Source organism: Megalobrama amblycephala, linkage group LG14, assembly GCF_018812025.1.
Source record: "Megalobrama amblycephala isolate DHTTF-2021 linkage group LG14, ASM1881202v1, whole genome shotgun sequence".
Taxonomy (NCBI): Eukaryota; Metazoa; Chordata; class Actinopteri; order Cypriniformes; family Xenocyprididae; genus Megalobrama; species Megalobrama amblycephala.
This window is the reverse complement of record NC_063057.1, coordinates 27,735,106-27,800,763: the sequence shown is the minus strand read 5'-3', so window position 1 is coordinate 27,800,763 and position 65,658 is coordinate 27,735,106. Positions and strand designations below refer to the sequence as shown.

General features: G+C 38.4%; 3 protein-coding genes across 14 annotated transcripts; 2 read left to right on the top strand and 1 right to left on the bottom strand.

The window, feature by feature from the left end:
* Positions 1 to 15,606: 15,606 nt before the first annotated feature.
* On the bottom strand, positions 15,607 to 18,494 carry LOC125245211 (protein NLRC3-like). The gene is made up of 2 exons (XM_048155735.1): positions 17,923 to 18,494; positions 15,607 to 17,423 (listed from the first exon to the last, which is right to left on the bottom strand). The coding sequence occupies exons 1-2, from the start codon at positions 18,179 to 18,181 to the stop codon at positions 15,607 to 15,609; spliced, it is 2,076 nt and encodes a 691-aa protein (XP_048011692.1). The 5' UTR covers positions 18,182 to 18,494.
* Positions 18,495 to 32,713: 14,219 nt separating this feature from the next.
* On the top strand, positions 32,714 to 46,148 carry LOC125245205 (gastrula zinc finger protein XlCGF9.1-like). Of its 3 annotated transcripts, none has more exons than XM_048155728.1 (3): positions 32,714 to 32,772; positions 44,367 to 44,580; positions 45,421 to 46,148. In XM_048155728.1, the coding sequence occupies exons 2-3, from the start codon at positions 44,397 to 44,399 to the stop codon at positions 45,954 to 45,956; spliced, it is 720 nt and encodes a 239-aa protein (XP_048011685.1). In that variant the 5' UTR covers positions 32,714 to 32,772; positions 44,367 to 44,396; the 3' UTR covers positions 45,957 to 46,148. The 3 variants fall into 3 exon arrangements, with proteins under 3 accessions (XP_048011685.1, XP_048011684.1, XP_048011686.1); XM_048155727.1 differs by lacking the exon at positions 32,714 to 32,772 and adding an exon at positions 43,620 to 43,756; XM_048155729.1 differs by lacking the exon at positions 32,714 to 32,772 and adding an exon at positions 43,621 to 43,756 and having other exon boundaries at positions 44,367 to 44,491; positions 45,419 to 46,148.
* Positions 46,149 to 55,296: 9,148 nt separating this feature from the next.
* On the top strand, positions 55,297 to 62,392 carry LOC125245197 (tripartite motif-containing protein 16-like). Of its 10 annotated transcripts, none has more exons than XM_048155706.1 (6): positions 55,298 to 55,464; positions 58,856 to 58,971; positions 60,597 to 60,872; positions 60,976 to 61,038; positions 61,352 to 61,399; positions 61,623 to 62,392. In XM_048155706.1, the coding sequence occupies exons 3-6, from the start codon at positions 60,614 to 60,616 to the stop codon at positions 62,138 to 62,140; spliced, it is 888 nt and encodes a 295-aa protein (XP_048011663.1). In that variant the 5' UTR covers positions 55,298 to 55,464; positions 58,856 to 58,971; positions 60,597 to 60,613; the 3' UTR covers positions 62,141 to 62,392. The 10 variants fall into 10 exon arrangements, with proteins under 10 accessions (XP_048011667.1, XP_048011666.1, XP_048011663.1 ...); XM_048155705.1 differs by having other exon boundaries at positions 60,579 to 60,872; XM_048155704.1 differs by adding an exon at positions 55,635 to 56,136 and having other exon boundaries at positions 58,856 to 60,872.
* Positions 62,393 to 65,658: the final 3,266 nt, after the last annotated feature.

Sequence of the window (65,658 nt, the reverse complement as noted above, 5' to 3'; positions counted from 1 at the left end):
GACGTATGCAAGACATTTACATTTACATTTATTCATTTGGCAGACGCTTTTATCCAAAGCGACTTACAAGTGAGGAATACAACAAGCGAGTCGTCATGACGAGGCAAATAGACAAGAAGTGCTCATAATACAAGTTATAGGCAGTGCTCAGATTATCCTAAGCTACAATAGAGAGGAAGTGAAAGGATAGGTATAAGAATTTTTTTTTTTTTTTTAAGATGAGGTTAAGTGCTCACGAAAGAGATGGGTTTTCAGCTGTCTTTTGAATATTGCCAGGGATTCCGCATTCCGAATGAAGGCAGGAAGATCATTCCACCAGCAAGGGACAGTGAATGAGAATGTTCTGGAAAGTGATTTCGTGCCTCTCTGTGATGGTACCACAAGCCTTCGCTCCTTTAATGAGCGCAGGTTTCTGGTAGGAGTGTAGACTCGTAAGAGTGAGTGGAAGTAGGAGGGTACTGAGCCTGTGGTGGATCTGTAAGCAAGCGTCAACGCCTTGAATTTGATGCCAGCAGCAAGTGGTAGCCAGTGAAGAGAGATGAAGAGAGGCGTGACGTGGGCTCTTTTGGGCTCGTTGAAGACGAGACGTGCTGCTTTGCGTTCTGAATCATTTGTAGAGGCTTGATTGTGCATGATGGCAGTCCAGCCAGAAGTGCATTGCAGTAATCAAGCCTAGAAATGACCAGAGCCTGGACCAGAAGTTGTGTTGCATGTTCTGTTAGAAAGTGCCTGATTTTCCTGATGTTGTAAAGTGCAAATCTGCATGACCGAGCTGTCTTTGCAATGTGGTCTTTGAAGGTCAGTTGGTCATCAAGGATTACTCCAAGATTTCTGGCCGAATTTGATGGGGTAATCGAGGATGTGCCTAGCTGGATGCTGAAATCGTGATTTAGAGTCGGATTGGCAGGGAAGACGAGAAGCTCAGTCTTAGCCAGGTTGAGCTGTAGATGATGTTCTTTCATCCATGCCGAGATGTCCGCCAGACAGCTTGAGATTTGTGCAGCTACTGTGGGATCATCTGGTTGGAATGAAAGGAAGAGTTGTGTGTCATCAGCATAGCAATGGTAGGAGAAACCATGTGCCTGAATGATGGGACCAAGTGATGTAGTGTAAATGGAGAAGAGGAGGGGTCCAAGAACTGAACCCTGAGGAACACCCGTGGTCAGTTGATGAGCTTTGGATACCTCCCCTCTCCAGGCAACCCTGAAAGACCTTCCTGTGAGATAGGATTCAAACCAGAGAAGTGGAGTACCTGTGATGCCCAGTGACGAGAGGGTGGACAGGAGGATCTGATGATTCACCGTGTCAAAGGCAGCAGATAGATCGAGCAGAATGAGAACTGATGATTTGGAATTAGCTTTTGCAATCCGCAGGGATTCAGTGACCGACAGCAGTGCAGTCTCAGTCGAGTGACCACTCTTGAAACCAGATTGATTGACATCCAATTGGTTGCTCTGTGAGAGGAAAGATGACACCTGGTTGAAAACAACTCGTTCAAGTGTTTTTCCTATGAATGGTAGGAGAGAAACAGGTCTGTAGCTGTCTACAATAGACGTGTTTAATGTGGGTTTCTTAAGCAGTGGGGTTACCCGAGCCTGCTTGAATGTGTTAGGGAAAGTGCCAGTGTGGAGAGATGTGTTGATAATGTGTGTAAGTGCTGATAAAAGTGTGGGAGCAATGGCTTGTAGAAGGTGTGAAGGGATGGGATCTAGAGGGCAGGTGGTGGGATGATTGGAGAGGAGAAGTTTGGATACTTCTGTCTCAGTGAGGGGGGAGAATGAAGAGAGGAGGTGTGTGGCTGTGTTTGTGGTTGGTCTGTGTTCCTGTGTGTGTGGAGCGGAGAACTGACTGCTGATGGTAGATGTTTTGTCAGTGAAAAATGTAGCAAAATTATCAGCAGTAAGGGATGAGGTGGGTGGTGGTGGTGGTGGAGGGGGACAGAGGAGAGAGTTGAATGTTTTGAAAAGTGTACGTGTGTTTGAAGCGCTGTTGATTTTGTTGTGGAAATAGGAGGATTTAGCAGCATGAATTTCAGCAGAAAAGGATGAGAGCAGAGACTGATAGCTACATAGGTCAAATTGGTCTTTTGATTTGTGCCACTTCCTCTCTGCAGCCCTGAGTTTGGTCCGATGTTCACGAAGAACATCAGATAACCAGGGATTAGAGGGAGTGGCACGTGCAGGCCTGGATGACAGATACTATCTAGAGAAGAAGTTAATGTGGAACATAAAGTGTCTGTTGCTGTATTCACATCCAGAGATGAGAATTGTGAGGGTGAGGGAAGGGAGGATGACACGACAGAGGAAAGATGAGAAGAAGAAAGAGAGCGCAGGTTTCGTCTGAAGGTAACTGGTAACTGGGTTGGTGGTGAACAAATGGGGAGTTGAAGATTAAAAGTAATGAAAAAATGATCAGAAAAGTGCAGAGGTTTTACCAGAATGTTGTCGGTGATGCAGTTGCGTGTGTAAATGAGATCAAGCTGGTTGCCAGATTTGTGTGTACTTGTGGTGATGAGCCGATTAAGATCGAATGAGGCTAGAAGAGAGTGGAAGTCTGAAGCATAAGGCTTCTCTAGATGAATGTTGAAATCGCCAAAAACTACAAGTGGGCTACCATCCTCTGGGAATGAGGACAGCAGCATGTCCAGTTCCTCTACAAACCCGTGAATGGCTGAAAACCGAAACTAACTAAAGCTTAAGTGCGGGCAATAACACCAATAAAGTCTGCAAACGCGGCGGCTGTTATTCTAAACAAGTACAATTAAAATACAATTATAGTCGAGGTAGGAAATAGGACAAACACAGATATGAATTAAATCCTTCCTAGCAGCAAATAATAAACGAAGCAACTGACCCAGAACAGATATTAAGCAAAACACTTAAGCGCTCTTGCGTCCGTCACCACTGCCAGCTCGCTAGTGACATGGGTTTCAGCTGTCGCATTCCTTGTGTCAAGCCACTCTTGAAAAACAGACGACGTCAGAAGCATCTCGCCTGGGCTAAAGACAAAAAGGACTGGACTGCTGCTGAGTGGTCCAAAGTTATGTTCTCTGATGAAAGTAAATTTTGCATTTCCTTTGGAAATCAGGGTCCCAGAGTCTGGAGGAAGAGAGGAGAGGCACACAATCCACGTTGCTTGAGGTCCAGTGTAAAGTTTCCACAGTCAGTGAAGGTTTGGGGTGCCGTGCCATGTCATCTGCTGGTGTTGGTCCACTGTGTTTTCTGAGGTCCAAGGTCAACGCAGCCGTATACCAGGAAGTTTTAGAGCACTTCATGCTTCCTGCTGCTGACCAACTTTATGGAGATGCAGATTTCATTTTCCAACAGGACTTGGCACCTGCACAAAGTGCCAAAGCTACCAGTACCTGGTTTAAGGACCATGGTATCCTTGTTCTTAATTGGCCAGCAAACTCGCCTGACCTTAACGCCATGGAAAATCTATGGGGTATTGTGAAGAAGAAGATGCGATATGCCAGACCCAACAATGCAGAAGAGCTGAAGGCCACTATCAGAGCAACCTGGGCTCTCATAACACCTGAGCAGTGCCACAGATTGATCGACTCCATGCCACGCCGCATTGCTGCAGTGATTCAGGCAAAAGGAGCCCCAACTGAGTATTGAGTGCTGTACATGTTCATACTTTTCAGTTGGCCAAGATTTCTAAAAATCCTTTCTTTTTATTGGTCTTAAGTATAATTCTAATTTTCTGAGATACTGAATTTGGGATTTTCCTTAGTTGTCACTTATAATCATCAAAATTAAAAGAAATAAACATTTGAAATATATGAGCTAAATAAAAATTATATATAGCTCCACTGTGGTTAACACATTTTCAAAAAAAAAAAAAAAAAAAAAAAAAAACTTTTCAAAACATCCCCCCCTCTGGTTTTTTCACAAATCGCACCCTGCTTTCATGCATCCTCTGTTCTTGCATTCTTGAGTATTGGAACTGAACTTCGATGGCTGATGATGACATAGAGCAAGAACACAAGGAGGCAAGATTGCTTAAGAACGCATATTGAGAAACAGCCTATAAACAGCCTACAAATGTATGGTCGATACATACATTTGTACTGCTTGTGGTTTTTGTTGTAAAGCTTTTCAGTTTATTTTCTTTGCTTTATTTTTGAATTGGGAATAGGTTGCAACATTGCAACACATTGCAACACGTAGACCTAAACTAATCCTGAAGACCTTGATTAGCTGGTTCAGGTGTGTTTAATTAGCATTAGAGCAAAACTGCTGGACAGTGGCCCTCCAGGAACTGAGTTTGACACCCCTGTTCTAATTTGTTCTGTTCTGGTTTATGTTGACGCTCCTGCAATATCCCTAAACTAATAGGGACATAACACTCTGACCTTCAAGTAAAAAACAATGGCACCATATGTTTCAATATTGGAAAAAAAATAAAACTGATCAATTGAAACAATTTGATTTTCATTTATAATTTGCCAACCCTGATTCAATGATACCAGTCCATAGCCCTTTTTCTTCACCAGAGGAAATCCCAAATCACAATAAAAACCTCCCTGGCTGCAGACATTGGTTTCAAGAATCTTAAAACCATCCTCAACAGATCCGGCATCCCAACTAAACATTTCTCTTCCCATCCTTCTGCATAGGTGCAGCCATTACAGCAGCCCAGAGGGGCCTATACGAACACCAAATTAAAATTATAGGTCAATGGTTGTCCCATGCCTTCAAAACAACATATGTTTGATCAGATCTAGACTACCAATCAAAAGTTTGCAAATGGTAAGATTTATGTTTTTAAAAGAAGTTTCTTCTGCTCATCAAGGCTGGTTCTATTTGAAAATATTTTAAAATGTAATTTATTCTTGTGTTGGCAAAGCTAAATTTTCAGCATTATTACTCAAGTCTTCAGTGTCACATGATCCTTCAAAAATCATTCTAATATGCTGATTTGCTGCTCAAGAAACATTTAATGTCAAACAATCGTGTGCTTTTTTTCATCTGAAATACAAAGCTTTTGTAACATTATACACTACCATTTAAAAGTTTGGGGTCAGTAAGAATTTTTTTTTTAATTTTTTTTTTTAAATAAATTAAAGAAATTAATACTTTTATTCAGGAAGGTTGCATTAAATCGATTAAAAGTGACAGTAAAGACATTTATAATGTTACAAAATATTATATTTCAAATAAATGCATTTCTATTCATCAAAGAATCCTAAAAAAAAATATTGTACACAAATATTTTGTACAATTGTACAGCAAATCTTGAGCAGCAAATCAGCATATTAGAATGATTTCTGCAGGATCATATGACACTGAAGACTGGAGTAATTATGCTGAAAATTCAGCTTTGCCAATACAAGAATAAATTACATTTTAAAATATTTTAAAATTGTAATAAAATTTCACAGTATCACTGTTTTTACTATATTTTTAATTAAATAAATGCAGCCTTGGTGAGCAGACGAAATCTTACTGTTTCCAAACTTTTGACTGGTAGTGTACATCAAACTAGTCAAACACTAGCATCTTTCTGTATAAAAATAAGTGTAACTGGTTTGTAATAAGTGAAGACTGTAATGCTGTTTTTGGAGTTGTTTGATCAAAACTCTTTCTGCTTTACATACTTGAGTTGAAGCAGTCTGTAGTTTAGATTGTTGAGTTTATCAGTGAGCAGCTTGACTCCTGAATCTCCTGGGTGATTGTAGCTCAGATCCAGCTCTTTCAGGTGTGAAGGGTTTGAACTCAGAGCTGAAGACACATAACCACAGCCAACCTTTGTCACCATACAGCCAGACAATCTACAAAGACAGAGCAACATTCCAAATTATATTGGTTTGGCAATCAGACATGACAAATCACATTGATATGTCGAGGTTGTATTTGTGAATGTAAAATTATAATAAAAATTCTATTTTTGATAACGCAAAAGTCTTGTGAACAACTATTCAGTTTGTGTATTATGACCTTATTGCAAGAACAATTTTTTTCCACAAAACATCACATAATCTTAAAAATGCAAACATGTCAGGGCATGTTCATCATCTAACTGCATGAACCTAACATATGAATGGCAAATGGCAAAAGTGTCATTACACTGTATTAAACATGAACTAGGCTACCATAATATGTGAGCAACATGTATGTACATTAGGGGTGTAACGGTACATGTAATAGTCCCGAACCGACATGGTACAGACGTCACAGTTAGGTTCATGCAGTTAGATGACGAATACAGTCAGTCACAGGCAGTCCACACTCCAATCCAGAAGGGGGCGTGCGCAATAATGCTTTTTAGCCTAACCACTTTTTACCAGCATTAACCACCAATAATCGCAATAAGTTCTGTGTTTTGTTACTTTCAAATTATGTCTATTTTATTATGAAATTCAAACAATAAATGACGTTTTGACACTTTTTGATGTGGCGTGACAGATTACTGTACAGGTGCCTCAGTTCAAATGGCAGTGCAGAGCGCGAGTGAAAGTGATCATCCCTTCCTCTTCACTACTACAGAATGAACATGAATGAACATGAAGGTATGTTGAAAGATACAGCAGAACTTACTAAAAAATATAATATCACGTGTAATCGCTCAGTGTTTCAACCGTGGAAAGATGTCAGTAAAACAGTTTGTAAACAATATGTCACGTAATATTACATTAACCTCAGTAAAGCAATTCAGTGTCAACAGTTTGTTAGTTCACTAGAGAAATGAACTGTTTCACTAAATATATGCCGTATATTAGCCAATGTGTTAATAATATTTTACTTAACTTGTTAATGTAAGGACTAAATAAATTCATCATGAAAACAAGTTATGACTTGCTGGGCAGCAATAACCAGATAGACTCCAGACTTAGAATATGCTTTATTCACGGCCGGAGGACTTCGTATCAATCAAAGAGAATCCCACCAGCAAGAAGAATACAACAGTTTATATAGGATAGGGGCATGGTAAAGCATTCTACAATATGATTGGTTCTTCATATGTCAAACCCTTATGTTACTAGGTAAAGCAAGATCTGCCCATTATTAGTTTGTTGGTTACTCAATATCATGGTGCTATTATATTTAGATAGTTGTCTAGCTGTCCCTACGTGTCATTTCCCCTTTTCTTATATTTGTACATGATTCAGACACGCACTGATTTAGGCCCATGCAAGGTTTGAGGACATTAAGGTTTTAAAAGCATATAAATGTTATTCCTGCAAGGAGAAACAAATGGTAGTTATGATTAATCCAAAAATTCCATCACACACCGAACTTTAATGCATTTAAAACAGTTCATGTGAGTACAGGGGTTCTACCTTAATATTATTTTTTTTGAAAATGAAGTTTTCTTATTGGTTTTCTTTATACATAGCAAAACAAACCAGTACAAAATTAAATAAGTAAATACACTGTATACAAAATACAAAATCTAACAAACAAAAATAATTCTAATAAATAATAATAATAATAATTATAGAAATGACATTTAAATGCACAACAGGATAAGCAAATCATGACTGATACTGGATCCAAGCTTGAATTGACATTCCATTCATTTTAGCTAATATGTTTTCATATGATACATTCTCTATCATAGATTCAATCTACCTTAATATTATAATGTGACGAGAATACTTTTTGTGCGCCAAAAAAAAAAAAATAATAAAAAAAAATAATGACTTTTCAACAATATTTAGTGATGGAAAATTTCAAAACACTGCTTCGAAGCTTTTGTTTCGAAATCAGTTGTTCGGAGTGCCAAAGTCGCAAGTTCAGCAGTTTGATACACGATCCGAATCACTGATTCAAAACAAAAGATTCGTAAAGCATATTGAACCAGTGTTTTGAAATCGGCCATCAACAAATATTGTTGAAAACTCATTATTTTGTGTTTTTGGTGCACAAAAAGTTTTCTTGTCGCTTTATAATATTAAGGTAGAACCACTGTACACACATTAACTGTTTTAACCCTCAGGGGTCTGAGGATTTTTGGGGCCCTGGAGAAGTTTTGACATGCCCTGATATTTGTGCTTTTTTCAGTTGTTCATTAACATATGAATGGCAAAAGTGTCATTACACTGTATTAAACACGATAAACATGAATTAGGCTACCATAATGTGTGAGCAACATGTATGTACATTAAGGGTGTAACGGTACATGTAATTGTCCTGAACCGGCATGGTACAGACGTCAATACGTTGACCGAAATATTATTGAGTGTCAATTAGGAGACACTCGGAAAGATATTATTGAGTGTCAATTAGGAGATGCTCCGAAAGATCAGGTATACTATTGAGTGTCGATTAGGAGACGCTCCGAAAGATCAGGTATATTGTTGAGTGTCAATTAGGAGACACCCCAGGTAAACAGGTAAACTTAAGTCAGGTGCGTAGGGGAAAATCTACCACAGGTGACATTGCTGGCAATAGAGGCCTCACTGAGCCATCAGATTTCATCAAAAATATCTTAATTTTTATTCCAAAGATGAACAAAGATCTTACGGGTGTAGAACAACATAAGGATGAGTAATAAATTACATAATTTTCATTTTTGGATGAACTAACCCTTAACGTGCTGTCTGGTGGGAGGGCTCTGAACTAGGGATGGGCGATACCACATTTTTTTCATGCGATACGATACCGATACTTTTTGTTACAATTTTAACGATACCGATACCGATACCGATACTGCTTATAATTTTAATTGTGTATGTGTTTTTTCAAAATAATGTTAATTTTAAGGCATTTTTTTCAATTTTAATTTAAAGGCTAATTTAAAGGCAAATTACATACACATTCTGGCCATTAATAACTCATTTATTAGAAAAGCAAATTTAACAACAAATAAATAAAAATGTTTAAACAGCCTTCTTATAAAAATAATGATTAAATAACATAAATCTTAATAAAACAAAAATACCAACAACATAAATTGCATATTTTTACTTATTTCTTATTTTTAAACTGGCAGTTTTTTTTTTCTTATTCTTCAAAATTCTATTGTACTATCTCCATATTTTACAAAAAATACTGATTAAATAACAACAAATCATAATAAACTAAAATACCTTTTAGTTTATTAATACTTTTACTTCTTTCTTAATTTTAAACAGACCTTCATCTTTCTTTCTTCATCTTTAACTTTCTACATTTTTGTAGCATGTAGCAACTTTCTAAATTTTGTAGCTGATGTATATATATTTGCATGGTTTTTGTTTTTCATTCAACTGCTAGCAGTTTAATTTTTTTAATATATATAAAATTTAATATATATAAAATACACACACACAGTATACATATAAACACATACTGGTATTCCTACAATTAAGGGGACATTCCATACTGATTTTTATACTGTACAAACATATTCCTCTAAATCTACGTCACTGAAAACACTGTAACATTTTCAAAAAACATATTATTGATTATGATCGTGGTAACGTTTTGTCCCCCATAACGTAAGGAATACCAGCACACCCCACACAAATAGCCTACGCACTTTATATTTGTTCTTCTTATTCGTCTAATGGTTACGACAGAGACAGTGAGTTATAATAAGTTAACTAATGACTGTGCTCTTTGTACCTGGATAGGGTTTGCCTCCCTGAAAACTCTCCTGTAACGTCTTTTGTCGGACAGAGGAAGACTGGGCAGCTGAAAACTGGGCAACTTGTTTTTGTTAAGCCTCTTTATACGTTTCAGGATGTGTTGTTTGCAAATGTTTAAAAAGGTTGCTTGTATTGTTGCAGTGTGTGACTCTCTTATCACAAATATTGCATCGGGCAATACTTTTTTCGGCTGTTGAGAAGTAGCACCACACCACGCTACGCTACGTTTTCTGCTCTGCCATCATGCCATTTTTCGTGAGACTGTGCGTGCCGTGTTGTGACTGTGGCACACTGCACTGTGCGCAGCCGCAGACCGATCAGTGTGTAACGTCATACCACCGCGTCCGCGAGAGCTTTTCCTTTTTATATATACATACATACACATAGGCGCTGATCCCGTGTGTGCTCGGGGGCTGGAGCACCCACGGAAATGGTCGAGCACCCACGGAAAAATACGAGATATTCTCCACCGGTTAAAAACCGCAGTAAAGATAGTTTGTGGTTTGATATTCAGATTTCTTTTGGCTATAAATACGCAGTGCGCTGTCATAGACATGCAAATAATACCGAATATCGTTCTCCATGATTTGTGAATTGGTTTAGCTCCCCAGTACCTAAGTGAGCTCTTAATGCATTATAGTCCTTCACGTTTATTGCGATCTCAGAATTCAGGCCAGTTGATAATACCCAGAATATCAAAATCAACTGAAGGCGGCAGATCCTTTTCCTATTTAGCACCTAAACTCTGGAACAATCTTCCTAGCATTGTTCGGGAAGCAGACACACTCTGTCAGTTTAAATCTAGACTAAAAACACATCTCTTTGCTCTTGCATACACATAACACATTATCAATACATTAACATTTTTCAAATCCGTTAAAGGATTGTTACGCTGCAATAATTAGGTCGGCCGGAACCGAGAACATTACCTATAACACTAGATATACCTGTACATCAGAATAAGAATGGCATCTACGCTAATATCTGTCTCTCTGCTTATCCTGAGGTTTTCCGGGTGCTGGATCCAGGCCGTATCCAGATCAGATGGAGAACCTGTGTCTGGACCTGACTACAACGTAGCCCAGGAGACAATGGGCCTACAGATCCAGTTCTGGCTGCATCTATAATTCAGATTTTTAATCCCCGTATCCGCTTACATATATTTATATATAATCTATTTTTAATCTCTATAATAAAAATGTATAATTCAGATTTTGATCTCCATATCCATTTACATATATTATATATATCTTCCAAGGGGTTTTTTCCCTCCTAGGACTTTTTTCCCAGTGTTAACACGCTGGGTTTTTCTCCTAGGGGGTTTTTTCCACCCCTGGGAGTCAGCCGACATTGGCTTAATGTAGCACCATCTTGTATATGTTACATATTACCACGCTTGTTTGTACAGCTTATTTTTAACAACTTCCCTTTTTTTCTGTGCTTTTAATATGTAAAGCTGCTTTGAAACAATTACCAATTGTAAAAGCGCTATATAAATAAATTTGACTTGACTTGACTTGAATTAAGGTGACGCTGTCCTTTGGGCCGAAATCAGGTTTTTTTTTTCGTAGCGACTCTTCATTTTATAATGGCTATAGCTCCAAATGTTGGACACTTAGAGGAATGAAACTGGTGTCATCTTCACCAGCTTGATCTGTGAATTTTTTCACAGCAAAGCTCTTGTCCGTAAATCCCTTGGTAAGTCCGCCAGTAAGGAATGTAAAAGAAAGGCGTTCTTCATGTTTAACGTCTATTACCAATGAACACGCAGACTGCTGGAATAAAATAACATTGTTTTAGGTAGAGCTCGATTTGTGAAAACTTTCACAATAGCATTTTATCTCGTGGCCGTGTTTCTCTTTGCTCTGCCCCCGTTTTTTGTATAATATGATATATATAGTATATATATATATATATAAATGACCTTGTACAGATAATGTACATCACTTTTCTGATCTGTGAAAACTTTCACAGTTCAGTACGGGTCAGCTGACCCTTCCCTGGGTCACTAACATCACTATTCTGATCTGTGAAAACTTTCACAGTTGAGTTTTGGTCAGCTGACCCTTTCCTGGGTCACTAACATCACTTTTCTGATCTGTGAAAACTTTCACAGTTGAGTTTTGGTCAGCTGACCCTTCCCTGGGTCACTAACATCGCTATTCTGATCTGTGAAAACTTTCACAGTTCAGTACGGGTCAGCGGGTCAGATCAGAAAAGTGATGTTAGTGACCCAGGGAAGGGTCAGCTGACCAAAACTCAACTGTGAAAGTTTTCACAGATCAGAAAAGTGATGTTAGTGACCCAGGGAAGGGTCAGCTGACCAAAACTGAACTGTGAAAATTTTCACAGATCAGAAAAGTGATGTTAGTGACCCAGGGAAGGGTCAGCTGACCAAAACTCAACTGTGAAAGTTTTCACAGATCAGAAAAGCGATGTTAGTGACCCAGGGATGGGTCAGCTGACCCGTACTGAACTGTGAAAGTTTTCACAGATCAGAAAAGTGATGTTAGTGACCCAGGGAATGGTCAGCTGACACGTACTGAACTGTGAAAGTTTTCACAGATCAGAATAGTGATGCTAGTGACCCAGGGAAGGGTCAGCTGACCCTTACTGAACTGTTAAAGTTTTCACAGATCAGAAAAGCGATGTTAGTGACCCAGGGAAGGGTCAGCTGACCCTTACTGAACTGTTAAAGTTTTCACAGATCAGAATAGTGATGCTAGTGACCCAGGGAAGGGTCAGCTGACCCTTACTGAACTGTTAAAGTTTTCACAGATCAGAAAAGTGATGTTAGTGACCCAGGGAAGGGTCAGCTGACCCGTACTGAACTGTGAAAGTTTTCACAGATCAGAAAAGTGATGTACATTATCTGTACAAGGTCATTATATATATATATATATATATATATATATATATATATATATATATATATATACACATATATATATCATATTATACAAAGAACGGGGGTTAGAGCAAAGAGAAACACGGCCACGAGATAAAATGCTATTGTGAAAGTTTTCACAAATCGAGCTCTACCTAAAACAATGTTATTTTATTCCAGCAGTCTGCGTGTTCATTGGTAATAGACGTTAAACATGAAGAACGCCTTTCTTTTACATTCCTTACTGGCGGACTTACCAAGGGATTTACGGACAAGAGCTTTGCTGTGAAAAAATTCACAGATCAAGCTGGTGAAGATGACACCAGTTTCATTCCTCTAAGTGTCCAACATTTGGAGCTATAGCCATTATAAAATTAAGAGTCGCTACGAAAAAAAAACCTGATATCAGCCCAAAGGACAGCGTCACCTTAATTCACAAATCATGGAGAACGATATTCGGTATTATTTGCATGTCTATGACAGCGCACTGCGTATTTATAGCCAAAAAAAATCTGAATATCAAACCGCAAACTATCTTTACTGCGGTCTGATACCGCCCAATATAAAAAAATCGATTGGATCTTTTAGACACGATCCCTGTTTTATAGTTTATTTAAGGCCGTTTCTACGCCGATATTTAATGGCAAACGTCGAGAGAGCATCCAAGTGATGCGCGAGCACAAATGGTCTAGATCAGATACATGCGCGTGCTCAAACTCAAACTCTTCTTGCATCAGAAATCAGCGAGCGCATGACTCGCGACAACACTCGTGAAAAGAATGTGCTTTTGGGTCGAAATTGTCATCTTGCTGCTCGGATATAATGCAAATAAAACATCCAGTTTATGTTGATTTGAGTTAAATAAGAAGCGAACTGGCGCTGAAACAAGTTGTTTTTGAAATCATGCCGAGGAATGTTATGGCTCGTGTAAGTTAGTCTTCAGACATCGCTTGACTCTTCTTTCTAGGCATCACTAGCAAAATGCACACAAACATTTTGGTATACAAACATTAATGAACTTATTTTAACTTAAAGAGGAAAAAAAACGAAATGAGGGCAGATTTGAACCACTGATTATTCGAGCACGGCTGGACCTCTTACTCTAATGACAAATATTCTACCACGAGACCATTAGGAAATACGAAAATTGATATATCGATACTGCAGCATCGATGTGCACATCCCTACTCTGAACTTAGAATTTGGCCCGAACCCAGAGTACTTCCACCGTCTATCCCAGGCTGGGATAGGGATAGTTAGGATGGTGGAGGGATGCTGTAAAACTGTCTTGGTACAGAGGTAAGCACTGAATAAAAACTCAGGCATTTTGAGCTGTGAGTGGATTCTGACTGCATTGCTTAATGCTGCAAAAGCATGCTGGAAATAAAAAACCTTTGACAGTTTTCAAAAAGAGTGCAAACACAAATCCGCCCTGGAGTGTTTGCTAAATATGTTTTGCCAAATCAGATGGGGTCCCCTGCTTCCCTAAGCTGCCACTTCACTTATTGGCTAGGTCCATCTCTTATTATAGCATAATTAATTATTTTAAAACCATTCACCTCAGTATCTCCAGTGGACAGTTTGGACTCTTCAGTCCATCAGAAAGAAGCTTCACTCCAGAATCCTGCAGGTCATTGTTACTCAGGTCCAGCTCTCTCAAAACAGAGTTTGAGGATTGTAAAACTAAAGACAAACTTTCACAGGACTGAGCAGTGAGATTACAGCATTGTAGCCTGTAAAGAACAAAACAAACAGCAACAGTAATGCTTTATTTGGTAGCATTTATAATCTATAGCTTGAAAAAAACTGAAACAAAACTTTGACTGTAGTGATGTAAGCAAAGCTAAAACAATTTTCTCTTTATAAAACATCAAACTAGTATTTAGATTTGCAAGAAAAAGTATGTGAACCACATGCAGAAATTGAGATCATACAAAATGCATGTTATTTATTTAGTGCTGTCCTGAGTAAGATATTTTACATAAAATATGTTTACATGTAGTCCACAAGTCCAAAGAATAGCTGAATTTATTAAAAGACCCCATTCAAAAGTTTGCAAACCATTTATTCTCAATAATGTGTGTGGTTACCTGCAAGATCTACAACAGTTTTTTTGTAAAGTTTTTTTTTTTTTTTTTTTGAAAACTTTTGAACAGGAAGAAAATGTTTTTCATTTTCAGAAAGACATTTTTTCTTATTTAGTTTAAATATATATTTTTTTCATTTAATACTGCCCTTCAGAAGCAACAGAAGATGATTGCATGTTTCCCAGAAGACAAATAAGTACAATTTACATTGATTTTCAAATTCAAAAGTTTTCACCTCCCGACTCTTAATGCATCGTGTATCCTTCTGGAGCATCAATGAAGGTTTGAACCTTTTTTAATAGTTGTGTTTGAGTCCCTCGATTGTACTCAGTGTGAAAAGACGGATCTCAAAATCATTCAGTCACTGCTGGAAAGGGTTCAAATATGCAAAAAATGCTGGAAAACTGAAGAATCTGCAGGACCTGGAGGATTTTTCTGAAGAACAGAGCTCAACAAGGGACTGATGAACATCCATCACAAAAAAAAAAGGAAAAAAAGTTGTAGATCATTCAGGTAACCACACACATTATTAAGAATCAATGGTTCACATATTTCCGAACTGGGCTCTTTTAATAAATTCTGCTATTTTTTTGTCTTGTGAATTATATGTAAAAATATTTTATGTAAAATATCTTACTCAGGACAGTACTAAATAAAAAAATAACATGCATTTTGTATGATTTCTCTTATTTTGTTAAGATTATTCACATTTTCACAGATTCTGCAAGTGGTTCACATACTTTTTCTGGCAACTGTATATCATCACACACATTACATTTATTATTTTTTCTGAACAGTCTAGTCCAGGGGTATCAAATTCAGTTACTGGTGGGCCCTGCTCCAACAAACAAACCTGTAGCTTTCAAATAAGCCTGAAGGACTTGATTAGCTGAATCGGATGCATTTAATTAGGATTGGAACTAAACTCTGCAGGGCTGTGGCACTACAGGAATGGAGTTTGACACCTGGGGTCTAGTACAACAAGCCACCCATGTAAAATGAAGGCCCAATTTAAAAAAATTAACAGTGTAAATAAATAAATGTAAAGAAGATCCTCACAGTGCTCTTCTGGTATTTTTGATCACTGGCAGCAGTTTTATCAGTGCTTCATCAGATCTTCTGTATTTCTGCAGTTTAAACATCTCTTGAGTCTCTTCTGACATGAGGAGCACAAACACCAGAGCAGACCACTGAGCAGAGGACAGCTTCTGTGTTGAAAGATTTCCTGAGATAATATTCTTCTGGATTTCCTTTACAAAGTCATCTTTCAGTTCACTCAGACAGTGGAAGAGATTGATGGTCCTCTCTACAGATTTCTCAATCTCTATTGTCTGTTTGATATAGTCAACTGTGTCTTTAACATTCTCCGTTTTCAGTTTCAGTTTTGGTAGTAGTTCTTTCAGGTCACTCTGATTGGACTCCAGTGAGAGACCCAGAAGGAATCGGAGGAAAAGGTCCAAGTGACCGTTCTTGCTTTCTAAAGCCTTGTTGATTGCAGCCTTATGAAGTTTGAACAGTGGTTTTTTGGAGAGAATCCATGTAAATTTTTCTCTCCATGATTCAAGAAATGGGTTTGTTTTCTTGTCTTTGTAAATCAAAAAAACATATAGACCAGCAAGGAATTCCTGTATGCTGAGATGTACGAAGCTGTACACATTTCTTGTTGAAACCTTTTCCTCCTGAAACAGTCGAGTGCATAAGCCAGAGTACACAGACCCTTCGCTGACATCTAGTCCACATTTCTCAAGATCTTCTTTGTAAAAAATCATGTTTCCTTTCTCCAGCTGTTGAAAGGCCAGTTTCCCAAGCTTCAGAATAATCTGATCAAAAGACCTGGCATTGGCTTTAGGTTCAGGGTCATCACAATATTTTTTTTCCATCTGTTGCTGCTGAGAAATTAAGAAGCTTGTGTACAACTCTGTGAGAGTTGTTGGTGTTTTGTCATTGCTTTCTCGAGCAAGTAGAGGCTGAAGAACAGTGAGAATGATCCAGCAGAAGACAGGGATTTGGCACATGATGTACAGACTCCTGAATTTCCTGATGTGACGGATAAGATTTTCAGAAACCTCAGGACTGTTTTTGATGAAGTATTGCTCTTTCTGTTCATTGTTGAATCCACGCACTTCAGTCACCTGATTAATGTAGTCACGGGGTATCAGACTGGCTGCTGCTGGTCTAGATGTGATCCAGATGAGAGCAGAGGGAACCAGATGTCTTTTGATAAGGTTTATTATTATCTTACTCACTGTTGTTTTTTCATTTACACTTGTAAATATGTCATCTCCTTTAAAGCTCAAAGGAAAGCGACATTCATCCAGCCCATCAAAGATGAACATAACTTTACCGTCACCTTCAGGAAGAGAGAGCAGTTCTTCAGAACTACTAAAGAAGTATTTGTTAAGCAGTCCCATGAGACTGTACTCTTCTTTAATCAAATTCAATCTACGGAATGGAAGTGGAAATATGAACACTATATCCTGATTTTCTGTTCCTTCAGCCCAGTCAAAGATGAATTTATTGCTAGAGAAGGTTTTTCCCACTCCTGCGATCCCCATTGTCAGCACTTTTCTGTTTCGTTGATCCGTGTCACACTGGACTTTAAACATGTCATTACACTTGATTGGCTTCTCCTTGGCAGTCAATCGGTTGTGATTTGATTCAATCTGCATCACTTCATGATCATTCACTCTTCCTCCAGTCTCATTCTCCACCACATATAAATCAGTGTAAATATCATTCAGGTATTTCTGATGACCCGTCTGTGAATTACCAACCAATATCTGCTCGTAGTCCTGTTTTAATTTGTTCTTCAGTCTGAGGCTGGTCTCTGTGTAATCATGGAGAGTAGCTTGACTGTTGTCGGCAGTAGAACCTTTAAAAAAGAGGGGAAAAGACAGCAAAGATTAAGCGATTGTGTTTCATAAATTCATGCTTCTACTATATTCAAATGAATCACACTCTTACTGCAACAATGTTTACATGCACATCTTACACTGATTATGCTAAGGTTGATAACATTTGGGGATGGAAATGCCTTGACTAATGCTTACTCGAATGCAATTGGTTTTAATTTTAAAATTTTTAAATAACTTTTTTCTAATTTCTTCCAGAGAATTTATTGGATAGTTGTTTCTTTTGTTTCCATGTACAGGCAGTGATTGTTGTTTACCACATATCTCTTTTGAATGAGCACCAACAGCAGCAGCAGATGTCATTATATTGCCTTCAGCCTGACCTCTGTGTGTGTGAGAGAGAGGATCACTCACTGGGAAACATAAATCACACAAACACGTCAGCAGAGAAAAGTTAAGTCAAACCATCACACTGGTAAACAGTCAATCACATTACAGTCACTGTGAATTAAACTTTACCTTGCTTGGAATTGTTTTCCAGCTGCTCAGCCAGATTATTCTGGTCCATCTTCCTCATGATCTCCACCATGATCTTCATAGCTTCTTCTGGTCCAAAACATGCTACCATCTTATCCACTGTGTCTAAGATATCTGCATTCTCCATGTCAGAATTTGATATACACTTATGGTCATTTTTTAAGTGCCACTGAAACTTCTTTAGTTCAGCTTTTTTCAGTTCGTTCAGTAATTTCTCAAGCAGATCTTTAACAGATGCCATCGCACTTCAAAGATTTGCAGCTGGAGGACAAAAAAAAAAAAAAAAAAGATCTGAAGTACTTTCACTCTTAACATGTGGGCCTAAGCACTCAAATGTTATTGGATTATGAATTGAAACTGTGAAATGATCAGGACTCTCAGGGGACACCTCATCCAAACTGTTAAATCTGTTAAAAGAGTCCTATAGTGCTCTTTTTTGCTTGGTATCTATTTGAAAAATGCCTTGAAATGAGTACCCTAGCAACCACCCTGAGTACCCTAGCAACTATTTAGCAGTACCCTAACAACCACATAGCAACCACCCTGAGTAACTTAGCAACTGCATAGCAACATCTTAGCAACCACTCCAAGTACCCTATTAACTGTATAGTAACACCCTAGAATCAATCTATCTATCTATCTATCTATCTATCTATCTATCTATCTATCACTTCAGATGAAGTAAACTGATGTACCTATGCTTAATTGATCGAAATATCCTAATCATTTAACGTTTTTATTTCTGAAATACATAATTTGACACATAATTTGATGTTGTCACCTCTGACAACAGATCAGTCTAAATTGTAATGCTGACATGCATTGAAACAATGTTTTGTGAAAAGATCTATACAAATAAATGTGAATTGAATTGAACAATGACAATGTAGATGTTTCTTGTTCCTCCACTGAGCTTAAGTCTTGAGCTGAATTTAGAAGTGTCAGAACTTAAACCAAAACTTTAAGAAAATGAACAGAATCAGTTTTTCTTGAACAGAATCAAGGACTCGTGACAGAGTGAAACTATGTGGAGAATCACTGTCTGTCTTTAAAAGACCCCCACACAACACACCCAAAAAAAATACACCCTTCCATCGTTACTTACATAGTTCAACGATTTGGTGTTTCCCAAAACCATCGTTCAAACAAACATTCGCAATCTGCATGGCAAACTTGTGTGGTTGGAACTGTAGTTAGAAGCATAGTTTCTTGTTTTTATGACATGTGGACTTAATAAATCATTTTCTTGAGCAAGATAAGCAAGCTGACATTAAGTACAATGTATATCTTTTATATATTTTAGTTTGTCAAGAGATTTAAAGCACCGTTTTTGGAGAGTGCACATGTGCGTATGTGCTCTAGTATGTAAGAACAAGCATTTGAGTCGATCTGGAAAAAAAGCAAAATAACTGAGGAAAATGAGAATTAGTCCTCTAATGCCATGTCTGTAATTTATAGCAAAAAAATCTAGCATTAATTCGATCTCAAATGGATTCATTTAAAGAAGTTATTACTCACCATCTGCGTGACGTCATTCACCAAGGTGGTTGAATGACAGGTTTGCGACAATAGTTTCGGGATACAGTCGTAACTAGCTAGCTGATTTGTTCAACGATGCATTGTACTATGGTAGTTCAGCAGCAAATTGCATCATTGTTTGGAATGGCATTGTTTGAAATGATATCAAACCAACATTAAGGTAAGACAATTTATGTCTGACAAATGTTTCAGGAAGTGTGTGCATCCGTGTCCCATAGTGTTGACATCTGATCACACACACATAACTTATAACATTGTCTTTTTTGAGACCAAAGGTGCATGTACAGGGAGTTCTTGTGGGATCGGTCTGTTACTGTGTGTTACGTCCCACATAAGTCTAGGGGTAAATGTGGACGCAACAAAAGTAAAATTTTAAAGAGCGTTCATCTGAGTCCTGCCATAGCACCACAAGCAACAAGTTTTCAAAAAAAAAAAAAAAAAAAAAGGATGTTTATTTCACAGCTTGTGGAACGAAATACAGAGGGTACTGTAGTAAATACAAAAAAAGAAAAAAGGAAGCAATAGCTTCAGGAGAGGGTAAAGCCAAAATAATAAACAAAAATGTGATCTAACTGAAGTAATTTAAACCTCTAACTAAACTAACAAAGGAAAATAAAATAAAATAACAGAACTGTACCCTAACTCCCTTCCTGGCCCCAAAACAGGAGAAAACAAGATTAAACAAAAATGGTGCCCACCTCCCTACAGCTTCCAAATGAAACAAAAATTAGTAAAACACAAGTAAGCAAATAGAAGAGTAGCTGCTAAACAGGATGTTAACAGTAGCAGCTATAAACCAAACAATATAACAAACAGATAAAGGTGAAGGATAGTATAAATCTCTAACTAACTCAAATGGCAAAAGTAAGTGTTGGGGAATATCACAATGAGCAAATAAAAGAAAACACTACAATACCAAAGTAGAATATTAAGCAGCTCAACACCCACCAATTGTAACTGCAGCAACCCGCTAGGCAGGACAAAGACAACGCTCTGGAGAAAGCTCTTGGGGGAACATTTTCTCAAAGTCTAGTAGCTGAAGCTCTGCTTTTATGCTGGCTCACTCTTAATTGGTAAGCAGATACAGCTGGGCGCAATCAGCTACCTGCCAGGCAGATTGAGTAGGAGGAGCCAAGAAGAAACAAGGAAAGAAACAAAAGACAAAAACACAGCACACATTAAAGAAAACAAATCAATAAAGACTTTGTCTCTGGACGTAACACTGTGAGTGTGTTTTACTTGTAAAATGGTCCACTCTCTTCTGGTCTTTTCCTTGAGAGCAGAAGGACTGGCAGCTGCACCTAATTGTCTGTGTCTTACTCTTGCTGAGGCAGAGTAGAGACTAGATCATGGGGTTTTCAGCTGGAGCTTGTTGAAGTGTTGAAGGTATGAAATTCCCCACAACCTTCGATGGCTGACAGGAGAGAGCTGTGTAATTATGATGATGTGTTGTCTGATGTGTTCTAAGCCAAACAAGAGAGCATGGCTGATGAGGATGAAGATGGTGAGCCTCCTGAATCCTCAAAGCCACCCTGCCCCCGTGTATGTACAGCTGTGTGAGATTATGGAACGCGGCTCTGGCAGACTCTGGCAGACTCTGGCAGACTCTGGCAGACTGCCCTAATCCTCCAGCGACCGTAAGTTTTTCACTCCTTCTTGATCTTCATACTAAGATTGAGAAGGCATGGAAGGACTTGTATTCAGCTCACATTCATCAACATCAGCAGGTTAATTTGCTGGTGTTGATAGAGTGAGTATGGGTACGTGTCAATGCCTCCTACTGATGGGATGGGTGCAGCTATCTCGTGATATAGGCAGGATCCAATGCTCCTGGCGGCACCAGGTCAGGCGGGTGTTGCTTACACACACAATTTCTGTTTGTAAGCATATTAGTTAGACCTGCTGAAATTGGCTTGGTAGGTCTCTTTATATTTATAATCAGTTTCCTGTATAGGATGCGGACTAAGGGTACTGAAGTTCCATTAGGTTTGCTGGAACGATATATTATTAGGGTAGTACTTTGTTTGTGCCCTTTTTTTGGATGTGTTGGCTTCAGATAATGAAGCCACCGTTCATATGTAAGCCACACTGTTAGCCACCTTTTGGTTAATTAGCTTTCTCCTCTGGTAAATGCTAGAGATTTTATATTAGCTTTCACTAACTTCAGATAGATCTATGTTTAGCATCTGCCTTACAGGCTGCCTAAAATTGTGTGCTTGGGTTGAGCTTTGCTCTTCTGAGCTTTACTGTAGAAATTTAGTTTGCCTCCTCTCAGTTGAGAGTCGTTGGCAAGAGGCTATTGTTTCTTAGCCCAAGGCAGATCTATGCTTATGTGTTGGCCTTATAGGCCCACAGCTATAGCTGGCCTAGGCTAGAACTAGGGTTTAGGCGGTCTGCTAGTAGCATGTTATGCCTTTTTATACTACCCCTGTTATGTGAGTGTAGTTTTTCCTAGTTCTGGCCTCCTCTTATCAGAATTGTCAGGCCAAGGCCCATTGTCCCTTCGGTGTAGGTGCAAAATAGATAGCAATAGTCTGCTACCTTAGCTGCTAAGTCTCCCTGGTGCCATTGTCTCAGGCGGTGTAGGCCCCTTTTCACTATGTGAATAGAAACTTTGTTGCTGTGGCCACGCTCCCCCAGAACTACCTAGTGGTACTTTGACTTCAGTTTTCCCCCTGAACCCCTTGAACTATGTTTAAGCTTGATATGTAATAGCTTTTTAGGAAAGCTCCTGTTCCCTAGGGTTCAGTACAGATTGTATCTGTTTTTGGTGAGAATTTCTAATGTGAAGTACCCACCCATTATTTTTCAGGGTTGGATTAATAGTACTCCCTTGTTGTTCAAGGTTATTGTACTTTAATATGTTAGTTCTGGTTCCTGCCCTACATTTTATGAGCTCAGTAACTCTAATAATGCCACAGGCTAGCACCCATGTGTTCTGGAGTAGTAGGCCTGACTTTGGTCTCCTTTGGAGTATGGTGATGTAGTTTGTACTTTTGTAGTTTGTAGGGTAAAAAGTGTTTTTACTGGGTATATTGCCTGTTGGAATGTATAAGCTCAGGTTGAGTTTAATAAAGCTAACCTCACTACATAGTTTGGTTTTCATATGGCTCCCTTAGAGCTTGAACACTGCCACAAGCTGACACTCGTGTTGTGTGAAGTAGAAGGCTCTGTTTGGGCCTCCTTCAGAGCACAATAGCTTGTTGTATTACAAGGCTTGTTGGTAGATGTTTCAGTTAGAGTTTACTCACTTGGAAACTAGCACTGCCACAGGTTGATGCCTGTGTCATTCTGAAGTCGCAGGTCCTGTTTGGACCTCCCGCAGAGCAGGATGGCATAAGTTTGTACTCCTCTTGCTTAAAGAGTAAAAAGTGTTTTTACCGAGTACATTGCCTGGTGGAATGTGTGGATAAAGTTATATACTTTTTGCCCTATACAATATAACTCTATTGCTGCCACAGGTTAGCTCCTGTTTCTGTTGGCTCACTTAAAAATAGCACTACCACAGGTGTAGCACTACCACAGCCCTGGCTGGGGCTCCTTCAAGAACATGATGGCGCAGGTCTATACTCCTCTTGTTTAAAGAGTAAAAGGTGTTTTACTGAGTACACTGCTTGTCGGATTGTGTTGAGGTAGACTGTTATGTAAAATGGCACTCTACAATCTTTTTCTGCTAGTTTAACTCGTTTCAATCTGAATGAGTTCCCAGGTTTGTGGGTTTTGGTGTGTGGCCTTTACAGGCCACCCTTTAAGCTATTCCCCCCACATCCTGGTGTCTTTAAGCAGATTAAGCATGTAGTTTCACATGTTTGGAAACTTTTGCAAGGCTGCTGTGATATATTTCTACATGATGTAGAACTACGCCTACAGTACGGTTTATCTGTTAGGTTGAGCCCAGTACTCCCTTTGCCTGGAGGTCGTTCTGCATAGTACTTAGCTCCCTAAGTCTGGTCAGTGGTTGAATGCCTCTCTGAGGCCTCCTTATTTAAGATCAGCCCCTAGGCTGGCTGTACTCCCCTTGTTCGGGTCCCTCTAGAGTGCACAGCCTCCTCAGTGCAAATAATCAGGTGCTCAGTGTTACTCCCCTCATTGGTAAAGGTAAAAAGCACTAAGCTGAGTCCTGCTCTCCAGGATGCCCATCTCTACGTTCAAGTCTGAGTTGGTTACTGCCTCTTGCAGTCACTCTTACTGGATATCTTCTCTTCTCTGAATAATGTGATTTGAGACTCTATGATCACACAGGTTGTTGGCCAAGACTAGGTTTCTGTAATGGTGCATTCACACCGAATGCGAATCACGCATCTAGTTGGACGCTTGAACGTTTTGTGTTTACTCGCTTCATTCCCCCCAATGCATGGCTAGGAAACGCAGAGTCTCGTTCCCTGTTCTCAGGGAACCATGGTTACATACGTAACCTGAGACGTTTTCTTTGCAGTTAATAAAGAGTTCTTTCAGCCCTTCAAACAACATTTACACAGTCCCATGGACACTTAACTGGCAAACCCATCATCATCATCATAATAATAATAATAATAATAATAATAATAATAAATACTTCATTTAGGCATTAGGCTTGTTCGACTTGATGCAGCGCCGCACAGACCAATTGGCAGCTGACTTGAAGCAGTGCATGCCGGTAATTAAGCTACAGTGGTCAGGTGGTACAGCGGTCACGTGGTACATGTGGGAGCTTTCAGAAAACTCCCAGCTTACAAGCTGTAATTACGAGCTCTATGAGTACGTGAATGCTTTTACAAGCTAGAATCTCGTAACTAACAGGAATTACGAGGCCGCATGAACGCACCTAAAACATAGACCCCACTACATGAGTATTTATATAGTATATGCTTATATTGAACTTTATTCTTGTAAAAACAGAAGCTGTAAGCAGTACATAAAGTATTGAATGAAAAATGTCTCTGAAACATCAGTGTATTAGTCAAATATTGCATTTATTTTACTTCAGCTGTGATAAAATAAGCAAACGTAGCGCGAGCATCAATGAGAAGCAGAAAGTGTTCAACTTCATGTCCACGTTTTCAGCTCCTCCCCCCCTGCACGTGGCTACTCTCGCCGATCGGTTACATCCAGCCGCAGCCAATGTCGAACACACCTGTTGATAGTGGAGCCATAGAAGCGCATAATTCCCAGTCAAAGGACGTGAACAGCTCCGAATATACGTCAAGTGTTGTCATCTCAAGATTCCAGTAAATACAAGGTGGCGTGAACGCAGCATTACATAACACACGTGATCATTATTATTTACGCCCCCCAAAATTTTCAGATACCAGCCCATGTTCAAGGCAAGGCATTATTAACATCATGGAGCTGCACAGCCGAATCAGAAGTTATGCAGGTATTGTGAAGCAAGCAAGGACAATAGCAAAAATGGCAGATGGATCGATAATAACTGTTCATGTAAATTGTCTTTCTAAATGTTTCGTTAGCATGTTGCTAATGTACTGTTAAATGTGGTTAAAGTTACCCTTGTTTCTTACTGTATTCACGGAGATCAGAGCCATGTTTGTATTTTCATTTTTAACCCGAAAACGCGTGTAGTCTGTATACATGAACGCATTTTTATTCTTATTGGGTTTCTCCAACAGCATGTAGCTTTAGCCCTGTTAGCCGTGCAGCACACTATCAAACTCATTCAGAATCAAACATCCACAAAATACATGCCTTACTTATATGATCTGATATGTTATATTTGGAGCTGTTCACGTCCTTGGCCTGGGAATTATGCGTTTCCATGGTACCTCTATCAACGCCTATGAGTCTACAGCGGTCAGGTGGTACAGTGGCCATGTGGTACATCTGAGAGCTTTCAGAAAACTCCAAGCGAACAAGCTGTACCCAGCCAGCAATGACATGTGGGGCCCAGATGAGGGCTTCTTGGGCGGCAAATGTGGGCCCCATTATGGGCTTGCACCCGGGATCCACATTGGGGCAAGCCGTGGAAGCCCAGGCGTACTAAAAGTGGGACCTTTAAGGGTACTGTATGGGTCTTAATTGGGCAATTCATGTCAGACCCATTTGGGCCCCACCTGCCCAAAGGGGTCCAAAGTGGGCTTTGCAACATGGCTACACAGATGGGCTTTAAATGGGATCTGTAAGAGTCTTATGTGGGTCCTAACTGGGCAATTCATGCCAAACCCATTTGGGCCCCACCTGCCCAAAGAGGTTTAAAGTGGGTTTGCAACCGGGATCCACATGGGGGCCAGCCGTGGATGCCCAGATGGGTTTTAAGTGGGATCTGTAAGGGTCTTATGTGGGTCTTAACTGGGCAATTCATGTCAGACCCATTTGGGGCCCACCAGTCTGAAGGGGTTTAAAGTGGGCTTGCACCCGGGATCCACATGGGGGCCAGCCGTGGATGCCCAGGTGGGTTTTAAGTGGGATCTGTAAGGATCTTATGTGGGTCTTAACCGGGCAATTCATGACAGACCCATTTGGGCCCCACCTGCCCAAAGGGGTTTAAAGTGGGTTTGCACCCGGGATCCACATGGGGGCCAGCCATGGATGCCCAGGTGGGTTTTAAGTGGGATCTGTAAGGGTCTTATGTGGGTCTTAACTGGGCAATTTGTGTCAGACCCATTTGGGCCCCACCTGCCTAAAGGGGTTTAAAGTGGGCTTGCACCAGGATTCAACCGTGAATGCCCATATGGGCTTAAAGTGGGCTCTGTAAGGATCTTATGTTGGTCCTAACTGGGCAATTCATGCAAGGTAAGCCCAACCATTCATTTAAGGAAACAATCTAAGAAAAATTAAAAACGAAGAATGAATGTAAGTACAAGATAAATACAAGACACTTGATGCTTTTGTTACGGTACACAGGAGGCAGACACAGATGTAACAGGTATTGGTAGTTTTATTGACCACAGTAGAGCAAGAGATAACAGACAGGTGAGTGAACTGGATGCAGATGATATAGAACTGGTAGTACGAGGAATAGTTACTGTCCTTTCCGTTGCAGGTAGAGATACGCTGGAGCTTGGAGATCGCTGGAGTAACTTGGAGCTGGCTGGAACACACCCACACAGCAGACGAGGCACACAGAGGGAAGGAGACACGCTGGAGACAGGTGAGTATACGAAGAGGAGTCCTTGAGGTAAGCATAACAGGAAGTATATGCGAACGAGACCGGACATAGAGTGCTGTGTGCGTGTGTGCTTTATAGTGCTGTTGATGAGTGGGGTGATGAGGTGCAGGTGGCGGTGATCAGTACTCTGGAGATAGCGTGCGTTGTGATTGGGTGATGTTGGAACCTGACGTGTCTGTGACAGCTTTGAACTGCAAGAAATATATTAAATTGAACAACAAAAATTATCTTTAAAAAACAATCTCACAACATACGGTAAACTAAAAATTATATTTTAAAAATATCTCTGAAAAAAAACCTCCAAAAATACAATACAAAATACACTCATTATATAATACATTGAACAACAAACATAATCTTTAACAATTTAAATTAAAGCCTTATCCCAGGAACATCACAGTTGATGCTCATGATGCCAAACCACTCAGATGTTCCTGGGAGTCATAAGGCTGATATTAATTCAGCTCCATCAAATTGGCTGTGCTTGTTTTACTTTCATATACTTAAAATGTAGGTAATTATATTATTATTATACAATTATCATTTATTTAGCTCCTTTGTCAGAATATTTTACGAGTTTTAATAATTCTTATATTTTTATAATAAGATATCTGCAGCTATATTTGCTCTTTGGGTTATGCAAGCAAACAAAATTCAACCGTAGTCAATATTTATCCTTCATTTTGTATTAGCTGCTAGTGCAGTTGTAACTGCAACACTACAACTAACGATAGAAGCCAGCAAGATGCACAGGGAGACCGGGGAGACCGACATTATGATGTTTACAAGCCCAAAACATTTGAGACTGTTTGCTTACACATTTAGTTTGATTTGATTTGTTCCAATTTATTCTTAGAGCAAAAGGTGGGGACAGTGCAATATGTTGAAGTATGTGTTATGCAATATGTGCAATATGTTTTTATGTTTAAAGCATGAGGAAGGGTTCGGGACGGAACCAAACTCTGAATCTGATATTGACTCAGATGAATTTGAAGTGAAATAATGATGAATATATTTTATATCATATCACCGTTATTGAATAAAAGTATGTGATATATTGATACTGAATTATTGTCCAGCCCTATAGCTAATCCAAACCCACTGTTTTTCCTTTTGGTTAGATTCTACATCAGATTAAACAGCACAAACCAAAAATACAGACTACTGTACAATCTGCAGTGTTATTTTTATGGCAACATAATGTTTCAACTTACCTTAATTTTATGGAAATTCGGCGTTGGTCGGAAGAAATATGCATTTCACCTCCAAGTCACAGCCAGCTTGCTTTCCGATTCCGAATGGACTGTTAACGTTTTGAGCGCGAAACACGGCCTTTGCATACAGGCCCCAGAGATGTCCGAACTGCCTGACCAAATAACAATTTAATACAGTAAAATTCGTAAATTAAAGGATATGTGAGAGAATTAACAAACGACTTAACTGCTTCGCTGGCTTCATTATGAATGAGCCTAATTAGGTGTTGTAGGGTCTGCACAGTCTCAAGGATGAGCAGGTCCCACCATAAACTGTGTTTAAGTCTCAATTCGCGGAAACTTTGGTTTGTAAATCTTACATTGATTCCGGACCGGCAGACACAAATGGATCACGAGACTCTTTTTTATGACTATTTCGATAAGTCCCAAACCTCTCCTCTGTGACTTCAAAGGAGATGCGAACGCCACGGATCGGGTTTCGAGGAGACAGGCCCGAATTCCAAACGGTCATAAAAAGGAAAATACACGCACGCACCCACAGACACACACACATACAAAAGCCCTACATAAAGACTGTATACACAAATATTATACCTGCAAATATGAATGTATCTGCCATTATGGTGCTTGTTGCATGTATGTGTTACTAATGTAGAATCGTAGAATTGACTGTAGTAGGTTAGTTTTCATGTTAAACGATAGTATTAGAGTAGAAAGTGTATCTTCTTTATATGATGAGAGACACCTGTCGAGTTTGATCTCTCCGTAAAGCTGTGAGTCCGAGCTATTCTCCCATGTACGTTACATTTCTGTCAAATGCATCGTTCAATGTTTAATAGTACTATGAAGAAAATGCACCGATTTGACATACCATAAATTAACCCGTTGGACAGGACAAAGAGATGTGGAAAACCGCCAAATTGCAACGCGATCATTGGAGGACGTTATCAGGAAGGCGTTCTGGTCTGTTGTCTTTAAAATACCACAACACACGTCTTTTCTTGCACAAGTTTTTCCTGCACAAGTTCCTGCCGTAGAGACAGACTCTCTTCTTTATCTTCCGGTCATCTTACTTCCAGTTAAGCCTTCGTCTGAAACTTTGCTGAAGATCACCTCCTGAAGGACCAACCACCACACTGAGCGCTCCGAATCTCTAAGCACCACAACGAACCTACATGCAAGTATTTGTTAAGATTTTAAATACTGGGTTTCCTTGCTGGCTCTTCAAGGTTGACTGTTGGAATTGGCCATTCTTTGATCATCTCTCTTTCTGACTTTTACTTTCACTTTGTATGTATCTATGTCTACTTGTGTACATTTATCCGTATAACCTTTGTATTACCCGTTCCGTATATTAAACACGTCATATCCATGCTTTTGTTCACTTGCTCATTTAACAACAACCAAGTCACTTTAACGTTCTGATCCTAATATCATTGCTTTACGTTTGGATGCTATCACAGAAATTTATCCTCGTGGCCTGAGTATAACATTTCTGTCGTAATAGTCTGTGGATACTTACCGGTTTGCTGGATGGACCGATAGCTTTCCACATAATTATTAAACTAGAACTGATCATATATGTGAGTGATTATTCGTTGTGATTAATTCACCATATATGGTTAATTCCCCCTTGGGTTGGAATGCGCATATAATTATTCATAAAACGTTATGAATTATTATATTCATATTCCACCCATAAATTGATTGATAACTGTACAAGTCGTCACAGTGTTGTTGTGCATAACAGGCAGTGGTGGAGAGTACTGAAAATCTGTAGTCAAATACAATTAAGTGCATTGCTAAAATATTACTCAATTATGAGTAAAAGTACCGGTGTTAGAGAAATACTCAAGTAAAAGTACAGTTTGTAAAAAAAAACTAAAAAAAACCTAAAAAAAAAATTACAAATATTCAGAGTATTAGTTACTTTTAACCACTGATGTCACCGTCACTTCTCCAGACTAGGGCTGGAAATTGTGTGTTTTCCTTTACCAGAAGTTAACATGCCAACAATCTATTAATCATTAATAATTGATAAGATGCAAAACATCATTTTTTTCTCATTTAAGTTTTTATTTCCTTATTAAGCAAATGTCTCCGGCAGACAAAAAACTAAATTACATGAGGAGCCATGACTATTGATTAAATATCCATGAATACATTTTTAACTGGTTAAATTCTTCATTCAGAATCAATGAAAGATCAATCATTAACGTCCTTTTTTTGTTTTGTTTTGTTTTGTTTTCCGTCCTCATGACCCGGTTTTCATTGGCTTGTTTGGTATCAAATCACCTTACTGGCTACAAAAATGCAGATAAAAGGTTTGGATATGAATTAAAATTGTACTCAGTACTCAACTATGATTTTAAAAGTAACTTAGTAGATTACATGGATTAATGAATATTACAAGTAAAAGTACAGGCTTGAAAATCTACTCATAAAAGTACTAGTACCCCAAAAAACTACTTAATTACAGTAATCTGAGTATTTGTAATTAATGACTTCCACCTCTGATACCAGAAACCACTCCCCAAGCGGGTCTTGAATCTGGGTATCCGGCGTGGTAGATGGATGTGCAAACTGACCAAAAGCCAATAGGGTAGCAAAATGGGTCCTATGAGGCATCAGGGAGGGATTTACCCAACATTCTACAGGCAACTATATGTTATAAGCAACTTATGTTAAGTTAGCAAAATATTCATACAATATAAATATTGTAAATATTCAAATGCCAGCAGTAGCAAGGCCTACTTCTTTAACTACCTCAGTCCCTCCCTTTACCGTCTTAAACCATAAACCATGTATATGTCAATGCATCCTGAAGATCTTCAGATAGCCTAACCAAACAGATCTACTGTACCTTTTACAGCCAACACATCAGTCATTGTTGGTGTATGAGCTACACCTTGATAGAAACACATGCTACTCCTTGGTCCAAGGACATCTAACAACACAGAAGTGGCAGACAGATTGATGATGAGGCCTCCTGCAAGTCCTTTTTTTTTCTTTTTTCCTCTTGTCCTGTCCAGCATCGAAGCAAGCAGAATGATGCTCTGTCTGCCATGTTGTGACGAGCAGATTTTGCTTTGCCAAGAGGAGCTTGAATGATAAGGCTCCCCTTGATATCCTAAGTTAAGCTTATTTTATTTTATTTTATTTTTGATGCTTGTTTGTAGATGAGCATTACATAATATTGCTGGACCTGAACCAATCACCCAAACCCATGCCCACTTGACCCATAAATATGCCATTCAAGACCCATATATGTATTCCCAGTTCAAACCCATGCCCACTTGGCCCATAAAATTTCTATGCAGGACCCATATGTGCATTCCCAGTTCAAACCCATGTCCACTTGGCCCATAAATATGCCATTCAAGACCCATATATGTGTTCCCAGATCAAACCCATGCCCACTTGGCCCATAAATATGTCATGCAAGACCCATATATGTGTTCCCAGTTCAAACCCATGCCCACTTGGCCCATAAAATTTCTATGCAGGACCCATATGTGCATTCCCAGTTCAAACCCATGTCCACTTGGCCCATAAATATGCCATTCAAGACCCATATATGTGTTCCCAGTTCAAACCCATGCCCACTTGGCCCATAAATATGCCATGCAAGACCCATATATGTGTTCCCAGATCAAACCCATGCCCACTTGGCCCATGCCTGTCCCTTATGGGGCCCATGTAATCAGCTCATATGGGCTTCCTATGTGGGACTCGTACTACAAAACCTACATGGGACCCGCTGATTTCACCCAGCCAAAGCCCATGCCCACACAGTACCCATGGAACCCGTAGTTAACCCAATTGGGCCCCACGTGTCATTGCTGGCTGGGTAATTACGAGCTCTACGAGGACGTGAACGCTTTTACAAGCTTGAATTTCATAACTACAGGAATTACGATGCTGCGTGAATGCTCCTTTAGCTGTGAGAACTTCTGTATTATTTATGCAGTGTTTAATGGAGTCACGAGCACAAGCATTTAAAGGTGTACAGACAACAAATCAGCACATTTTTAACCCCAAAATAGGGTGTTGCAGTAACATAGGTGAGAGAATTCAACCATTAGTATTGATTGCGTTGCGATGGGACCAGAAGTAGCAATACTCTGCTTCGCTTACCGGAAATAGGAAGTGTGATAAAAGGTCTATTACAGGTAAAATGAGACAAACACTGAAAAGACAGATAATCAGAGACAGACAGACAGCACTGAGATATATGTGACCCGTCACAGAAACCAGTGACACAAGTCAGCAGCACAACATTCGCGCAAAATGAGAAAGAAGCGTTTTTTTTTTTTTTTTTCAAAATTGGTGATTTTCGTTTTTGCAGAATCTGTTAGTTGAGATCACAAAGAAGCCTCTCCGTGTTTGAGATAGCAGTATTGGTATATTTAAAAGTGTACATTTTAAGTTTGAAATCGGCTTGTTTTTCTGGGATTCTATCTCGCAGTAGGGGTGTGTCATTGTCAGTTTGTATTTCCATACTGGAATCGGATACACCTGGCTACTTAGTATGCAGCGCCGGCTCTGTTGGATTCTTTAGCTGCGGAAAAAGTGGCAAATTATTGGACATTTAGAGGAAAACCGACAGTTACATCCATGAAGAAGACCCCGACAAAGAGAAAGTGTGCCCGAACAACTTATTTCATTGGAGGCAACGAGATCTGCAAGAATACTTTTCTGTTTCTTATGGGGTAAGTTTCCATAAACATCAAAGTTTGTCGTTTTGTGTTCATTCTAAGAACACGTACACGTTTTCTCATGTGTCTGTTGTTATTAGCTAGATCAGGACTGTCGTTTTAATTTAATTACTATGTAGCCAAGTCAACAGGGGGCGCTGCCGTGCATATTCATAGAAGGTATGCTTTGCCTTTAAATACAGAATTTCCTTTTAATGCGTGTAGTGCCTGAATTGTTTGGTGTGCAGGTGGTTGTTGGTCGCTGGAAGAACATGTCCTGGTAGGTCTCTTTTAATGGAAGTTATGACTTTGAGTAAGGTGATAACTTTGCAAACAGTTTGGGATAATGTCAGCTGTGTAATAATTTTTTTTTTTTTTTTCATTTAGTTGATTTTTTGATGTGTGTGTAAATGTCCAATGTTGATTAACGTGGGCTGGACGAGCAGTAGTTGCTGAATGGTTGGTACAAAATATTGCACGTGAGTTTACGACGAAATAAAATGGAATCAAATGACATGACATGAAATGATTAGCAGCACACTTTTTTTGTATCAAGACTAATTATTTTATTATTTTTTTTAGAAGTGTACTTTTAAATGTTCTCACATGGTTATGAGTCAGATGAACAGCGGATACTGAAACATTGTTGCGGTGTACTGTACGTGAGTTTATGATTTAACACAGTTTGTGTTGTGGGAAACGATCAGTCGCACTTTTTGTATGAATTAAGACAAAGGATTTTAAGAAGTAAAAATAGTATTTTCATTTTAGGATGTGAATTGCTGTACTCTTTGTGACGTTTGAAATCTGCCATACACAACAAAGGTATTTCGTTTTTATGAAATGCTGAGATAGCTAGCACATTTTAACATTTGCTGATTGTAATAAATGTAAGTGGATGAGGGTCTCTATTTTAAATTGTACTTATGATTTGATGTTAGTAGTTTGTATTCTCAGTATTATTTGTTTTGGTATAATAATTATAGTTTATTAATGTGATTTGTTTTATGGGTTGATTTATTGTATAATTTTGGTTCATTTATTGTTTTTTTTGTTTTTTTTTTCTTTTCTAGAGTTTTCTTTGTCCTGCAGGTGCTGTTGATCACTGTTTTCCCTACCTTTAGTTTTTTTTGGTTTATCTAACATTTTTAAGGGTTTTGTGAAACATCACGAGTAGTGTTGTTTTTTTTGTATTGTTTTGTTGGCCCAGTACTAGTCTATTGTAAGGTTGCCAACTGTCCCGAATTAGGCAGGACGTCCCGCATTTTGAGCCTAATTGATTTGTCCCGTACGGGACCTCACTTGTCCCGTTTTTTTACTACTGCGCTGATCTAACCACTGATACAACAGCAGTGCTGATCACGACACTTGAGAATGATCACCGACACGGCAACACACACACACACACACACACACACACACACACACACACACACACACACCTTACACCTGACCTATCATCATCACCCAATCACAGCCCCCCTCCTCTCACGCGCATCAGTATACGTTGTAAATGCGCCAATTCCTCCACACACACACAAAAAGTCGATAATCGATTTGGCATGTGGGTAAAACTGCAAATATGGATAAACCTGCAAAAAAGAAAAGACTGGGAAGTAAAAAATATATGGATTAAGCCCGTCAGCGGTGACTCAACAAAAGTCTTCTGTAGTTTATGTCGCAGGGAATTTTCAGTTGCCCATGGAGGTGAGAATGACTTGACTAAACATGCTTCCACAGAAATGCACAAGAAGGCCACACTAGCTAAAGGTGCAAGCAATATCTATGGATTCTTTCTTTGTTCTGCTGAACACAAAGGAAGATATTTGGAAGAATGTTTGTAATCAAACAGATCTTGGTCCCCATTGACTTCCATAGTTGGAAAAAATATATACTATGGAAGTCAATGGGGACCGAGATCTGTTTGATTACAAACATTCTTCCAAATATCTTCCTTTGTGTTCAGCAGAACAAAGAAACTCATACAGGTTTGGAACAACTTGAGGGTGAGTAAACGATGACAGAATTTTCATTTTTGGGTGAACTATTCCTTTAAATTAGCTATCATTATGATAAATGGCTAAAAATCATACACTGTATTTTCGCACAAAACCAGCCCACCTTTTGTCCCTCATTTCATAGTGACAAAGTTGGCAACCCTAGTCTATTGTGTTTTTTATTTTTGTTTGTTTTATTTTGTTTTACAGCTAGGCCATTACTTCTAGCTTGGGGTATAACTAAGGGGAGAGATACTCGCTCCCATTTATACAAGTGTGGTGTGGAAATGGTGTGTGGTTGAGTTTCTTGTGTATTGTATGTGGTGTACTGGAAATTGCATTTTATTTTTGTGGTTTCTTTTTAAGTGTTATAGTAATTCTGAATATAAAGTATATTCATTGATAATAAAGTATATTGTAATAAAGTATATTCATTGAATTGAATAGCCGTGCTGGGAAACCTTTAGGTCATCTGGGATCTCCTACCCAAATAAAATTGGAGTGGGGTAGTCAAGAACATTTTGAAATAAAAAAAATCTATTAGCCCCATTACAACTATAACGTGCTTTTAGATGGTAATGTTAGCATCTGCTATTAATTTGAATAACGCTTCAATTGCTTGAAGTGACTGGTGTGAATGACTTAGCCCACGTAAAGCTGCCTGTTAGCATTCTTGAATTGAATGTGATGCTAATAATTTTAGCCCCTGGTGGAGAAAGTGCTACGTAATATTCTTAACAAGAATTTACTAACGTAATAGTAAATGTATCAGATTAAATTCCTACTTAAGTAAAAGTATAAAGTATCCGTAGCCGTAAAATGTGCGTTAAGTCAAAAGTAAAAGTATGAAGAATCCTTTGACTCAAACCAGGTCTAACCACTAACTGAGGTCTAAACCAGGAAAGATAAATTAAAAGATAAATTACTGACATTTACAATGCACATTATCCTTTATTATTAATAGTATGCGGTCCATGCAGCTTTACAGAGGGGAGCTTTACAGGGGGTATGGCTTATCTAAATGAGATGTAAATGAGCCCTATTGTCACTCCCAGCAGGTGAGAACAGGCGAGAACTGCACAAGTTTTAGAGGCATTTTCTCTCTTTAGAGCTTTTTTGAGTGCCTACCTTCAAATGGCCACAACTTCTCCAAATATTATCAGATTTCCATGTGTTACACATCGTTGTAAAGCTTGGAGACTACACTTTCAGAATCTGTGAATAACTCAAAATGCCCCAGAACTGACTTGTGTCCCTACTTTCCGTGACAGGTCACATATAGTTAAGAGATAGACAGACATCACTGTCTGCAGAGGTTTTTCTGCACTCAAAGAGACACAAGTTCCAACAAGTGTTGTTTTACCAAGGGCAAAACATCTATGTGTGTCCCGTAATCTAGTGATTTAGTGACGTTAAACTTAAAATGGAGACATTCTCTTATCTCTAACTCATGAAGACAAACATCCCTTCAAACCACACAATCATAAAATTAAAAACGATAGAAAGCATTGCAAGAGCAAGGAAACAATATAAAATATAAAAACAAAAACATGAATAACAATAAAATGATCAAATGATCAAATTAATTACTGATGTAAATCAAATATTTGATAAATCAAATGACAACTACAGATGATTATAAGTGATTATGAAATTAAATAAAAAAAAACACCAAAGAATGGTTGCTTTTAAAGTAAAGCACAGGTTGTTATTGAAAACTCTTAGCTGCTTCATTCCCTTCTCTTAATCATAGGGGTGGGGGGTTTTGGGGTCTTCTTGGTAAAAAAATTATATTATTAATCATTAAGCTTAAATGAAAATATCACAGAGAGACTTGGTAACCACAGGTAAAACCATACATGGCTACTCATTACGACTGTCAAATGATATTATGCTATAGGTCTATAAAAACACCTAAACACAGGTAAAAACTATACACAATTATATATTCCCCTACCCACCTAATACATTTATTGCAATATAAATGGCTATAACATTTTCAATATAAATATTCCACATCTTCCACAAACCATGGTAATTTACTATGGTTTATTCATGGTAAAAGTTTGTGTGTTAACGTGATGATTTTGGGATTTAAAAGTCTTACCTTTCATGGCACCTTTCTCCTGTTTTCCTCATCAGTCTTGTTGGGAATACTGTTTCATCCGATTTAAAACTAGTTTAATCATCGAGTGATTTGTGGTGACCGGGAATAAACACAGCTCCTTTTAAGCTTTCGTTCCGTTATCCACTGGGCCGTGCTGCAAAGTTCAAAGTAAACTAATGAAACGCCTGAAAACAGAACTACTTGTTCTGTGTTTGTCGTTACTGACCGAGAAATCACCTCAGATGATTCAGTGACAGAGCGGTCTGAATGAATCCAAATCTTTTCAAATCGTTATGCAAGTGTGTTGGCCAATTCACAGAAAAGAATCAAGACATTGAATGATTAATTCACGAATGACTGATATTGCTGGTTTTGTTGACAGAAATACGGGACACACATAACAACTGAAAACGTTTCTCAGGTCAGTCGGAGGAGTGTGCATGGTACGAACAGCGCGTATATAGCCGTACAGCTGCATGCGCCACTGTGGTCACATTATCAAACCAAATTTAGCCGCACCGCCAAGAAAAGAGGAGGACGGAGATTGGGGTGTCACGGGCCAGATGAATATGATTGGCGGGCCGGATTTGGCCTGCGGGCCGCCAGTTGATGAGCACTGCCCTACGTTTTGCACAGTAATTTGGACTTAAGAAATTGGCGCTCGGTTTCAGTTTGAAAACTTATGAGCCTTCAGTTTCTCAAGATGATACAGAATGATACAGAATATACAGGACTGTGGAGCTGCTCTTCCATCGGGCCAAGTTTCATTCCGTGCCGTGCCGGCTTGGATATGGTTTAGTTTTCTACTATGGTGCTGCGATAACGGAGCTCTTTGCAATGTAATACAAACGAGTCACCTGGCAACGCAAGAGTTTACTAACAATGCAAAAAGTAAATGGTGACTGCGCTATGAAGGATGACAGATATTTCTTTTAACTGTATTATTCAATTGTGTTCACATCATTCAAATGATGGAGAAACTGGGAGCCAGGTAACACACAAGTGATCGATCCTGAGTGGAAATATCACTACCATGATCACTACACTCATTCTTGCAACACGGTAGTCGGTGTATGCAGAGAAATTTCTCATTTCTTTGTTTGAAGGGCTATCTGTCCCTTCCCCTTACCCCTACCCCTACCCCTACCCCTACCACTTGATTCAAAAGAGAATCAAGACACCCCTATCCTTCATGTGAACGTGCAAAACGAAGGGGTAGGGGAAAGGGGAAACAAAGGAGTAGGGGAAAGCTCGGGTGATCAACCTGTACTCTTCCCTTCTACATGCTCTTTAAAAGATCAGTTCTTCTCTGTCATACCACGTACCAGCATCAGTTGAGGGATGTGTCTCAGCCTGTTGTTTTACAACAGTTAAGTGATCTGACATTGGAGGATAGCCTTACGGACAAGAGTAAGATGAGATCACAAACAACGTGTGTGCCATTAGACTAATGAGTGTTTCAATTTCTCATTGTTAGAAGAGTTGTCACACCTGGAAAATTCACACATCTGGTTTACAATTGCTTACTACATTCTTCCCTTCAATGCACCAGGAAGAATTCCCTTATTCCCTTTAGATTTCACATTAAGATCAAACTGATAGAATCAGTACTGATGTATACAGTCAAATGCCTTGAACTATAATGTTAGTAAGAATAATTTCTGTAGTGACATACAGTGCTCATGAACAGCAGATTGTTGGTTTGTTGTCCCAGGAATAATCAGCTACCTTAAAGACATATCTGTAAGGATTTGATATTGTCAGAGGTTCAAAATTGAGCATTTGGCACAAGTTTCACCCTGTAAACTGGAATTTACAAAAGTCATTGTAAAAAAAATCTATTCTTTAACAGCTCATATTGCCTATTTTTTCCTTTTTACACTTTTGACATTTGCAACATTAAGGCATTCTATGCTCTTGTACTCTAAACAAGTTGTCTGCCAGGTTTATCATTTAGGATAATAAAATTGTAAGTGAGGGGGCCCCATTCAGAAATGATCCAATGCATTTCCCAAAAGCATTGTTAGCCAAGTATGGTCATAAGTTCCTTCGTTATCAACATAGTTCAATGAGTCTGTGTTTGTCAAACCATAGCTCCATAGTGCATGTGTGGACATGCTTTAGTACTCTAGATGAGGCTTATGATTGAATCTGGAAATAAAGACTGAGAAAAATGAGAATTAATCCTCAAATGCCATGTCCATAATTTATGTGGCATTAATTTGATCTCAAACGGATTAAAAAAAAAGTTATTGCTCAACTACCGACAATGACATCATTAACTAATGTGGTTGAACTACAAATTTGTTTCGGGAAACAGTCGTAACTTGCTAGTTGATTTCTTTGATGAAGCTTCGTACTTTGGTAGTTAAGCAGCGAGTTACATTATTGTATGGGAAACATAGCCCAGATTGTTGAATGGCAGGACTGTCTCTCACCAAATTACACAAATGTCTCTTTAAACATTTCTACAAATTTATAAAACTGATCCTAAATTAAGTAAAAAACAAACAAACACTGGTTCACTGAGATCAGCCCCCAACAACGATCCATTGAAATTTTGAAACATATGTGATGTAACAAAGCCTTGTTTACTGAAATCACATGCTTTTGCAGTTTGATATGTGCTGCTGACCACTGTTTCAAAACAAACAAGTCGCAAAGGTTTCACAGTTTCAAAAAGCAGTGCTTCGAAAGTGCCCATCACTAGTGCCAGGGCTGCCAACTCTCAGGCGTTTACTAACACTGTTCTCATGCTCTCACAGCACACAATCATATTCTCACACAGTGAAAAATCATGAAGCAAAGAGACTGACACCGACAGACAAGACAGAGCTGGTTACTTTGATATAAAAAAAGTCTCAGCTTTCAAATTCTGTCAGTTTTATTACAAAATTAAAACAATAAATACTGTTTTGCTGTCCTTAAATGTAAAGTGACAGATCAAGCGGAGTGTGAGCCGATCATCTCTTCCTCTTTGCTACTAAAAACGAATGAACATCAGAAGATATGTTGAAAGATACAGTACAACTTACTGAAATGTATCATGTAATTGCTTAACCAGTGTTTCAACCATGGAAAGAGGTCAATAATACAATAATAACAAAATCAAAATAACAAAACTACTTGGGTTTCTCAACTTCACAAGTAAAATGACTGTTTAAGTCTAGATCAATGTGAATAAATACATTATACTTTCAAATCTATACAGTATATGTCAGCATTTTATGAAGTAGTATTTACTAACCATGAATAATGATGATGTAAATGTTTCTTGTTCCTCCACTGAACTTGAACGGTCTTGAGCAGAAGTTATTCTGAAACTCCTTTCAATTCTATATTTACATAAAAGATTGCGCAGGAAGGAATTTTCTCCCGAACTTAAACATGTTATAACAGATCTTTCTCTCAAAAAACTTTCTCTCTTTCTCTCGTGACATAAGAGTGAAACTATGTGGAGAATCACTGTCTGTCATCAAAACACCCTCACATTACATATCTGATATTACAGGTAAAAAGAAGCAAACACTTAAAAGACAGAAAAACGGAGACAGACAGACTTATTAATATACAAAAAGCATCTTGTGTTTTTTTTTTTTTTCCTAGGGCACATTTATAAAAGTTACTTAAATATCCTAATTGAACTAAAGCCTAATCCTGAGTCTAAGCCCTGTCTGTGAAACCAGGCCTAGATTACAGCATGTGCATTCTGATATTATTTCTTTCCAAGCACATTTTACCAATGCAAAACCACATCAGTCTTATAATAAATTAACATGGGCTGATCCCTGTTGACCCAATCAGCATTTCTCGTCCAATGGTCACAGTTTAATTTTGGGCATGGGCATTTAATAATGACTTTTCAGTGTGAGTTAAATCTCTTTTTTGCCCCATTTTATCTGTGAAAGAATACCTGCTTAATTATGCACACCTAAATAAAAGGTGTTTTTCACTTTAAGCCTTTGTTAACAATTATATATCACTTATAAATTATCAAATACAAAATTACTGGTAATTATTAAGATTGATTTGGTTTGGAATTGATCACATGTGCTTGAGAAAAAATGATGATCAGACTATAGGACTTACGATAAATGAGCAATATTGTAATAAATATGCACACACTGTAGGTGTACTGCATGCAAATATAACAAAGGGATATAAACAACTGAATATTCAGGGGTGCAAACTTGTCACCTATTTGACAAGTTTTGAATCCAGAATAGGTCATTTGCGTTATTCGTGTAGAGTTTTTCAAATTGTGACTAGTAAGTAGTAAAAGTAGTATTGACTAGGTAACTGCTGAAATTCACTTTCAAATCCTCCTGTGAGTATATTTGTGTTTTTTGCAGTTAATGACAGTATGTAAGAAGCATTGGCCAATCAGAGGTGTTTAAGTTAGATTTATTGATTATAACAGGAGTTTAAGTAAGTGAGCTCAGTCATTCATGACAAACTGAAAGTGGCTTCAGTGATTTTTAAAAGGTGCCCTCGAATGAAAAATTGAATTTATCTTGGCATAGTTGAATAACAAGAGTTCAGTACATGGAAATGACATACAGTGAGTCTCAAACTCCATTGTTTCCTCCTTCTTATGTAAATCTCATTTGTTTAAACAACCTCCGAAGAACAGGCGAATCTCAACATAACACCGACTGTTACGTAACAGTTGGGATCATTAATATGTACGCCCCCAATATTTGCATATGCCAGCCCATGATCAAGGCATTAGACAAGCCAGTATTAACGTCTGGATGTGCACAGCTGAATCATCAGACTAGGTAAGCAAGCAAGAACAATAGCGAAAAATGGCAGATGGAGCAATAATAACTGACACGATCCATGATAACATGATATTTTTAGTGATATTTGTAAATTGTCTTTCTAAATGTTTCGTTAGCATGTTGCTAATGTACTGTTAAATGCTCACAAGCAGAAACGGTTGCAGTGGGCCCAGACATACATGAAGACTCATTTTCAAACAGTCTTGTTTACTGATGAGTGTCGTGCAACCCTGGATGGTCCGGGTTTTTTTTCCTTCGAATAAATTCCAATCTGTGTCAGATATGAGCAAAAAAAAGAAATAAAATTACCAAAGGAGGCCGCTATACCATACAGTAAGATGGATTCAATGCAGGAATGATAAAATAGCAACATAACCTGCTGAGCGACTCCAAAAAGTCTGAGCCTTCGTAAAAGTACATTTTTTTTTTTTGTTGCACCTTTCAACAGATTATCCACATGCCCTTCCCATGAAAGTTTTCCTTATGTGTAATTTATAAGTTAATAGCTTAAAAATCAATTAAATTTAACCTTTAATATTATGATGTAGCAGCTGTGGTTCCCTGTATAGTTAACAGCATTAGTTGAGAGATATATTTTTTTTGAGGAAATGTCATGAACTGCACCTGATAGGCAAATTAATCAATATTGAATCGAAGGCAATCAAATTGCAAGTTTCTGAATTGAAATCGAATCCAACTGTGAAATTTGTATCAATGCCCAACCACACTGTCAATAAATGTTTGGGCTTTTTTTTTTTTATTTGAAGCTAATGTTTTTTCCCCATTTATTTTCTTGTCAGAGTGCACAATAATATGGAAGCTCGTTTCTGCGACAAAAAAAAAAAAAAAAAAGCCAATAAAAAAAAGCCAATAAAAAAAAAAAGATGAATTGCGACTTTTTATCTCAGAATTCGGACTTTTTAACTCGCAATTGCGTGTTATAAAGTCAGAATTCTGAGATATAAAGTCGCAACTTTCTCCAATGGCAAGAGATACGGATCCTCTCATCTCCCTATAATACAATCTCTGGTTTAGTTCCCTACACAGACTGCATGATCTTTGTGCAGGGAGTGTCTGTTTTGTATCATTTTACAAGAACATTTTCACTCTAAACCATTTGAAAGGATTGTTGTTTGTGTTTTTATGTGAACTCTTTCTAATCCCTTTCCAAAGAGTAATAGATACTCCTCCCACTCGTTCCTTTTCTCAAATTCTAATTGGTAACACCTGCTGCATTCATTCAAAACATCATTTAAGTATTCAAATTTTAGATGTTTACTAGGATCCTTTTATTATCTATTGAATCCTACAATAATATTTAAAATATCAGTAAACTTTATATAAAATCATAATATATTGGGTACTTTCAATTGGGCGGTGGCTGTCCCAAACTCTAACCCCTAAATTTCAACTTGTGAAAATAAGAAAATTATTTTCCACTGTTTTTAAAATTATATTTGATTTTTTTTTTTTTTCAAAGTGAAGCTAAAAAAATATTTTTAAATCATGAAACTTTATGTAAAATAAATAAATAAATAAAAAAAATCCCACATTACCGAAACAGTGTTTTAGTCATTGTCTGAGACTGATTTTAACACACTTATACATTTTTGATGAGGAAATATTCCTGTCCCTCCCTCTCATAGCCTCTCTTTCATAGTAGATAAGATCTATAATTTTGAGCTAAATGTGTTCAAAGTTTTTTTGGGTGTCATTCCATAAAATTTAGTTTTTATGTGTAGCCTACAACTGTTCAGGGCAGCGTTTCCCAAAAGTATCGTAAGCTTAAGTTGATCGTAGCTCCATTGAAATCAATGGCGCTACGATCAACTTAGGCTTACGATGCTTTTGGGAAACGCTACCCAGAATTGTGCTAGCTAACATGTGCTGATTAGCATCTTTCAACTAGGCACAAACGTACCTAAAATTGACAGTACCGAAACATGTGGTGAAGTTTCGGTTGTGACATCATTGTTGTTGTTTTGTTTTTTGGGATGTTATTCAAAAAATTTAGTGTGTATAATTTGATTCTTATTTTTAAAAACAAAAAATGACATAACCAAAATATGTATATTGTGATTATATTGTTACTGTTATCGTTATTAGAATTAAAATATGTTTTATCTTGAAATAAGATCTTGGTCATGTCACCCACCTCAAAAAGACACAACATGAACTCTGCTTTAAGTCATTATTAACATTGTAAAAATGTGTAGCTATTTGCATTTGAATACTATAATATCTGGTATAAATGGTCACTGCACCCAAACAGTTTTCCCCATCAGTATGTGAACAGGACTTTTATTTTGGTCTAGTTGTGTGACGTCACACAGCTGCGCCTCGCTCCTGCATCTGTTGTGATTCTGCTGAAGAAAGGTTTGTTTTTAAGCATTTAACGTGTTTAGATCATTGCAAACTGTTCAGTCACTTTAATCACGTTCACAAGCCATGTATAATAAATTACCCGTTCTTGCAATGCTTCATTTAACATTAACGAGCGTCATATTTTGTGGAGTAAACAGCATCCACAGAAAAGTAAGGTCTCATTTCGCTCTCTGTGACCTGAACCCGTTTATCTTAAACACGAATCCAGCTACTGGAAAGAAGCGATGAGAGAAACTGTTTGTTGAAACTACGAGTCAGTTGAATCAATCATTTGGTTTGGTAAAATGATTCAGTGTTCGAATGGCGTCACCTGCTGGTCAAACAGTGTAAATGAACGAGAACAAACACAACATTTACAAACCAACTGCTAATGTGTTCACGAAAGTGTAATCTGTTAAATGTGATGTACGAATAAATAAATGTGAAATATAAACCATAAAAAGGAACTTAATGTATTATTTATATATGTTTTTTTTTTAATCAAGTGATTTAAGTTCATTAACTCTCACTGACTGACAATGTGCTGAACTAGAGCTGAATGAGACGCACCCAGACATTTAACTTTCATTTATTTTCCTCTGTTTATTCTCATCTTAAACAGAACACAGAAAAACTCCTGGTGAAGATCCACATGATTATAAAGATGATGTTTATTAAAGAGGAGAGTGAAGACATGAAGATTGAAGAAACATTCAGAGTCAAACATGAAGAAACTGAGGAACAAACAAAGATGGAGTTTATTAAAGAGGAGATCGAAGATGTGAAGATTGAAGAAACATTCAGAGTCAAACATGAAGAAACTGAGGAACAAACAGGTTGGTTTCATTCTCAAAGCTGAACTCTGTCATGACTTGCCAACTAACAGATAGTGACTAACATTAGTCAGTGCACCACTGTCTCATCAAAAAATAAATAACTAAATAAATAAAAATCTAGCGTATACTCGACTGACTCTGAGGCACCTCTAGTTCTGAAGCAAACAAGGAAACGTAAACGGCATCATCCTGAAGGATTTGCTCCGCTCCAAAGTAAACAAATGTTCAGTTTTACTATCATTTTCTCTTCCTCAAATTTAGTTCAATCAGGATTTCGACCTTGGAAAGAGCTTGTATAAAACATCTTAAGAGCAATAATGTCGCTTAATTTACCTCAGAAAAGCCATTCAATACTCAAACTCGTTAGTCAGCTAGAAAAATAATGGTAACACTTAAGGCTCATTTGTTAATGTAACTAACCATGATAAATACATTTGTACACAATATTTGCAAAAATGCTTTTCTTTAGTATTTTTGTCTCTAGATGCTTTTACTAGATAAATAAAATGACATAAAATGAATTGAGTTTGCTTTAAACAAGCTAAATTTATCTGCCTGTAGGGTAAGAAAAATAATCTTATTCCTGTTTGAAATTTTGTTTCTGTCCCAAAAGATTATTTATTTTTTATAAACTGCCAACTTGATGGTTTTTGAGAATTTGTCCTAAATCAAGTAAAGTGATCAATATTATGAAGGCTTCTCAGATTACATGTCACGCCTCTTTCAGTAGCTTAGTGGGTATAAGTTGGTTTTGATCATTTACATGTATAAATGTTTGGATGTCTGTTGCTTTGTGCCATTGAAGTGGGGTTAACTTTGTCTTAAATTTGTCTTTTTTAGACCTGACGTCGCTGAAAGAGGAGAATGAAGTACTGAAAGAAGAGAAAGATCAATATAACAATCATCATGATTTCACAACTGGAGAAAGATCTTGTAGTTGCTCACAGACTGAAAGCACTTCCTCACGAAAAATGACTCAAAAGAAGGGGACTAGAAGTCCTTTAATCTGCCAACAGTGTGGAAACAGATATACTCAAAAAGAAACCTTATTCACGCACACGGAAATCTACACTGAGAAGCTCTACACGTGCCCTCGGTGTGGAAAGAGCTTCAATCGTAAAGGACACCTTGAAGACCACATGAGAGTTCACACTGGAGAGAAGCCTTTCATCTGCCAGCAGTGTGGAAAGAACTTCACCCGAAGAGGAAGCCTTAAACGACACCTGAGGATTCACACCGAAGAGAAACCTTACTCCTGTCCTCAGTGTGGAAAGAGATTCATTCAGAGAGGACACTTTAAAGACCACTTGAGAATTCACTCTGGAGAGAAGCCGGAAAGAGTTTCAGAGATAAAGAAAGCCTTGAGTACCACATGAGTACTGGTATTTCCTAGTATACACTCTGATTCTGTTGAATTAATAGGAAATTGAGATGATTTAACAGAAAACACTGCCTAACGAGACACTGTTTTTACATCTGAAGTCTCGCTGTACATTCTTACAGTGCCTTAACGTTTAAATGGTTATTTGTTGAATGTGATTCAAATAAAGACTGCGAAGAGATTAAAAGAGTGGCTTTTTGATTGTTTTTATTTTATTTACAACACAACACAATCCAAATATACACAATAAAAGGACAAAAAGGCACATTATTGAGCACACTGATCTAAAGACAGAGACTTAAACAGTTATAACACATTTGTGCCATTCCTGAAACAGTTCCTGTTCAACATACCTGTCATTACTGAGGTGTTTGATTTTTCATTTTACCAAGTTCATGACGAAGCTTGCTGATGTTAGTACAGCGCTCTCAGAGAAAAACAGTTTGAAGAGACTCGTGTCTTCAAACACGCTGATATTGGGAGATATAGGACTGCATCTAATTGTGATTTTTCTGGTTAAAATTGTGATTTAAAATTCACAAAAATATAAACACCAGTTTTGTTGTAGGGCTGCATAAAATAATAATTTGACTTCACTAGAAAAGCGTACACTAGAAAAATATATGGATTGTCATGTTTAATTCAAATGTGTTCATATTTTTACCCAAAATAGGGTGGTGTGAGCATTGAGCACTAAAAACACCTTGTGTATGTTTCATTAATACTGGAAGCCAGAGGGCGCCCTCGTGCAGAAAGTCTAGATATGCCTCACAGAAGTAATGTGACTCATGATGTTCCAGAAAATCCCTAATACAGCTTTTGTTGTTGCTCTAAAAAGATAGAAATGATAGAAACGAATTATAAGAATAAAGTATATTTATGATGCAATGCTAATCGACATTGCATTAATTTATATAGAATAATATGCTGTCTAGTGTCCCATTTACTCTATGAAACATTATTGTTTCGTACATTATAAACATCTACATTTGAGCAGATATCCACAAATATCTTAACATTCTAATTAAGTCAAGTCATCTTTCTTTATATAGCGCTTTTTACAATGCAGATTGTGTCAAAGCAGCTTTACATTGATAACTGGTACATAATTTTGGCTGCACAGCAGCTCTTAAATAATAGTGTCAATTCAGGCAGATCAAAGCACGGTTGAATAAATGTCAAGAATACTGTTGAATATCAAATGTCAAGTCAAATGTCAAGTGTCCCCAACTAAGCAAGCCAAAGGCGACAGCGGCAAGGAACCCAAACTCCAACAGGTGACATCAGGTGGCAAACAGGTGTTAAAATGGAGAAAAAACCTTGTTTATCGAGGTGATCGGGGCATTTAGAGGTTAGCATGGCTCATGTGAATGATTAGCGTGTCAAAGGCTGCGCTGCACGTGAGTGTGGTCACATTTAAAATAATGAGGTCAGACGGCGAACACTGTACCTCTTGTTAGTTTCATACAGATAACACAAACAGAGAATATTTGTTTTTAATATGAAAGTAGACATCTCTCTCATGCCTGTGTGGCAAGTATTCTGAGTTACAGTATTTTCTGATGTGATTCAGAATGGAGACGGCAGAAGCCTTGGTTTGTGAGTGGCCTCAGATTTGGTGAAAGATCTATTAACTGTCTGTCATTTTTCTTTTTTTAGCTTTTGCACTTTTTTTTTTTTTTTTTTGCACTTCCATTTGTAGAAACTGAATAAGCTCAGGCACTTTCCATTCACCTGAAGAGTATAGGCTAAAGCAATGTCCTCTGGCATCAGAAGGATTTGGATACGTGGAACAACCAGTGAGAATTCACATTCATCATATAAACTTCTCAGTTCCATTATGTCTGATGATCTCTTTACATGAGTCAAATTAAGCAGTTTAGACATGTGAGCACTGAAAACAATATTCTTCCTTCCCAATCTGTTCTGTAACAATGATGGCTGTCCGTCACAGTGAGCCCTGATACTGCATTGGCCGCTTCATCAGCTGAGTATGTTTTTAAATAAGCAAATTTCTCTTTCTTACACAGCGCTTCATTTGAATCAACCATGGCTTCATGCTGTCTCCAAAACTCTTACTATTTGCTTATTTCTCCTGTAAACTTGTCAAAAACTGATTCGGGTATCTCAGACATCCCAACCTGCAAAAAGTCATTTCAGGGAGGTATCCCAAATCCCCTCGTTGGTTGTTCTCTGCCAATGGGGTTCATTCTCGTGTTACGCAGCACGGTTGAGCTTCAGCAAGAGCTAATGTGTTCTCGTAACATGAGAATTAACCTCATCGATTCTTGTTTAAATATTAAGTGTATAAGAATTCAGTATGTATGTAAAATTATCATGTCACATATAACACATTTTATTTAATGTGACAGACAAAAACAGTAACACCAGTGACACAATGAATCTCCAGTGACGTATACATAAGACCAAAGATCCTTATTCTTCAACTATAATTAACTAGATGAGACTAAATTTTTACATTTGGTACACAATCAAAGACTTATCATTGACACTTAGTGAAAACAGTCAGTAAAGGTCATAGAAAACATTTTAAAAATGTCTGTAAAATATGCTGTCTGTAAAGTCGCTGCACTGAATTTAGCCACATACCCTCAATTTAGCCATATCTGCCCAAAGGAGGATTAACATGAGAAAGAAAAGTTAGAATCATGTAATCTTAGTGTTATTTTATGCAAAAGAACTAAATGAATAGCTTTAAATAAAGTTTAACTATAAACGGGTAACACCAGTGACAGTTTTCATGAAAAATGCATTTTACAAAATGGCTGCTGCAAGGTATCAATCCACATGTTGTCAGTCATGATATATTCACTAAATCAAGTAGTTTAATCAATTTGTGTTCTAGTTTTTTATAATTCCCTAATAATAAAGTAGGTCATACCAGTGAGTTCAACTAAAAGCTTCACATGAAATTATGATTTTCTAATTAAAATTTTTGATAACTGAAAAGAGAGAGAGGACTTTCCATGAGCCTTTCTTCATTGATCTTCAGGAAATATGAAAAGGGAAGTCAAGTGATGTCATCAGTGTGGTTTTTATTTTAAAATAAGAGATTTTTGTTTAATGGTAACACCAGTGACAACACCAGGGGACCACTACTTTCAGTATATATTTTATTATATTTATTTGGCTTTTTAAAAAAATGTAATTTACATCATGTATTTGATAGTTATGTATACATTGTATTTTAAATAGTAGAATGACAGCTTGGTGCATCCTGGGCTTTAGGGAGGAGACCTAATAGTAGAAGACCAAAGAGTCTAATTCTCATCTGTTGCCACTTGACAGATTTTAAAGTGGAAACCTAATAGAAACAAATAAAAAACATGGTTAATTATCACAAAATGTTTTCACTCTGCGTGTGAGCTGCAAATGGGTCACCAACAGAAATACATCATTAACTAGGCTTTATCATTATTATCGTGGGAAGACTAATTCTTATCGTAGGGAGATTTTTTACCGGTATATCACTAAGGATATAGAAAAGACCTATAGGACATGTTCCTTACAGTATTCCTGTCCATTTTTGGTGGTTTCAAGCCAATATGCATAGTAATTGTCTTTCTTTTGGAGCATTTCTTTGCTCTTGCTGTGCTCCAGCCAGAACTGGTTTGGTAGCTCTAGGAGTCCATGGCCATTCACACCTTGGATTTAGGCATGGAGGGCTGAGGTGAACAAAGGCAATTCGTGATAAGATTAGCCTGTGATAAGGATGTCTGTTGTGAAGCTCTGGTGCCATCATGTTTGCTGTTCACTACCCTGAACACCTCTTAAAATAAGATGTTTGTTATACCATTTAAAATAATTAGTACATTTTATTTGTTCTCATGCTCTTATACATTTTGTTGGCACACATTAATTTTTAATAGCAAATGTAAGTGAAATGCTCACACTGTCAAGCCCTGCGGGTCCCCCTGGGTTGAATTCATGGGGGTCTCCCAAAAGCTGGAGCTCACTAGAAACGTCACAACCTTTCTTCTCTCTAGGAATGGCCCTGGTTGGTGTGTTGGGGCCTCATACCTAGAATTTGCTTGGGGCCTCCAAATCACTAAGTCCACCCCTACTTTTAATTATTCTGAACTTGTTGACAATAAAAGAGAGCAAAGGACTGGTGTTTGTCTAGTGTTTTAAAGGTGCTAAAGAGGTGCTGTTTTATACATTTTTGCAATATTACTTGAAACTGTCTTTACTAACTGATAAAAGACTATTTGTTAGGTGCACTGAAAGTAATAATATTAATATACATCATCTGTGCACGAGGTAGGGCCTTAAAAACATCAGCCAATCGTTTACGCGATTGTCAATCACTGCCGTGACGGTCCTTGTGAGAGATGTGCGCGGATTGGCCCTCTGGCTTGTCAATCACTGCCGTGACGTTCCTTGTGAGAGACGAGCGCGGCTGCGCGCTCCAGTAACTTTCCACACTCCACAGGCACCGCATGCAGTGTTTTTGTCAGGAGACAGGAGTAACAACTGCAGATTATGAGTTACCTGCGGTGAGTCCGACATAATGAATCCACTAACACGACACAGCGAATGCCGGTGGTAAACACTCGTGTTCCAATACTCGTGCACGAGTTTTGGGAGGCGTTCCCTCGAAATGAGCTGTGAAGGAGGGGGGTTGTTCTTACGCATGCGCTCATTTCAAAAACTCAGTAACAGTCTTTGGATTCTCAGTCGACGAAAAAATCCTCTCTATCACCTTTAAATAGACACGCAAGAGGTTGTACATTCCCAACAGATATTTAACATATCTTGTTTATTCTCCTTTTGTGTGTTTCACAGTTCAGCAGACACTGAAGAAAAGGGTGTATGTTTTTAAGGAAAATGGGGTGGTGCCAATATGTGGAATGTGACGTTGGTTCCCAGCGTTTACTATGGGCATCTGTGTTGCCAGATTGGCTGGGTTCCTGCCCAATTGGACGGTTTTGAATTTGTTTTGGGTCAGTTTGATGGGTTTCAAACATCTAAATTTCATAGGCTAATTGGTTAAAGGTGGGGTATGTAGATTTTCAAAAACACTGTTTGGAAGTTAGTCGGGCCGACACCAACAAACGTGTAACCAATCAGCATTAGGGAGTGTATGACGGTCGAGGAGAGAGAACAAGTAAGAGGGAGATTTTTTTTTAAAAATGCAGAAAGAGAAATGAGGCGCAATACAAAAGAGCTCAAAAGAATATCACTGGAATGAAGGTTTATGACTGGAACCACGTTTATATTAGAAAAGCTTTCCAGCGCTGGAGAGAGCTAAGTGGGAAGGCCTGAAAACAGACGTGGAGGCTGCTTTGTTTCTGCTCCACACATGAGTAACACTGGGTTTGAGTGTCATTGATTGTCTCGAGCTGCTGTCCTGTTTGTATTTACTCTTGTATACTGTACGTTTAGTCTGGCTATCACCAGACCAAGCTCAATTTAAAATTGAACATTGGTCTGGGGAGTTTGCTATGTATTTCCCACTGCACAAGAGGCGTGATCAACGAGCATTAGTCACGCAATTGGATAGTCCTTCAACCAATCAGATCAACGATCCCGGTGACGTACTTTGCAGAGCAATGCGAAAACTCCAGACAGGTTTACCGTGTGTCTCAATCAGCTCCCTAATTCAGTAGTCAGGGCACTGATCAGGGAATCAGCCACATTCACTTGCATGATAAACTGATTCACGACCTAGGGAACTAGGGAGCTGATTGAGACGCAGGGTTAGTTTGTATTGGTTTGTAGCATTGATCCGCGGTTTGCAGAAGCAGCAATGGCATCGAGCGATTTTTGCAGGTTGTGCAAAAAAACATGAAAGTGATCGGTATTTACACCCACTCGAGCGATTTGTTTGCTAACTAAAGAAGTCATTCAGCATCGTCGAGAGTTTAAAAGGCGACTCTGATACTGTTCTGGTTCAGTGTAAATGAACGCGGAATATAGCCGCCCTAAACTACGTCATTGTCATGACAACCAAAAAGAATTCCAGTCAGCTCAGGGGGCACGAGATTCAAGAAGCAGGAGACGAAACATATAGAGCAAATAATAAACATATTGTCTACCATCAAGGGGCATTGAAGTAAAAGAGTCCTGTACTCACATCGTGAAGCAAACCACCAAAATAACAGCAGAGAATCGTTGTGTGTCATCAATCGCCATTTGTAATCTTCCTATGAAGAGACTGTCAGATCAACGCTCTGCTACATTTCTCTCAGATAAGGTAAATGCTTAACACAATCGGCGTCACTTTGATTGTGCATTGTTATTTTGGAGTGACGGTCGTGCGACGGGTAGTTCAGATAGAGTTTGAAAGCTGCTTGCCGTCGCTTCTCTATCGTCATCGTGTTATACTGCGAGCAAGGTGGATAAGCCAGTCTGTGATTGGTTCCCGCAAAAGTGTAACAGCGCAGCAGAAATGAATGCACGGGTTTCCAGACTGAGTTGCCGAGCGAAATCAAATCGCCGGCAGATCAGGCTGGGTTTACCCAGACTATTGTACGTTCATTTTTTATGCTTAAATATAAGTTACACAGTAAAAAGTGGGAGAGTGAGAGTAGAGAGTGATGCTGTAGTTCTGTCTGAAGTTAAAGTGTAACACGAAGATAAGGGCATTATTGTTGTAAATTTTTTGTTGTATTATTGTACGATAGCCTATGTATTGATGAATGTGTAAGGATGGATTTCCCCAAGACTGAATTCAAGAATCCTAACCTGTAATAAAACTCACTAATCTGAAGAGGAGATCTACGAGAGAGCACAGGACAACATCTGGCCCAATCCTATCCTTATCTTATTAACTTATCTCAGTCAGTCATGCAAATCTCACAAATCTACTGTCTTAACTGTTTTATGTGAAGTCAATATAAATACTTGTGGTGCGACTGGTAAGATGGTTTCACTCCCACATAAATAGAACAGGCAAGAATAAAGATAACAAAACCTGTTCTTCTGGTGCTGGAGACGCCCCAATAAAGATCTTTGATAACGATTTGCTTTCATACCCCAAACCAGGTGTGACACGTTGGGCACGAGAAAAGGTCCAACAAAAACTGCATAAATATTTGGGTGCTAAATGTTTACAGACCTTTTGTTAGATTTGGGGTATTTAAAGGTATTTGGCAAACCACTCAAGGAAGCATTGTAAGCAGAACTTCCCACACAGTTGCTGTGAATACCTTATGGGGGTTACATGTAAATAGGTCAGTACTGAAGCATATGAAGCACTATTTACTTGCCGTGAGTAATGAAGACATTCATAGGCTTCTTATACAAGCCTCTGAACTGCCATCTCAAGACAAAGCTCTGAAATTCATCTCAAAAACAAGGGAAACCAGTTTTTCAAGAGACATGAGAAAAACAAATGGGGGAAATGTCAGTCTGTCATAAAAATTCCTACATCTTATTTTATGTAAGCAGTAGATGGATTGGGACAGATTTACTTATTAGCAGACACTTTTCAGTCAGCAAACCTATTGCCAGGTTTGCTGACTCTTTGAAACATTTTTTTAATACTATGTTTTGAACTGTGTTTTATATTTTATGCTGATCAGTTACTTTAATTGATGTTTAATTCTTCCTGGTAAACAAATGTTATTCTTGATTTATTCTGTATTGTTCTTAAATCATTATTTCTAGTAAAGTGGAGTCTGGCGTTAACGCAAATCTGTGTTCAGGATAGATCATACTGACATCTCGATGAATGGAGCATGTGGCACATCACTGCCTTAGAAAGTTGTAGTTTTTGTGAATATACAAAAATTACACTTTTTGTTATGGGCAAGCATAACTGATAAGTAAATATTCACCCTGATCAGAACTGACATGTTTGTGTTCGTAAGACTACGACTGGCCGGAGTAAGTTCTCTATGCGACACCAGGTCCCTAATTAACGAATAATTAAATAATGGATATGCAGAATAATTTAAGATCTAAATTAAATCACAACTGTAATGACTGAGACAAATCAGACACAATTATTTGTTAGTTCACCAATAGTTTTAAACTCACTCTATCAAAGCTCTGTGAACCCATCCCCCTAAAACTGCAACTAGCATCCCAAACTAGCTAAACTACAGGAAGAACTAGGTGTCCTGTTACAGATACTTGGACATTTTACGATCAGGAAGAATTTTGCAGAGACCAGTGACTCATTCTTTCTGAGAAGGACAAATAAACTCTCTTAATCCTATGTATTCTCTATATAACCACTTGGGAAATGTATAAACATGTATCCAAGTTTCCCATCTCATGACTTTTCTTTCATGGGCTTTATTCTATGTATTCATTTTCTCTTTTGAACTAGTTTGCTATTAATATTCCAGAGCTGCAATGTATAGTTAACTGGAATCACATGGGTAGCCTCTCTAGGCCCGGCCTGCAAGGCCTGCCGCCCTCGGCCTACAAACTAGCCATGTGCTCATCATCCAACAGGAAAAGACTGGCAACAACTTCGGACTGAATCCTCAAGATCTCTCCTCAGATGGTAGATCCGATGCTCCTCAGCTTAAGGGCATCTTGCAAGTATCGTACATTTTAACACTAAACAGCGATTTAGTATTAATTTGTAAGACTTACCTTTGCTATTGCTGAAGAAACTGATGATTCCTTTCCAGATTGTCTTTGACGTTTCCTATAAGCTCTAGTAACAGTACCTCTTCCGGTTCAACCCTATCATTACTCATTCTTACCTACAGTTCGTATGTGTGTGACCTTTGTGTATGTTATGTTATGTGTTTGTTAGTTTAGTTATGTGTTTGTGAGTTAGTTAATAAAGATTGTGCACAATACATGTTTGGTTCTGACTCCGTCTGCTAATAAACTGCCTCTTAAATGATTTAGACCCCGACTAGGTGCTCTGAGTAGTACGGTAAGAATGTTATTTTTCCATAACTTGGAAATTGACATTTCTTAGAATTAATAAACAATCAACACTGAGCGTTCACTGGACAAACAGGGAAACTGATTGTAATATTAATCTTAATGCAGCTACGTCCAGTTAATCTGATTAACGGATTTACATATTCATAATTAATCATAATTAATAATCATAATGAGTTATGAATAATTATTAACATTTCCCCTTTGAGTTAATTCGCTAAACAACTAATCTCATGATAAGCTGTTACATCAGAAACATCATAAATTAAATTTGTAGTCTGACTAAATTATTCATGCGCCAGAAAAGACATACACACAGAATACCTTCAACCAGGCCGTTGGGCCAATGGGTGGAACTTACAAATGTAACCGTTTTGACTGTCATAGTGTGTGCATGAACGATTGTGAAATTCTCTCTCATTATTTTGACAGTTAAAGTTTAGGGCGTGTGGTTTTTTTGAATGGGCAGGTTTTGGTGAGCTTTTGTGCCTCATCTACACACTGGCGCTTTCTGTTCCTCTTTGAGCTGCTATCATCCACCCGAGCTGCTGAGACCATCACAACCTTTAAGAAACAGCTGAAGACACACTTGTTCTACATTTATATAAAGGATAATAATCTTGTCATTTGTAAGTAACTTTGGATAAAAGTGTCTGCTAATTAGTAAATCTGTCCTAATCCATCTACTGCATACATAAAATAAGATGTAGGCATTTTGATGACAGACTGACATTTTCCCCATTTGTTTTTCTCATGTCTCTTGAAAAACTGGTTTCCCTTGTTTTTGAGATAAGTTTAGGAGCTTTTTCTTGAGATGCCAGTTCAGAGACTTGTATAAGAAGCCAATGAATGTCCTCATTACTCACGGCAAGTAAATAGTGCTTCATATGCTTCAATACTGACCTATTTAGATGTAACCCCCATACGGTATTCTTGTAATATTTTTTTAACAATCTTGTGTTTATTTAGTGGCTTACTTACTTACCAATCTTAATACAGCATAAAACTTTAATCCAACAAATCTGCCTGGCAACTGGTGATCAGATGTGAACAGAAAATTATGAGTGATCGGTAAAAAAAAGTTTCTGGCTTCATCCTCTGTGTGCACAGGTTGGTTGTGAATGAGAGCAGAAAGACATGCAAGATGGAGATTCAGAGCAACAAAGGAATTAAGCTGTATAAACTAAAAAAAATAAACTGAGTTATAAAAGTTGAAAAGAAGCACATATGTATCAGGAAGATGTGCTATTTTCTATTATTTTAGCTGACTGCGAAAATGAGAGAATATCTATCAAATCTTGGTGAGTGTTGAACAATGAATCATGTACATGTGACTGCTAGAGATTTGTCATGGTTTATTTATTGTTCCCAAACACTTTTGTAAATGGTAACCAAATTATGTTTGCATGTGGTGCACATGGTGCAATGTTAATTGCTAATCAATAAGGAGTTTGGTGATCTGGATTTCATTGGACAGAACTGGTGAACTTAATTCAAGCTAATATTTTGTTATTGTTGTGTTGTGGAAATTTTAATTTTTCATGTGATTTTTACCTGTATTCTTATGAAATATAATGCTTATGGAACATGGTATGTTGGCTTAAGTGTTAATGTTAAAACATAGTGTTTAATGTAGATGTTAAATATAGAAAGAGCAAGATATGGTATGGGAACATGCAAGATGTATGTTAAAAACATGTCTGTGCTAACAATGTGTGGAAAGTTACAGCCGCTAAGAGATGTTCCTAATATGGTAAAAGGACAGAGGCTTCAGCCTGGGATGTTAGAGATATAAAAGTGAGGGGAAGCTTTCGTTCTTTGTCTTACACTCTGCAGCTACTTGTGTTTCTGTTGACTGTCCGACCTTTCTTGCAAGAAATAAACCTTTCGAAAGACAGTTGGACGTGTTTATCTCTTATGCAGTAGAGTGGGTTGATTTTTTTGGCACAACAGTTGCATTTATTACTTGTCACATTTATGAATGCTATCTCTTGTTGTTTTCAGTTTTATTAACTACCTAATGTAAACTGCTGATTTGAGGGTTCCCTATTTTTTTCCACTTTCCATTTGCACAAACTGAGGGTGTACTTACCCCATACAAGGGTTACATAAGGGGTTTTCGCAAAGATCCTTGAACTGATAATGGAAATACCCACTTTTTGGTATGTTTGTACCACAGGAAGGCTTTTTGGGGGGACTAAATTAGCTCCTACTTCAGGGTAGGATCTAACCCAACACAATATGATCTACCAGTGACATAAACGTACGTTGCCTGGTCGAGCACCCGGCATTTTTAAACAGCCATGTAAACACACAGAGTTTACTCTATAAACATACAGTACAGAAAGCTAATGTTAACAGCATTTACCTGTTGCTTTTGTCTGTGACAATGTGTTCTTTTTTTTTTCAGCCTTGATTAGTAGCATCACAAGTTATCGTAGGAGATTTAGTCTTTTAGCCCTCTTTTTTGCTCTTTCCATTACGTTACTTATATATTCCATCTCCATTATCATGAAACCCAAGACAAACAACAAAAACACAGCTCCGATCACAGCGTCCTTCATTTTCCAGTTATGGAAAGACATTGTTGAATGCCGCGCTGTCGCTGTCAGCCTGAATTCCTATTGGCAGTGTAAATGCAAACAGAAAAATAACCCTTGAGAAACATTAGTTCTTGGGGAACCACATTGGGGTGCGTTTCCCGAAAACATTGTTAGCCTACTATGGTCCTAAGTTCCCATTGAACTCTATTGGTAATGATGGAACTTGTGACCATAGTTCGCTTTGGGTAACGCACCCCTGGTGGCTAGTTTCTAAAACTGAGTTCTTATAACAATCCCGTGTGAAAGCACCTATGGATTCAGGGTGTATTCACACCAGCGAAAGTCCACTAGTTCACTTGCTTTGGTCCAAATACAATGTTGATTTTTTTTTTTTTTTTTTTTTTTTTTTTGGTGTTGTTCACTTTCACACTGCCCTTTTTGCAAGTGATCCAAAATTTGTAAATAAAACCATATGTGCTAAGGTCATCCATTCATTGGACAGAAATTCTCAAGCAGGGAAATGGCGAATGGAATGGATCATAAATCGTACCTTTGATTACATGTGTGTAACTTTATTTTTTAAACATTCACTCAGCATTTTCATCAAGCTCAACCTCTCCAAAGTAGCTGCTAGAAGAGTCCTTTGACTTGGTGAGTTCTTGTCTGTAGGGCTATACGACTCGACAATGTCCACATTACAAACTTTTTATTCTCCGGAATCGCCACTCTCACTTAGAGCATTGCGCACCTACAAGTAATGTTGCCTATGGTTTTTTACTTTAACGTGGCACTGTGCAGGAAACTGCTCATATCCCCTCTCTTTCATCCATTCACTGGACACATCAGCATTTTTATGCGTCCGCTCTAGTAGCTGTGCTATATAGGCATCTTCCCAAATATCTATCAGGCAGTGTGTCTCTTCGGAGCTCCAGGTCAAACCATGACTCATTTTGCAATGGCTAGCAAATGTAGCAAACACAACGCTTTCCCATAATGCAACTCCGACTATGGGAGTCTGTTAACTCAAAAGGCGCATTGCTGTCTGCAATTGGGTCAGATCGAGGTTGGGTCATGTTCACACCTTAAAGCGGTGGTTCATTGTGATTTCACCTTTTTAACTTTAGTTAGTGTGTAATTTTGCTGCTTGAGCATAAACAGTATCTGCAAAGTTACAGCGCTGAAAGTTCAATGCCAACAGAGATATTGTCTTTTAAATTTATGTCAGTTTAATGCCTACAAAAACAACCGGTTTGGACTACAACAAGCTTCTTCCCGGGTTGGTGACATCATAAACCCCACAATTAACATAAACCCTGCCCACGGGAACACACAACAAAGTGGGCGAGGCCATGTCTCATGCATACAAGTCTTCTTCCTAGGGACGCTAGACTTCGGGAACAATGTTTAAAACTTATGTTTAATTCTGTTCCTGACAATTATAATGCTAATTTAGCTGTCTGTGCTGCACATTTTACAGAAGACAGCTTCCAGAATCTACACAAGTTCAATGCTGGATTTGCACAAAGGCTATTACTGAAAGATTAAACATTTCCCACTTTAAAAACAGAAACTGCTGTTTATGGGCCCCAACCTGTAAGTATGTTTTATTTTTTATATAGTTTCTGGGATGTAAACAAAGACCAACGTGGTTTGGCTTCACTAGCCTGTTAGCTAAATTCTATTTCATACTTCTCCAACAAATGCCTACAAACTTCAACAAACTTCTATGTAATCACACCAGCGAACTTCTGTTGGTGTTTGTTGTAGTTTCTGTTATCAGTGTGTAACCCCTCTACCCTGGTCCTACTTGCCCCGCTCTATGCGGGCCTCAAACCTGGGTCTCTGGCGTGGGAGTCGGACACTCTTAACAAGGAGGCTAAAGGCTGCAACCTCTAGCGTCAGTCACTTGAGATCAGAGGAGTGAGGTTTACTTGCGACTACTAGCTGGCCTCCGTTACACTCAGACCCCTAAACCTCACTCCCATCCGGGTCACGGCACCAATGTAGCCACTCTACCCAGGTTTGAGGCCCGCACAGAGCAGGGTGAGTAGGACCTGGGTAGAGTGGCTACATTGGTGTGGGAGTCAGATGCTCTAACAAGGAGGCTAAAGGCTGCAACTTCTAACGTCATTCGCTAGAGCATCTCTTGAGATCAGAGGAGTGAGGTTTACTCGCACAGCGACTACTAGCTGGCCTCCGTTACACGTGTACAGCATTGTTTCATTGCAGCTTTTATGTTGTGTTTACCCACATGCTCATTCATGTTAAATTAAACAATACCTTTACAAAAATGCTACTACTGTCATGTATTCAGCACACTATGGGGCAGCAGTAACATTTACAAGTGACAGCATATCTAAACACTTTGACACAAATACAAACAAAAATATTTAACATTCATAAACGTCCTTACAGAGGTTCTACTTGACGCTCTTCTTCATTACTGCTATCTGGGTCTGATTCAGGCTCAAGCTGATATGGCAATATTGACAGCATTATCTACATTTCCACTGAAGCAAAGACTGGACTTTGACCGAAGCACATGCGATTTTTGCCCGTAATGGTAAGGGGCGTGACATTTCCGGACAACGTGAATCGTGACAATGTATTTTGGACAGCGAATCACAATAGACTGGGCCAGCTAACCAATCTCAGTCCATTGCATATTTCTGAGGCAATTGCTTCATAGAATCAGGAACTCAACTGAGCATTTTTAGGAGAAGGGAAACAGCTGTGTAGAATAAAGGTAAAATATGAAAAATATGGCTTTTTTGGTTTTGTTTTAAAACAAAGCATTAAGACATATTAAACTGCGCCCCATAAACACAATCAAGCCTACAAAAAAAACAATGAGCCGCTCTTTTAAACAAACCGTACCAGAGTTCGTTTGGAACTGGACCGAGACCACCTCTTCAGCTGGGTCTCAGTACGGTTGTTTGGTCCGCACGAGTGCAATTGCATTCACACCTGTTCAAAAGATCCACACCAAGGGGGGGAACAAACTTGAGTTCGATTCAATCAAACCAAACAAGACGCACTTAAAGCTCTCATTGGTTCCAGATCTTCAGCATCAGACAATATTAAGACATTGTGTATTACAATAGTTTTTGTGTTCATCAATAAAATTCAAAAGCAGTCATTTAATATTTTCAAAGTAATTATTGCCGTTTAACACATTTCATGACTTGCTGTATCTTCAGGTCTTTTTCTACTTGCAGATGTGAATCAGTGAAGGATGATGGCATCTATTTCAGATCACCTTCTGGATGCTCTGGATGATCTAGACACAGATGAACTGAAGAGGTTTAAATGGCGCTTAAAAAATCATAAGGGGTTTTCAAGGACTGCTCTTCAGAAGGCAGACGCCCCTGACACAGTAGATCTGATGATGAAGTGTTTTGGACCAGAAGAAGCTGTGAGGGTCATGGTGGACATCCTGAGGAAGATGAACCAGAACCATGTGGCTGAACAGTTAGAGAAGAAACACAAGCAAGGTAATGGTTTAAAGCAGTGGTTCAGCAGGGGGTAAAAAACAAACAAAAAATAAAAAAATAAAACTTAAAAAAAAATGTTCTGATCTCTTTCTCTCTCACACAGCTCAGGCTGAGGGTAGCATTGAGGATCCTGCGCTTGTTGGAGCCAATTCAAAACCGATAGAGGGTAAATAATGATCACTGTCTGTACAGAGAAACCCCTATTTATTCTTACAGAAGTGACCTTCAAGAATGCATTTTTTCCATGTGTTATTTCATGCTTATTTTTATACAGTCTGCAATCAGTTATGCAAGTAATCAATTGAACTAAATGTCTTTTAAAGTGAGGAGTGTGGAAAAATATCTGAGGTTCATGTCCTCTCATATCCCTCATCTAATATCTTGTAGAATATCACATTAAAAATGTCTTAGGAATGGATTCATGGATGAGTTTCTCTTGACATGATAATCACACTCTTCATGTCTGCTGATTTCCACAGTCATTTTCACCAACATTGTTCCCAGGACCAGGAACGACTTCCTACAATGTAAGAAAACAAGCAGAGAAACTGAGTGTGTTCATGTTCTTCCTGTAGAAGGAGAACGAAAACATTACAGAAGAGTTTTATAGTTGATCATGTAAATGATGATTTGCACAGGATATCTGGTAAACTGTACTGAGACACTGCTGATATAATGAACATGAAGAGTTCAGATACATTAAAAGATCAGATTCATAATTCCTGATTGTGATGTGTTTATCTCCATCAGATTCCCATCGGCTCACTCTGGATCTGAACACAGCGAATAAACGTCTCTGTTTGTCTGAGAATAACAGAGTGATTACTAACGCCAACACAGATCAGCCGTATCCTGATCATCCAGACAGATTTGATCATTGGGACCAGGTGTTGTGTAGAGAGAGCGTGTGTGATCGATGCTGTTACTGGGAGATTGAGTGGAGTGGACGTGTGTATATATCGGTGTCATATAAGAGCATCAGCAGGAAGGGAGGGGGTATTGAGTGTGTGTTTGGACGTAATGATCAGTCCTGGTGTTTGTACTGCTATTCCTCCAGTTACTCATTCAGACACAATAACATAGAGACTGAACTCCCAGTAGTGTCCAGTCGTAGAATAGGAGTGTATGTGGATCACAGTGCAGGAACTCTGTCCTTCTACAACGTCTCTGGAGACACAATGAGCCTCATCCACACAGTCCAGACCACATTCACTCAACCGCTCTATCCTGGGTTTACGGTTTATAAAGGATTAGTGAAACTGTGTTGATGAATCAGAATAAAATTGTAGTCTCTTACTTTCTCTTCATTACATTAATATTACAGCTGAACTACTAACACTGGAATAACATTTCAAAACTAATGTGTCATAAATCTTCATAAAGACAAACACCCTTCTCATTACAAGAAGAGTATCTATTGAAACCAACCTGCAAGAAATTGTGCACCTTCGGGAAACAAATAATGAGCACTTGCACAAAACATTTAAACAAATAAATAAAATTAAATAAACATTGTCAGAGTTATGTCTGTTCCTTGAGTTTGTCCTTAATTACTCCCTGTTAGTTTCCTTAGTTACTGATTATTGTTGGTTCATGTCTATATCGGTTTCCATCCACCTATTCTTATGTGCATTTTTGGATACTGCATAAAAAAATAAATAAAATAAAAAAGTTGGGAACACCAAGATGCACAAAAATTCTAAAAACTTGCATAAAAAAAATGTATGCACTCAACTGAGTCATAAATGTTAAATTAGTCAGGACCACTTTCGTCAAATGTACATTTAATTATAATTATAATACATAAAGTTAGTGTTGGTGGAATGGTTCTGTTCTGGGCAAACGCCACTCGCCCAATTATACAGCCATGCCTGGACAGAGCGGGGAAAGCAGCAAGTCAAACCTCCACTGGGATCCAGTAATCATGCAAAACAATATTACTTTTCACAAAATTAAGGAGTTGTTGTAAACAAGCCAAAATACGTGAGGAAGGATGATTACAATGAAATTTACTGTATACTGAAGACAATCGCAAAACAGATATCAGATTCATTGATTTTACAGACATTACAGATTTCCAGCTAGGTGGAGTAGGGGATGGAGGGGGGAGTTAGATGTAGCATTCAGCCATGCAATAGAAGAGAGGCTGAATGAATGAAAATTTAAATGAATCGCTGTGATAGTGTCAAAACTGGATTGGTACACGTAAGAAACAACTGATTCAAGCTGGACTGACGTGACCTGCCTGAACTAAAGCAATGTTAGATTTTTTCAGGTGGATTTTTACCACATGCTTCAGCCAGAATTTTGGTTTTAAGGTACACTCTATGGCAAAAAGTTTTGGGACACCTGTCTTTACGTGCACATGAACTTTACGGATTGTCATTAGAATTTAATATGGAGTTGGCTCACCCTTTGCAGCTATAACTGCCTCGACTCTTTTGGGAAGGCTTTCCACAAGGTTTAGGAGTGTGTTTATGGGATTTTTGACCATTCTTCTCGAAGTGCATTTGTGAGGTCAGGCAGTGATGTTGGATGAGAAGGCCTGGGTCACAGTCTCTGCTCTAATTCATTCCAAAGGTGTTCTGTTGGGTTGAGGTCAGGACTCTGTGCAGGCCAGTCAAGGACCTCCACACCAAACTCACTCATCCATGTCTTTATAGACCTTGCTTTGTGAACTGGTGCACAGTCATGTTGGAACAGGATGGGCCATCCCCAAACTGTTCCCACAAAGTTGGGAGCATGAAATTGTCCAAAATGTCTTGGTATGCTGAAGCATTAAGAGTTCCTTTCACTGGAACTAAGGGGTCAAGCCCAACCCGTGAAAAACAACCCTACGCCATAATCCCCCCTCCACCAAACTTTACACTTGGCACAATGCAGTCAGGCAAGTACCATTCTCCTGGAAACCACCAAACCCAGACTCGTCCATTTGATTGCCAGACAGAGAAGCGTGATTGGTCACTTCCAGAGGTGGGTAGTAACGAGTTACATTTACTCCGTTACATTTACTTGAGTAAGTTTTTGAAAAAATTATACTTCTAGGAGTAGTTTTAAATCACTATACTTTTTACTTTTACTTGAGTAGATTTGTGAAGAAGAAACTGTACTCTTATTCCGCTACATTAGGCTACAATGAGCTCGTTACTTTTCTTTTTACCTCTTTGATATTCTACGCGTCATTGTTTTATTTTGACAGAGAGTGAGATTTCCGCTAAAGGCTCTACCATGTGACTGTGTTTCACCAATCAAACGTAGTTGTGCAGTCTCGTCACGTGACCATACTCAATCTCAGCGGCGTCTGGTGGGACGGGTTAGCTTTACAGTCGTGGCAAAACAAAAATGTCACAATCAACCATCGGCAATGCAGACACAGGCGAGGAGGAACACTCCTGGCCTCATATTGAAAGCATGTTTACCTTAGTAAAAGTGCGAAACAGCAGCTACATTATGCGGTGTCTTCTGTGTCTACAAAAACAAACGGACATTTCAGCATTCAAAAACTCAACATCTAACTTGAGGAAACATGTAGCGGTAAGTTTTCTAAATTCGTTTATTTTTTTTTTTTTTCATGTTTGTCTTTTAGGTTACATATGTTTTAAACATTTCCTATATATATATTATGGGTGGAACGGTACATATATTTGTATTGAACCGAAATGGTATGGGCGTCACGGTTCGGTGCATACATTTACACGGAGAATAACTTACACGGTATAAAAATAAATAAAACTCGCGTGCAAATTAATTAATGTAATGCAGAACTACTGTTAGATACGTGGGTTCTTTAGGGACACCTAATCTGTAGCCCCGCCTTAGCTCTGAAGCAGGCTGCGAACGATGTAAAGATTGCAATGCTGTAGTATGTTGTGTGTGTGTGAGAGAGAGAGGCGCGGGCGCGATCGAAAAGTCACAAAGTGTTTACTTATATGTGTGTGTGTGTGTGTGTGTGTGTGTGTGTGTGTGAGTGAGGCGCGGGCGCGATCGAACAGTGGAAACATAAAAACATACTCCGTCATTTTGTTTATGCAGGACATCATTCAAACTGCAGTGTTTAAGTTACTGTTAATTAAAATTTTAAGGAAAACAAATATATTAATCTGAAATGTAGCAAATTAATTTTCAGTTAATTCAGGTACACTTACCAAACAGAAACCACTTGGGTAAAGTTGGTTTTATATTCACACATTCGGACTTCTGTTAAATTCAGACTTTCCAATAAATGTGCAATAAATGAATGTTTGCGAATTTTAAGCAGCGACATGATATTGACAACCAACGATTGTCAACTTACAACATTTTTCACAGTCGATCAAAATAGGCAAGTATTGTTTTAATGGCATATTTACTTGTGAATGTCCACTGAATGTCCAATGTAGTGTGATTAACAAGGCTATTGAATACGGATGTCCGAATGTGCGAATATAAAACCAACTTTACCCAAGTACAGAAACTGAGGTATGAATTGAACCGTGACTTCTGTGTACCATTCCACCCCTAATATATATATATATATATATATATATATATATATATATATATATATATATATATATATATATACATATATACACACACACACATCCAAATTTGATGTGATAAGTCTCTTTTAATGTCTTGATCTCCATGTAGCCTCACAGATTTTTTTTTTTATGCACAGAGGGTTCACCCCAACAAACTGTCTAAATACACCGCCTTTATAGAGAACCACAGAAAGCGCAAGTCCTCCTCTTCCAGTGATACTTCTGTGAAAAATGCAAAAATCACAGCCTTCTCTGCCCCAGGG

Coding starts and splice junctions, on each gene's coding strand:
- LOC125245205 (XM_048155728.1), top strand. CDS start 44,397: ATGATTATAAAGATGATGTTTATTAAAGAGGAGAGTGAAGACATGAAG. Junction 44,581..45,420: donor AGAAACTGAGGAACAAACAG/GTTGGTTTCATT, acceptor TGTCTTTTTTAG/ACCTGACGTCGCTGAAAGAG.
- LOC125245197 (XM_048155710.1), top strand. CDS start 60,614: ATGATGGCATCTATTTCAGATCACCTTCTGGATGCTCTGGATGATCTA. Junction 60,873..60,975: donor AGAGAAGAAACACAAGCAAG/GTAATGGTTTAA, acceptor TCTCTCACACAG/CTCAGGCTGAGGGTAGCATT. Junction 61,400..61,622: donor CAGGAACGACTTCCTACAAT/GTAAGAAAACAA, acceptor TATCTCCATCAG/ATTCCCATCGGCTCACTCTG.
- LOC125245211 (XM_048155735.1), bottom strand. CDS start 18,181: ATGGCATCTGTTAAAGATCTGCTTGAGAAATTACTGAACGAACTGAAA. Junction 17,424..17,922: donor GGAAAACAATTCCAAGCAAG/GTAAAGTTTAAT, acceptor TCTTTTTTAAAG/GTTCTACTGCCGACAACAGT.